The 55,121-nt window shown below is 41.8% G+C and overlaps 1 protein-coding gene across 2 annotated transcripts; it reads right to left on the reverse strand.

Moving 5' to 3' along the window:
* Positions 1-7,471: 7,471 nt before the first annotated feature.
* On the reverse strand, positions 7,472-49,394 carry STX7 (syntaxin 7). Of its 2 annotated transcripts, none has more exons than XM_074924018.1 (10): positions 49,271-49,394; positions 41,852-42,013; positions 25,986-26,055; positions 24,037-24,127; positions 15,565-15,702; positions 14,848-14,900; positions 14,011-14,101; positions 12,537-12,609; positions 11,460-11,542; positions 7,472-8,851 (listed from the first exon to the last, which is right to left on the reverse strand). In XM_074924018.1, the coding sequence occupies exons 2-10, from the start codon at positions 41,931-41,933 to the stop codon at positions 8,759-8,761; spliced, it is 774 nt and encodes a 257-aa protein (XP_074780119.1). In that variant the 5' UTR covers positions 41,934-42,013; positions 49,271-49,394; the 3' UTR covers positions 7,472-8,758. The 2 variants fall into 2 exon arrangements, with proteins under 2 accessions (XP_074780119.1, XP_074780127.1); XM_074924026.1 differs by lacking the exon at positions 49,271-49,394 and adding an exon at positions 42,807-43,162.
* Between the last annotated feature and the right edge of the window lie 5,727 nt (positions 49,395-55,121).

The raw sequence follows: 55,121 nt of genomic DNA on the forward strand, positions 1-55,121 counted from the left end.
AACTGGTGTGCAGGTTGTCCAGGTTGCTCTGACACAGTTTGAGGGAAAAGGCAGCCTAGGTAGGAATGCCACAGCATTTCAGGTTTCAGACCCTACCACTAGCCTGAGTTTCAAGCAGTTTGGTTTGGTCTGTGGGTTTGGTTTTCTTAATTAACGATTTCCCCATCACTACCTCAGAAGCAGCATGGTTAGGAGGTGCAGTTGTCATCTACTTGTTCTTGTCTGAGATGACACCCACACACCAGCACAGACTAGCCCCAGCCTTGTGCCAGTTGTCCTCTTAAGTCTGCTTCATCCCTTGCGCCCAACATCTTTAACACAGTAAACACTCGAAGTACTTTGGCACCCATTAAAAGCAAATCAGTACTATTAGCACTGTAAGGACTAATAGTCATTAAGCACTACTCAGCACAGTGGGAAGTATTCTGCAATGCATACCCAAGGACATTTTTACAACCCTGGATTTTTACAACAACAAAACAGCTCCTAAAAAGAGCTCGTGTTAGAGGTTGGGTTAAACTGTGATAAAACTTGTGTTCTCCTTTCTCATATTTATTTACAGACCTTTGCAACTTTAAGGGTGCTGTCAAGGCAAATACATTTATGCCTTCCTGAAATTTTGAATATGATTTAATATCTGGCTTGCTAAGTGTCCAGGTTTTTGAGTCTGGTATATATGTTGTCTTATAACAACTCACGCATAGCCAAGATGAATTATGACTGTATATCTCCATTTCTTGATATTACTGCGATGCCATTACTTCAGTCTTCTTAAGCCTTTCACAAGCCTTCCTAACACATCCTGCCACTGCTCCAGTCCTTTTTTTTTTGTTCTGCACATACCTCTCCCAGAAAACAAGAACATAACTGGTAAGTCAAGAAAAGTTCAGGGATCTAAACACTTCCCTAGACTCATAAGAAAAATGACTCCACTAAGCTACTGAATCCTCAGGATACAAATGAAACACAACATGCAGAAAATCTGTTTTTTCCCTCCCAAAGCTGTAAAACAACAACAGCAAAGATGGTTTTTCTGGCTGTAGAGAAGGTCAGCTTTAGAAGGCTATTCATAGAAGACTAATTTCCAAAATTTGAGTCATATGTACTGGGTGACAGTCAGCCACCATTTATTGCCCAGAACAATGTTGCGTAGTGTTATTCAGTACAACCCTCTGCAGTCATGTCCAGTTTCTCAGACCTACACCTGTTATATTTGTTTCTGCCCTTCTCTATAGCACAAGCTATAGAAAGATCCTTTTCTGTCTCCCCTACCTCATCCTCTCCCTTCAAATATTTTTCTTACTTTCATTTAGTCTTGTGGTCTTTATGTAATATTTCTGGGTTTTCAGAGCTCTTCTAGCCTATGTGCATGGTTTACAAAATATCCCTTTAGCTTTTTTATGCAGAGCTGTGTTTGCAAATGGATGAATCACAAACCTCATACATTTTTTTTGAGAAATAATTTCTACTGCAAATTTACAGGAGTTGCAGTTTAGCTAGAGAGTTTAGAGATATCTTATGTCTGAGGGAAAAGAGAAACTTGAGGTCAAATTTCCACTGTCCTGGCAACGTTCTGAAGTAAATCTTGGAGTGGAGGCAGAGGAGATGACAGGAGGGTTGACTTGCAAGGAAATGCTTGGCTCACTGGACACTTGCCTGTTTTCAGGTGCAGTTCCGTCATAAAATTAGAACTGTAGGGATTAAAAAAAAATCAAATCTCACTCCAGTGTCTGCCAGAAGAAACTGAATTTTCCTCTTCACTGGGAAGAGCTACACTGAGATCAAGGCTACAACTGGTTGAGAAGTTAATGGAAGTTACTGAATTGATGATGTCAAATTGCTCCATCAGTGAATGCCTTTGACACCAAGAGGACAAAATGTTTGTTTCCAGTCTAGAACTACTGACCTGCATAGAAATCATGTAGCCAACCTAAACAAACTTATTTGCAGAAAGAAAGTTGGCACAAGGGGGTAGGCAGAACCTTAAAGAGAGCTGGTTCTGCCAGGTGAAGGCTGGAGCAGGGAAAAAGGTGCCAGTAAGAAAGGCAAGACTAGGATAAATTGCGCAAAGAGTTGCTTTTAAAAAAAATTGCCTCTTGTCTGTGTGAGCTGGCATGGGGAGCATAGGGAAGATGCTGAAGGAGGCGAGTCCAAGTCCTGGAGAGAGACCTCGGTTTCTGAGGGCACCACTCCGAGGGTGGCAAAGCCCAAGAGGTAGATTGTAGCACTGGTTGCCTTCTCTGTCCTGGTTTGTGCATCTCCCACACTCTGTGAATCAGATACAAACCCCCTTACAAAAAACAGTGTTTCTCCTGGTAAGCTTCTGCAAGGAAAAACTCTCAAGTGGTGCTTCACAGAAACTGTTTCAAAGGGACAGGGACACTATGTGGTTAACCAGAATGACCCAGCAGCAGCTGACAGGTCCTTATTGACAGTCACATCTGCCCCAAACAAAGGTATAGAAATCCTATTGAAACAGCCCGTCTTTCCAAGTAGCTGCTCATTTAGTTTAGTGTAAGGAGCAACCAAGGAAGTATCTTACACATCTTACAGAATCATATTGATATTCTTCCTGAATAAATCTCAAATAGTATATAATCCACAACCCTCAGTTTATACAGTGCTAAAAGCAAATCTCTATATTTCAAAATGTATTTTATATTCCAAATATTTTTAATAAAATCCATACTCCTTAAAACAGATTAGCAGGTGATTTCTACCCTTCATTGAGCCATCCAGATACCAAAACTGTGAAAGAAACTTCCACAAAAGGCATAACAAAGAAATTCTTCAGTCATCTCAAGGCACCACCGACGTTAATAAGAGCCAGTCCAACGCTCGTCTGCAAAGCAACTATGAGAAGATACACAAGTGGCTCTTTCCAGTAATCCAGTTGCATTTTTTCATTGCAATTTCAGATTCTTCAGACATTCAAATACCTGACTCTATTCCTATTTGCAACCAGACGAGCTTTAATAACAACCACATCCTGCCCCAACACTAGATGGCTGACCAGGCTGAAGAAGAACCCTTTCTCTGACTCTCAAACTCGGGCACCAGAGAGGCATGCATGCATATATTCCTCTTGCAGCAGACAGTACTTGCGAGTATTCCAGCGTTTAAATGAAAAAAGCTGCTTTTGCCTTAATACTTGAAAATTAATGATGCCCTGTGCTTTTATCTGCCCACTGAGACTGCCCTTTTCCAGGGACGTCGCTGCCAGTCTGCAGTGGAAGAACGATAGTGGCTTACGGCTGCAGACGCAGCCCCTCCCCTCCTAGAGCTTCAAGGCTTGCAATTCCCTTTTCAGGAAGTTATGAACTAGTTTACAAACTAACAGAAACAATGCAGATCAAGGACAAATGCTCTAGTTTCCTTCTCAAAGTTCTCTTTTTATTATTTTCAATAATGATTTACTGAAGACATCAAAACTAAGGCTGACATAGGGTAAGAAACCCTCAATTTCGTTTTGTCATCTTACAAAGACAGTTTAAATCTACTTTTAATAAGCATTTCTAATCCTCCCAAGCTTCTTCAGCCTAATTCTCCCTGACAACAGTGGCTAGTCTCCAAGATTATACTTATTTTTCTGGTTGAAGACGACCTGTCAGGGAATAGCACATCAGATAATGAGGCTTCTTGCTATTTCAGTGACACTCTGAAAAGTATGGGGTACGAAGGAAGGTGTACTTCCTCCCTTGTGCTGGGCTCAGAGAAACCCAGTCTTGGGTTTTCAGTTCCCCCTGCAGAGAAAATATCCAGGCGTATGTGAGGATGGGTGGGAGGGAGCAAACACGGCACAGATGGCAGGGAATATATTTATCTACCCTCCCTGCAAGCTGATGGCTGATGTTCCCCTTCAGAGCAGAAAATATCCCCTCCTTGTCTCTGCTACCCTCCTTTAGCTAAAAGTCCATGCAGTGGGCAGCGTTTGGGAGCAGCTGAAGCTGTTGCTGAGGAACTCGGTGTTGGGTCTTGAGCATAGTGAAGTTCTCCCTCCTGACCTGCAACCTCAGCAGTTACAGCAACAGCTCCAGCAGCTTTTCCTTTTTTTTGAGTAAAGGCTGGAAGGTATATTATCATTTATACTGCTTGGATTATGCAGTTTTCCTGCTCCATCTGACGCTTATTACCTCTTCAAGACTTCAATCTGCTCTGCTAAAGACCAAATATTTTCTGCTTAAACATTAAATAAAGGAAAAAGGTGATCAGTCCATGATAAATCTTGAAGAACTTCGTTGGGGAGGTGGGCGTGAACAATGTTGCTAGCAACATCCAATTACTTTTTATTTTTACTTTTTCCCCCACTTTTTGCAAAACATATTTCAAAATATGTGACATTAATAAAAACAAAGCTGCAATCTGATTAATTTTCTTGTGCTAGCAAGCCTTGTAATCTAGGTTGGGGTTTTTTTGTGGATGGAGGCATGACTATTAATGAGCAGATACTTACAGTGAGTATTTATTCTTCAGAATATTCTTGCAAATATCAACAAGTGTGATGCATTCCCTTACCCCAAGCACCTTTTTGATACTTGGAATAGGAGCAAAAATAATCACTGCAGCTGTATTCAAGCCTAGACATTTAAAATAGCTGATGGGAAAAGCAGAGAAACAGTTTCATAAATAGCAAATTACAGCACTGTTTGATGCTCTCATGATATTTTACTTGAGGGAATACTGCCTTTTGAAAATGAACATTTTGTTACTTTTCCTGGTTATTTCTGGGTTTGTAGAGTTCCTTACTGTTGTGCAAACACTTGGCTTCCTTTGTATGTGTTCAGGACACAAAAAGAACTAAATAAATGCCTTGTTATCTGCATTCTTAAGATACAGAAATTTCTGTATCTTCAGGGGCACCATCAAAGACTTGTACAAGGCCAACTATGTCTGAAAGCAGATTGCTTTCAGATATTTATTCTTACAACTCTATGCTGCAGTAGCATCTAGAATGGCTCTGCAGGTGGGCACCTCATCAGAGAATAATTAGTTATCACTCCACACCAGCTTTGGGTGAGATTTGGACTTAATTGCAAACTGCAAAGGAAAGCTGCATGCTATGTAGTTAAGCACCACTTTGCCCCGTAGGTATCATAAGAAACAGAAAGTCATCAAATGTTGATATACAACAGATCTTCCCTCTCTCACTAACCTTCTGCTCCTGAAAGCATCAAATAGGTTCAACCAGAACTAAAACAAAAGCAAAGCAAATCATCTCTTCTAAATGTGGTACCCAGCAACACAAACAGTCCCTGAAACATCCCAAACCAGTGATCAACTACAAGAGTATTTGATCTTTCAATCTTTACTAACAGATTATGTCATTAGCTCACTCTCCCACCTTTTGACCCCTTACTTGCCAAGATAAATTTTTTTCATGGTTTCAGGCTACTTTTAATGCCCCAAATCTAGCCTATACCTCTGAAATCAAACGTATTTGCCGACTACATGCACACAGTGTGCATGTGGGTGACTTAAGAAGGCTTTTAGGTATGAAGTTAGTTTGGGAATATTGTATATCCTGCTGATTATCAAGAACAATTTCCAAGGGGGGAGGTGCAGGGGAAAACAAACAAAAAAAAGCCTTTAAAAAAGCTGTCTGCCCCTGTGATTTTCAGCTCTTTGAAAAAGCAAGAACAGAAAAGCATCCCTGGTGTGTGGTTAAGATAACTACAAAGGAACTATTCTTACCAGGTTCCTTCAGTAAAACGAAGGGTGCTTTGACTGCATTTTTTGGCCTTGCTAATCTGACAGATAATTTGGAACAGCCAAAATCTTTGTTCTAAAAACATTGACTCATACATGTTACACCCAGATGTTTTACTGGGTTCTTAATAATATCAAAGCTTGCTTTAAATACTTGAAAATTGCATTTTATTCAGTTAAGCATGCATGTATGCAGGAGAGGGAAAAGATAGTAGGAGAGGAGCTCCATTAAGAGCAGCTTAAAAAGGAGTATTTATACCCCCCAACATGCACACTCTAAATACGAAAAAGCCCAACACTTTGTTTCTGCTTAACCAAGTTTGAAAATTAATAGCACCAAGATTCTTAATAAGCAATTAGGGCCTTGCAGGCTGGTCTCTCCAATAGGTACAGGATCTTGTGTGTAAACACTCCAGTGCCGACTTCCCCACCGCTCCCCACCTCATAGCCAGAGCAGCTGCCCAGCCTGCAGGAACCAGCCAGCCCTGCTCTGGTTGCCCAGGCAGAGACACCCCCATGACTTCTGACAGCTGGTCCTTCATCTCTTACAGAGCTACAGGGCTTCAAGAAATGCAGAAATCTTTCGTCTGCGAGAACGTGGGGGAGGGACCCCCATGCCACAAGCAGTTTTTATGAGTATATCATGAATGGAAGCAAACAATGCATGCACCGCAGCTCTCAACAGCTCTCCCCTCCCTCACAGTGCCCAAACCACTACCACCAGAGAGCAGCTGAACAGGTGCACGACTCTGACAATAAAGAGCCAACTCCATGTGGGAGATAAAGACATGCAGACAAACTGGACACAGAAAAACAAGAACAGAGGCAGCAGGCTTCAACGGGGCTTTGAGAAATGCAGTGCTGTGCAACTCACAGAATTTCTAAGTCATTTGAAATTGTTGCCCTCAGTTCCTCATGGATGAAGCTTTATGCACTGGCTCTTCTGCTTTGCAGTTACTGCTGGATAAACTCATTATGGAGGGTATTCATCCCTTTACAAGGTAAATAAGCACTCCGTAAATATACCATTTCATCCCAAGATGAGCAATATTCTTCAACTTGGCAAGTCTTTTAATAGAAAACCCTCCTAATAGAAAACCAACCAAACAGACAAATGTAATGCATGCAAAATGTGACAAGTATCAAGCATAGATAGAACTTCTGATCTGTCAGGAGTCCGAGCTGAAGATCTGCTGCTGAAGTGCTGCTTTCCTTCCCCAGCATGTCAGTGGAATCAGTCAGTCACTGGCAGGAGCAGGTATGAGGTACTGCAACAAAGAAAAGGATCTTCTGCGCAAGTAGAATCAGGGCATTCCTGTGCACCTGTTTGCAATACTGCAAAGAGTTTGTTAAACATTACGGTCAGGAAGCTTCCAGTCAGTTTTAAATAGTTCACTGGTGAGAAAGCTACCCAGCCAAAATGCTGACTGCTCTTCTAGTTTAGACTAGTGCAGTCTGGAAACAAAAAAAGGCATTAGCATCCCTAGTGCCAGCCTTACCATGGCTGGTAGTGGCCCAAAGCGTATCCGGTGGTTATTTAACAAGTAAGGGTAAATGGAGACCCAGACTCACTCTCAGCACAAAGGCAGCCACAGAAACACAGTAGCTGGGATCTCAACACACAAGAGTCCATACCGCAACTTAAATTAAATTACTCTAGAGTTGTTCACAGAAGTTTCAGCATTTACATAAAGGCAAAGATGACAGCTGTGCTTGTAAAGACGGATTCTGAAAAAAGGAGCTACTAGAAAAACATACTCTTTAAAAGACCTTTATTTTGGTTGCAGTTACAATTCTGAAGTCCATTTATGCTTACAGTTAGATTGTTCCCAAATAATATTTCATAGCTCACCATATAAACAATGCATTCTCTATCAGTCTAGTGTACAAGAACTTTATAAAATACAGATTAAGTGAATATTTCATCTGTACACTTTTCAGATTAGTTCATCAAGATCAATTAAAAAGGCAAATAGATTAATTGGCAAAAATGTTGTTAAATTTTTAATATATTAGTACAAAATGGCACAAAAGGAAAAAGGTCGTTTTAAAGGCTATAAGCATCAACCATCTTAAACAGTTTGAATCAGTTCAATCGATTTCAACTTAGTTTCAGATACCACTGTTGAACTCGGATTTGAACTCGTAACCTTCTTTTCTTCAGCTGTATGAAAGATCTCCCTCAGAACTCTGGATCTGTCCACGGAAACTAAATCACAGCAGTTTCAGAACAGTGACTTTCAAGTGCAGTTCGGAAGTTGGGAATTTCTATTCTTCCCATTAAATCTAAGAATTCACAGACTAGAGCTTATTTTCATCTAGCCAAGCTCACTGATGCACACTTCAGATGCAAACAAACCAGACGTGTGCACATAAACCACAGTATTTCTTAATGCAAGAACTGAAACAAAAAATCTGCATGATTACATCACCCACCCTACCTACCTTTGCAGGAGGCTTCCAGGCATAACCATAGTCAATGACAGATACAGAGATATATGAAGCACCTAAAAGATTTCAGGCAAACTGAAGGCTTAATTTAAAGGCTTCAGTTATAAAAGAGAGATCACACCAATTTCAGCAACCTACATTTTATTTTGAATCACCCATATCAAATGGGCAGGTGAGTGGGATGGAAGGGAAAGAGACAGAAAGACATCTTTAACTTAAAAATGAATTCTGAGAAGTGAATTCATTGCCTCAAGCAACAATTCAGGAGTTTGTTTTGGCAGCAACATTTAGCAATATCCCAAAAGATAATTACCCACCCCATCAAAACAAATTATCAGGATTTTGAGTAGCTCCCTAAATACCTTAAGAAGCTTTTATGTTTAAGTTAATGGGACAGTTTATGACCTTCACTGTTTTTTCTGGTAAGACAGCACCCACATCCAAGAGGGCAGGCAGTTATACTGACAGTAGTACTGAGAACATTACTTCCCAGGTTAGAACAAAAAGTCTTATTATTTTACTCAGCTTCACAATGAGCAAATTGTGACTAGGAATTTCCTTTCATAATTTAAATACCAATTACAACGCCTTCTGCGAAGACTTATTTTGTCGATAACCATATGGCGAGTCCAAGAATCAATACTCCAACAGCAAGTACAATAATGAGGATGCACATCTTCTTTCGGGACTTTTGCTGCCAACAGAGAAAAAAAACAAGTTGACTGACAATGCACCACCACATCAGAAGACTGCTCAAATGCTTTTGTGGTCCTATTGCTTGTGCAATCTAACTAAATTGCGTCCTTACTAACAACAAGTCATATAAATTTGTAAAGAAAAAAGAGCAGAGTTATCCACAACTTACTTTTATGGCTATATTATCCAACAGAATTATTTCAGTCGTATTTTCTGGCATATATAATAAACTAATGAACGAGAATGCAGTAACATAATGAATAGATGTAATTAGAATACTGGGGGGAAAAAATGTGAGAGGTGACTGCATATAGAGCAAAATGGACAATCATGTGAACAGTAGAGGAGGTAGAAATAGTCTCCTAGAAAAAAGATAGAGACAATGTATATAGAGAAGGGGACAACAAATTGCAAGTTTAGACTTCTGGAAGATTGACTTTGCATCTATTCACAGGGTTATTTTAAAGTTGTTTTTGTCAAGTTTCTTAGGTACAACTTGCTCTTAAAACAAAAAAAAAAAAAAAGGAAAAAGAAAAAAAGAGACCAGACTAGAGATGCAGTTACACAGATGTCACTGCAATAAAGTGTAAGCTATGAGCATGTTCAGAACTTTCACATCTCCCATACAGGTTTAATTTGAGATACCAGAGCACCCAAGACTATCAGCAGTCTGTCATCCTTTACCTGAAGAATATGGAATCTGAAAGTTTCCTTCACAGCAGGAAAAGAAATTACCAGTGGGTTTGTGGGTTTCACAGGCTTTTGCTGATAGCCAAGAGATAACATTCAAATCTTGGTATTCTAGGCCACAGCTCCAGAAGCAAAGCCAGGCTTTGCTCTATTTGGCAGAGGTTCTACTTGGGTGTTTTGGGGTGTTTTTTATTCCCCTATGAAGAACTACATCTGTGTCAGTTCTTCATTGGACCTGCCAGTTCTCTGCCCAAAACCACCCAGACTACAAAGTTTCTTAAGTTTTTCTAGTTTTATTGTCTCGCTGCCACATCTCCCATTCTCACTAAGATTTCTTCACTTCATCATTTTATTTGCTAAACTCAGCCATTTGATAAAGTACCTTCCTTTTTTTAAAATCCATGGCCAGCTCTCCTTACACTCCCAGTCTCTTCTTTTTTCATCCTGAAGACCACCTCTTGCCAACACTGCACTGAAGTCAAAACATTTCCCCTGTAACACTACTTAAAGCAAGGTAGTGGACTAAAGACATGGCGATCTTATACTTCTTCATACACTTGACCATCATTTCCACAAGTGCTGAAGCAGCAGTGGTAAAGGCGAAAAGAGGAGCCTGGCTTTGCCCAAACAGCTCTGCTGTGTGAATGCACCCCACATGGCAGATGAGTGGTGCATACCTCATCCAACCACAAACAGGAGTTGAGAGGGTACCAATCATGTGCACCAGCAAGCCTGGGCCTCTAACAATTCCTTGAAGGGGTCAGACCAATCAAATGTAACGGTTGCCAAAATTAAAATGTCTATGAAAGTGGAAATGATTTTTCAGCATCTTGGAACAAGGATGAGTTTTCAAGCAAAGGAAAGTTCAAATCTGAAGCCAAGTACAAAATTCTTTCAAACAGAGGCCAACTCTTACAAGTGCCTGGTCTCTGCTGCAAGACCCACTGAACCAAAGCTTGTTAAAAGTCTCAAGTAACTTTCCTTTGAGATCAGAAGACATTAATCTTTTCCTCTTCAAGATAAAGCATGAAGTTTTTAATTTTAAATTTCAACCAGAAAACTAACACCTTCCACAGAAAATGTTGTCTGCTGCTATTTTTTTTCCTGACCTTTGTCAGTATCAACATAGGAGCCATCAACTGTACTTAATGTGCCAATTAGTGCCACCTAGAATACAGTTCAAGGATGCACCCACACCTTTCCCTCTCCTGCTTCTGAAATCAGCAGGCAACTCTTCAGACATTTTGTCATTGATTTACTGTCCTGGCTACTACTAACACACACAAGAGGATTAAAAGAAACAAAGTCTAAGGACTAACTGTGGCTTAAGAGGAAAGATTTATTACTAATAAGATTATTTCTAATAAGTTCCAAAAGTGTTATAAAGAAGTGGCATTTGAAGGTATTTAAAAGGCTTTTTGAAAAGGTTTGAGAGTTTGAAATACGTTTTTTACCATCAGGGTAGCAATTAACTGAAGCTGCATATATACAGCTTCAAGATGATTTTAGAGAGCAAAAACTGGTGCTAACTGGCAGCACCCTCAGAAGACTTCCCTGCCTATCTCCCCTACTACTCCAGTGATCTTTAGAGGCTTGTTCTCCATATACATGAACCTCTTACTTCTTAAGCTATAATAAAAAAACTAGCAAACAAATGCCTTTTTTTTAAATAAATGTATAACTCCGGATGCTCTGAAACAGCCTCGCTAACTTTACAGGGAACCCAAAGATTTCAGGTCATTGACTTCTATTTTATAGTGACCTAGAAACATCGTCATAGACTAACATAAACCTTTAAGTAAGTTTTCAAGCTTTGAGGAAATTGATAAGCAAAATCTTAACTGCATAAGAAAGTGGAAGTCAGGACTACTAAGAAAGGACAGTTACACACAACTGGCAGTCAGTGTTGACATTACCTGGTAGTTTGCTGCTCTTGACAGCTGCTGGTTTGCTTGCTGCACATGTACATCTGCATTTTCCACATTGGCTTCTATGCTGTCTTTATTTTAAAAGGAAATATTTCAAATTTTGGTTAGTCATAACCCAGCCAAAGGTTTGGAATGTTGAAATACACTTGAAAGAATATGTAATAGCTGCCCCCCAACTGCTTATGTCTTCATCAATACCCACAATTTTATAACTTGGATTATGTAAGTTTGAGCCATCCTATACTTACGCCTGAGTTCACTTCAGAACCACCCAGGCAGTGAGTGGCTGAATTCATGTCAATAACAGCTCCCCTTTCTAGATGTAAGGCTGAATCTTAGGTACCAACCAGGGTAAAAACATTCGGTACATCTACTTTTCTAAAATTTTTTTTTAAAAACTTTCACTTGTTCACCAACTCGTGAGGTTGTCGTAATGACAACACTCTGCTCAGATTAAAAAAGGCCCGAGGCCTATAAAATCAGAGGAAACAGATACACAAACACCCCAAGAGCCATGACTTGAGTTTGCTTTTTCATTATACTGACACACATTTATTTTTGTTCCTGTAAAAATTTGAACAGATTACGGGCTAAGGCGATACAAAAAGCCTTGAAAATGTATGCTGGACATAGACAACAGCATGGCTTAGCAGCAGATTCAGAAAATGGATTTTCTAATCATATTTCATTAAAAGAATAAACCCATCCGCAGGGACAGCAAAGCAGGAACCTTTGCTGAATCTGCACATTTGTATCATTAGTAATACTGTAACACTTCCCCATACAAATTCCAATTTTATGTACAAACAGTTCAAAAAACTACTTTTAAAGACATTTTATACACATGAAAAACTACATAATGTTTTAAACTAAATTTTAAATACACTTTCTTAATGTATTCACAGTCACCTCAGCCAGTCTACCCATTATTAGGTTGCACCTGGATTTGCTTTAGCATTGATATTCTCATTAGAGGAATTTTTCCAGCAAAAGGAAGTTCTACATTGCTGCTCTCCAGAAAAACAGAATAAAAAAATTTTCAGAGAATATATGAATTTGACTTACCTATCACATCACCTTGTTCATGAATCATCATTCCTAGATCTTTAAAAATTTCATTGATGTCCATAATATCTGCCTGCAAGGAAACAGTCATTGCATATTGATTGACATATTCTAGCATCTCTGTACATTTAGATACAAATACTGCTCCTTCTCCTTTTGAGTATGCATCTGTGACTCTTTACATTACAGGATAAAAAAAAACCCTCTTAATATGTTTATTTGGAAGGCTTTCTTGGTACTATGAGACCAAGTTTATCATACTAAAACCAACTGAAGATGAGTATGTGCATGAAGTACACTTCACATAGAATCACAGAATGGTCTGGGTTGGAAGGCATCATAAAGATCATCCAGTTCCAACCCCCTGCCATGGGCAGGGACACCTGACGTCACGTCACAAACAGGATCTCTCATTGCTGAGGGCTTGTCTACACACATACTTGCATTAGTTGAACTGAAGGGAAAGGCTCACACCAACTTTGCTTAAAAGCTATCTGTTTAAGTCAAATTAATAAGAGCATTCGCAGAAAGTATTTTGCATTAGTTTTAGTACACCTGTTAAATTAAACAGACAGAAATTTCATAAGCACCACAGTTTACAGAAGTTACCTCTATAATATGGCCAAGCTATTGCACCTACATTACATTATCTTATTACCATGTGGTTATGATGATGCCATGTTACCACTGTGCATTTGATCTCTTCTTAACTAATAACTGACACATGTTTAGTCCAATTCACTGTAAGTTAAAATATGGGCAGCAAGGGAGAGATTATTGAAAAATTTACACATAGAATGGATTTTGCCACATGTATCAGCAAGACTTTCTGAAACGCTCCAGTTCCAGCATCTTCCCTGTTGTGGATTCCAGACTAGCTGGAAAAATTCATTTTGTCTTCACAGGAGTCTCTTGATAACAGCATTTCATGACAGGTGACATTTTTTTGTGTAGTTTACATCTTGTTTTTAAATGTGGTGGGTTATTTCACTTTTTCACAAGCCCTTAACTACAAAAGTTTGAATGAAACAGAGTAACTCTGAATTTCCAGAAGTGTTCAAAAAAGCTGTTTACAAAATGGTGTTGAACAATACACTGGGAATACCTGGGAGGAAAGGTATAATTGTGCTTTATTTATAGTCACTGTTAAAAAAGGTTATTATAATATGTCCATATGTCCAAAAATACATAAAATATGTATTTTTACTTGCAATCACATGAGCACTCTCTTATTCCATAAGTGAACCACTGAAGTTAAACACGGTATCAAAACATGGCTTTCGTACAGTAGATTTCTAATGCATGTTTCTCATCTAAAGGCAGTATTTGTAGTTTTGAAGGAAAAACCCACACCCACAAACAAACCCTATCTCCTCAAGACTAATGTTTGCAATTAATCCTCATGCCATTATAAAATGTTTTTTTCTTTGGAAAGATTAAAAGCTTATTCTGCTGTAAACCCACTTGTACTTACCTCAAGCTGCCTAATGGAAGATTCCCTCTCCTCAATAAGACGGAGGTCATCTTCTGTAATTTCATCATCTTGCACTTGTGCTTGCGGTTGACTATCAAACAAAAACCCCACCAAGAATTGAACAGGCACAATGAGAAATAACTGCCATTTTATTCTTTTGAGTTAAGTACATAGCACATACTTTACATTATTAGTTAATGCACGTTTTTATCCTTGCCTGCCTAGCTAACGGGGAAGGTCTGAGAGTCACACCTTTGGTACAGGAAGATGTTGCTGTAGCAACATTGCACACAGCATTGAGCTAGCTGATTGGAAATTCCAAGTATGAATACAAGGGCAAAGTTTCTTCTGAATTATTAACTGCGGAGTTTATATCCATCTGAGGCAAAAGCAAGATTGCCAACAGAACAGAATCTGAGATTGAGAAGCAGTTCTTGGAAAGTATGAAAGCAACAGGAGATCCCAGTAAACACTGGAACCTTATTACAACTTAACAGTTTTACTCTATTCACAGGTTGGACTCTGCTTACCTAAGTTTGGGTCTCAGAAAGCCCAAATACAGACTTAGGGCAGCTTAAGGAGATGACTAAATCTGAAGTATGGGGGAAAAAAGGGGGAGACGACACGAACTGGTCCTTTTTCTTCCCCCTATCCCACCAAAGCCCCTTCCTTGAACTTGACCTATGGAAAAAAGCTTAACTGAACAACCTATCCCAACTCCCTCCAGAAAAAGGCAACTGATATGAAAAAAAAATTTAAAATAAATGCAAGCTGGCTTCTCTGCAGGCCATTTATTATTCTGAGCTAGGTTAAGATTTAATAACAAATTCAGCCTACCTGTCCCAAGAGACAAGTGTTCCTTCTTTATAGCTGTCTTCAGGAGCACCACCCTATACGATCAGTGTTTAAAAACATAAATAAAACATTATGGCCCTGAAAGAAACACTGTCAGCATTTCTAAAATGAGTCAATATTACAAGGTTTATAGTAAGTCAACTTCAAACTGAAACATGATTTAACATGTTCTCATCCTGATTTTCCTTTATGCATGCATAAAGCTGAAATACAATCAAAAACATTCAGCTCAGTAACTGACTGCTAAAATTTACAAGCAAAGCAATGTGTATTTGGCACAGAGCGAAAAGGCAAAATTGATATGCTAACAATGAAAAGCTCAATATCTCAAGCTCCTCAGCACCTCTCCACTTTAACAATGCATAGAAATCTAGCAAGCGATTCTTCCTTGTAGGACAAGTCTGTTGATATCAAAAGTCCAGCAAAAGCATTTCAAAATCTACTAAAAATTTGTTTTGAAAGAGTATGGCAGGAACCCAGGGGCAGTTCATGCCTTTGCGTGACAAAGACAGGAAAAAGTAACAGTTCTCAGGGTGGGAGGGGGTGGTGTGAGTTATTACAACTTAAGCATATAGCACACATTCTGCAGTATTTGAAGTCAGATATGAGTTTTTATTAGTACTGTGAAGGCAAGTTTGACGTCAAATACCATCAACACCACTGTAAACAGAGGATAAAGGCACATTTTCTGATACTTACAGATACCCTTGAGCTGGCTCTTACTCTGGCTACAAAGTCTTTTTCTTTCTCAGCAGCTTGCCTTTGGAGTCTTTGGAAATTTGTTAGTGCTGTGGTGAATTCCCCCACAAGACGGTCTTTCTGTATTTTTCTTTGACGCTATAAGAGAAAAAGTTTTACCAAGTCAAATCAGCTCAGGCTTTTCAAGGCTCTGCCATTTCCAGGCTGCTCAATGCTAAGGCATACAAGGTGGGTTTTTTTCTAAACAGTTTCAAGGGAAGGATGTCTACAAAGCCATTTGCAACTGCACGGACAAACCTTCCTTCCCTTTGGGATCATATAACTGCACAATTTAAGGCATTTAAAGAGGAAACCAATGTATTTATTTTCATTTAACAGCTGGAAATGAGAAACAGGCAGGGACAAGAAAGCGTCTACTTTCCTTATTATCTATTGATTATAAAACTTACTGTTTAAGTGTGAAATATTTTCCGCAGATGATAAAATATGCAAAAGTGACAGGGGTTGAAGGTGCAGAAAAGAAAGAACTGGGCACTTCACATGTATTTTACAGAAATGCTGGAAATGCATATTGAGCTGCATCCAGAAGTGGCTTCACATCTTCCCTTGAGTGCTTAAGAACTGGTACAAAAATACCTGTTTTAACTTTTTTTTTTTTTTTTAAAGATGTAGGGGAGGGAAGAGGAATACTGGGCACTTAGGACAGCCTCCACCATATTTCCCTAAATGTATACATTACATCAACACTTCCTTCCAAATTTCTGATAGGCTATAATTTGCCATTCATCAATCTGTTATTTATGCATTTCATTGGGAGGTAGCTTTGATGAAGATGCTCATAACAAAAGGAGTAAAATTGAACAGCAAAATACCTCACTGCCAACTTTTCAGCTCCAAGATAAAGAAACAGAGAAACCATAAAAAAACCCACCCCAAACATACTTTGCCTGAACTAGAGGTTATATACCAAGTTTTAACACCTCTATTAGAAGTTTACAGCTGGACAGGATGAGCACACATGGATCACGGACTGCCACTGGAATTCAGTGTTTCAAGACAATTAATTTTCCTAAAGGTTCCTTGGTAACCAGCCACAGACCAGGCAAGTTGAGTGATGATAACCTGAATCCATGTTTTCTGGGATCCTGTTGCTCTTCCTTTATTTTAAGTGACAGATTTCACTAGGGTAAGAAATTACAGGGTGGCAGACAGGAGTGTGCTAACAACAACAGCCACTTCACAAGTTACCTCCTAACGAGGTTTTACACAGATCTGGGAAAGAAGCAGTTTAAAGACTGCACAAGTTGTTTTAGTAACAGCTCCTGTCCACTCCTCTTAAAAAAGGAAAAGCCTGTGGACAGGACATAACCCATATGACGATCTGAGTGATGCAGAACAGAACTTCTGTGCATAATCAAGTTATTTGGACAGTGGGTGAACAGGTCAGGCCACCTGCCCTGCAAGCAGTTTTGGCACAGAATTCCTTGACCCCTGGAAACAGTCAGAGTGCCTGTGGAGTCAGACGTAGCATCACTGCAACGGATTACAAAGTGCCCAGCTATCTCGCCCTGGTTTTGCCTGGAATAGAAAGTTAATTTTCTTCCTAGTAGCTGGGACAGTGTTATGTTTTGGATTGTGAAAATAACATTGATAACACACTGATGTTTGAGTTGTTGCTAAGTAGTGCTTATCCTAAGATAAGGATTTTTCAACCTCCCATGCTCTGTCAGCAGGCAGGTATACAAGAAAGTGGGAGGGAGCCTGGCCAGGACAGCTGGCCCGAACTAGCCAGAGGGATATTCCATATTGCATACCAGAGAACATCATGCTCAGTATATAAACCAGGGTGTCCTGGTTCAACTAGGATAGGGTCAAGTTTTCCCCAGCAGAGAGAGAGGGGGAAGGGATCTCCAGCTGGGTTATTCATGCCATGCTGACGTCAGGTCCAGGGGCAGAGCCTTTTTACTTTCGCTTTTGGTTTTGGGGGTGGCGACTCACACGGCGGGCTTGTTCCCTGACCATTTTGCGGTATTTCTCTGTGTATCTTTTGTCTCGTTCACTGTTATTGCTGTTTATTGTTGTTATCATTGCCACTGTTGTTGTTCAGAATGTTCATCACACTGTTGTATTAATTTTCTTATTATTTTAGCTCGGGGTCTGTGCTTAACTTCCAGCCTGACCGGCTGAGGGTGGGGGAGGGGCAACAGCAACGTACTCTCCAGTCCTGGCAGGGCTTAAACCAACACATTTTAAATTGGCGCCCAACATGGGGTTCGAGGGCTGAAATAAGAATAAAAAGGAACAGACCCTGACCAGAGTGTGATAGAGCAATCTGTTGGGTGTAATCTTTCTGTTTGTATTTGTGTTTGTTTGATAAGAAAACATTTGCAATGCTGGCCCACTTGCTTGCGTGGTGGGGCTGGATTAATCCTTATATCCAGTGTATAATCCCAGTGGTGGTGTTTGTTATTGGTAGAAAATATATAAAAGGTCTTATGTTGTTATACAGCCTATTGAATGCTTATAATGCCTTTCTATCACTGTGCGGGGGGGCGGGCCGGTACCTGTTTGCCGTTTGGGCTTTTGTTGGGGGTCTCACCCCTTCTATGGGTGAGCCAGGGGAAGAAATCCTCTCGGCTTTGGGGAGTTTCAGTTATCCTTGGAGCCTGCAGGCCGGTGTGATTGCTGCACAGTGCCTTCTGAATGTCTTCCTGATTTCGGTTTTGGCCATGCGGCACTTCTCTAGCAATAGCAGTGCCTGGAAACCTGCCCTGAGGTCAGATGATAGTGAGTGGCAAGGGGTGTGGGAAAAGATGGGCAAAGGCCTGAGTCGGTGGGCACCTCCAATGCTTTGGAATTTCACTCCTGAGCAAGTGCAAAGCCCTGGTAAGCTGATGGAGTGCTTAGAAAGGGTGTGTTACCAAGCTGGCAAAACCCAGGAGACACAAATCACTGCAATGTGTTGGGGACTTGCCCATGCCTACCGTGTCCTCTTTAATACCACCCACTGCTCTCAAGGGGAAGAAAAGGCCACAGAATCTGAGAGTGATCTCACTGAAACTGCCTGTCCCCCCAGTCCAGATACTGAGCCAGTCTCAGTCGCCTCCACCAGCACAGTGACTGAGCCAGAGAGCCAGCCAGTGCCGGTATCAGTCGCCCTGATACAAAAAACAAAATATACCAGAAAGTCAGTTCGCAGAGTGAGGGATGGGGAAGAGCCAGGCCCATCACAGGAACAGGAGGAAGGACCAGAGGTGATCGTCCGATCTCTATCTCCGACTGAGCTGCGAGATATGCGGAGAGATTTTGGCCACCTGGGAGGCGAGCAGATTTGCACCTGGCTGCTCCAATGCTGGGACAATGGAGTCAGTGCTTTTGAGATGGAGGGGAGAGAGGCCAGGCAGCTGGGATCTTTGGCCAAGGATGCTGGCATTGATAGGGAAATAGGGAAACAGACTCAAACCCTCAGCCTTTGGAAGCGACTCCTGTTAAGTGTAAGGGAGAGGCACCCCTACAAGGATGATATCCTATGTCAGCTAGGCAGATGGACCAGCATTGAAAAAGGCATCCAGAACCTCAGGGAACTGGCTGTGTTTGAGATGATCTATGGTGATCTGAATGATGAGCAGTCACCCATGGACCCAGATCAGGCCCCATGCACACACCTGATGTGGCGAAAGTTCCTGAAGAGTGCACCAGAAGCACACTCAAAAGCATTGGCAATAGTGTCCTGGTGGACAGACATCCACACTCTAACAGTGGATGGAGTGGTTGGCAAGCTCCAGCAATATGAGGGAAATCTCCCCTCGTCTCAACATTCCTGGGTCTCAGCTGTGGAGGAACTGTCTCAGAGGATCCAAAAAATGGAAGAAGACATGTCCTGCGTTCCACCTGCATGGGCTAATGTCTCAGCCATCAGAAGTAAACGTTTCCCCACCCAAGAGAAAGGCAGCATAAGGTATACACCACGAGGCACCCTGTGGTTTTTCCTCCGTGACCATGGAGAAAACATGAGGAGGTGGGATGGACAGCCCACTGCTGCCCTAGCTGCACAAGTACAGCAACTGAAAGACCATTACAAAAGGGGAGTCCTCCAAGAAGAGCGCAGCTCCAGTGTCCAGTCAGAAATCCCCCAGGCAGAATAGAATGGTGAACATCATGTCTGACCCTCTTGAGGGGACCAGTAAATCATTCCTGCAAGAAGTGAATGATGATGAGCAGGATTAGAGGGGCCCTGCCTCCAGCCAGGTGGAGGAAAGGGATAATCGGGTTTACTGGACAGTGTGGATCCGATGGCCTGGCACATCAGACCCACAAGAGTATAAGGCTTTGGTGGACACTGGCGCACAGTGCACCCTGATGCCATCAAGCTACAGTGGGGTTGAATCCATCTGCATCTCCGGAGTGACAGGGGGATCCCAACAGCTGACTCTACTGGAAGCTGAAGGGAGCCTGACTGGGAAGGACTGGCATAAGCACCCCATTGTGACTGGCCCAGATGCCCCGTGCATCCTGGCCATAGACTATCTCAGGAGAGGGTACTTCAGAGACCCAAAAGGGTACCGGTGGGCTTTTGGTGTAGCTGCCCTGGAGGAGGTTGAACAGTTGTCCACCCTACCCGGCCTCTCAGAGGATCCCTCAGTGGTGGGGCAGCTTAAGGTTGAGGAGCAGCGAGTGCCGATTGCTACCAGGACGGTGCACCGGCGGCAGTACCGCACCAACCGAGATTCCCTGGTCCCCATCCATCAGCTGATCCGCCAACTAGAAAGCCAGATGGTGATCAGCAAAACTCACTCACCCTTCAACAGCCCTATATGGCCAGTGAGAAAGCCTAATGGTGAATGGAGGCTAACTGTGGACTACTGTGGCCTGAATGAAGTTACGCCAGCAATGAGTACTGCAGTGCCGGACATGCTGGAGCTCCAGTATGAACTGGAGTCAAAGGCAGCCAAGTGGTACGCCACAATTGACATTGCTAATGCATTCTTCTCCATTCCGATAGCACCAGAGTGCAGGCCTTAGTTTGCGTTCACTTGGAGAGGCATCCAGTACACCTGGAATTGATTGCCCCAGGGGTGGAACCACAGCTCCACCATTTGCCATGGACTGGTCCATACTGCACTGGAGAAAGGTGGGCCTCCAGAACACCTGCAGTACATTGATGACATCATTGTATGGGGGAACACAGCCGAGGAAGTCTTTGAGAAAGGGAAGAAAATCACTGAGATCCTCCTGAAGGCCAGCTTTGCCATTAAGCAAAAGAAAGTTAAGGGGCCTGCAAGGGAAATTCAATTCCTAGGAATAAAATGGCAAGATGGGCGTCGCCACATCCCAGTGGAGGTGATAAACAAGATAACAGCCATGGCCCCACCAACCTCTAAGAAGGAGACTCAGTCTTTCCTGGGCGCTGTGGGGTTCTGGAGGATGCACATCCCGAACTACAGCCTGATTGTGAGCCCTCTCTACCATGTAACCCGTAAGAAGAACAATTTTGAATGGGGCCCTGAGCAACAACAATCCTTTGATCAGATTAAACGAGAGATTGCCCAAGCAGTAGCCCTCGGGCCAGTCCGGGAAGGGCAGGAGGTTACGAACATGTTCCACACCGCAGCCGGGGAGAATGGCCCTACCTGGAGCCTCTGGCAGAGAGCACCTGGGGAAACCCGAGGCCGACCTCTAGGCTTTTGGAGCCGGGGATACAAAGGTTCTGAAGCTAATTATACACCAACTGAGAAGGAGATACTGGCAGCGTACGAAGGAGTTCGGGCTGCCTCAGAAGTGGTCGGCACTGAAACACAGCTCCTCCTGGCACCCCAACTGCTGGGGTGGATGTTCAAAGGAAAGGCCTCCTCCACGCATCATGCAACCGATGCCACGTGGAGTAAATGGGTTGTGTTGATAACACAACGGGCTCGAATAGGGAACCCCAGCCGCCCAGGGATACTAGAGGTGATTACAAACTGGCCAGAGAGCAAAGATTCCGGGATGTCACCAGAACAGGAGGTGACACGTGCTAAGGAGTCCCCACCATATAACGAGCTGCCAGATGAGGAGAAGCGATATGCCCTGTTCACTGATGGGTCTTGTCGTATTGTGGGAAAACATCGACGATGGAAGGCTACTGTATGGAGTCCCACACGATGGGTCACTGAAGCTGCTGAGGGACAGGGTGAATCGAGCCAGTTTGCAGAGGTGAAAGCCATCCAGCTTGCTTTGGATATTGCTGAGCGGGAAAAGTGGCCGAGGCTCTACCTCTACACCGACTCGTGGGCAATGGCGAATACCCTGTGGAAATGGCTGCAGCAATTGAAGCAGAACAACTGGCAACGTAAGGGTAAAACCGTCTGGGCTGCTGAAGTATGGCAGGACATTGCAGCCCGTGTGGAAAACCTCGTTGTGAAGGTGCGCCATGTGGATGCCCATGTACCCAAGAGTCGGGCCACTGATGAACATCGACACAACCAGCAGGCAGACCAAGCTGCTAAGATTAGAGTGGCTCAGGTAGACTTGGACTGGCAGCGCAAAGGTGAACTGTTCATAGCCCGGTGGGCCCATGAGACCTCGGGCCACCAAGGTAGGGATGCAACATACAGGTGGGGCTCAAGATCGAGGGGTAGACCTCACTATTGACACCATTGCAGAGATCATCCACGGATGTGAGACGTGTGCTACAATCAAACATGCCAAGCGGGTGAAGCCCCAGCAAAACAGAGAGTGATGGCTAAAATAAAGATATGAAGAGGCCTGACAGATCGGCTACATCACACTGCCACAGACCCGCCACAGGAAGCGCCATGTGCTCACAATGGTGGAAGTAACCACTGGATGGCTGGAAGTTTAGCCAGCGCCCCACGCCACCGCCCAGAACACCATCCTGTGCCTTGAAACCCAAGTGCTGTGGCGACACGGCACCCCAGAGAGAATTGAGTCAGACAACAGGACCCAGTTCCGAAATAACCTCATAAATGCCTGGGCACAAGAACACGGCATCGAGTGGGTCTACCATATCCCCTACCACGCACCAGCCTCTGGGAAGATCAAGCGCTACAATGGACTGTTAAAAACCACATTGAAAGCACTGGGAGGTGGGACCTTCAAAGACTGGGACATGCATCTAGCAAAGGCCACCTGGCTAGTCAACACAAGAGGATCTGCCAGTTGAGCTGGCCCGGCTCAGTCGAAACCTCCACGTGCTGTAGCTGGGGATAAAGTCCCTGTGGTGCGCACGAGGAATATATTGGGAAAAATGGTCTGGTTTAGTCCTGCGCCAGGCAAAGGTAAAGGCAAACCCATCCACGGGATTGCTTTTGCCCAAGGACCTGAGTGCACCTGGTGGGTGATGCAGTACAATGGAGAGGTCCGATGTGTACCAAGGGGGGACTTGATTCTGGGTGAGAACATGCCGTAAATTATGCTGTGCCTTTGTAAATTATTACTCTGTTATTGTTAACTGCTAAATGGCAGCTGGACATGACGCAGATGGTATAGAATAAAGGGGTGGGTTATGTCCTGGTTCAACTAGGATAGGGTCAAGTTTTCCCCAGCAGAGAGAGAGGGGGAAGGGATCTCCAGCTGGGTCATTCATGCCATGCTGACGTCAGGTCCAGGGGCAGAGCCTTTTTACTTTCGCTTTTGGTTTTGGGGGTGGCGACTCACACGGCGGGCTTGTTCCCTTACCATTTTGCGGTATTTCTCTGTATATCTTTTGTCTTGTTCACTGTTATTGCTGTTTATTGTTGTTATCATTGCCACTGTTGTTGTTCTGATTGTTCATCACACTGTTGTATTAATTTTCTTCTTATTTTAGCCCCGGGGTCTGTGCTTAAATTCCAGCCCGACCGGCTGAGGGTGGGGGAGGGGCAACAGCAACATACTCTCCAGTCCCGGCAAGGCTTAAACCAACACACAGGGGGAGTTGGTTTGGGGGTGGGGGGTGCAGATCACTGCTTGGGCATCAGTCAACAAGTGGTGAGCAACTCTATTGTGCAGTTTTCTTCTGTTATTTTCATTACAATTATTATTATATTTTTTATTACTGTTACTATTATCTTTTTATAGTTAGTTATTAAGCTATTCTTATTTCAACCCACGAGTTTTACCTTTTTCCCTGATCCTCTTCCCCATCCCACTGGGAGGGGAGAGGAGCAAGTGAACAGCTGTGTGGTGCTTAGTTGCTGGCTGAGGTTAAACAACATACCTGAAATCACTGGCACAGCACACTGCCTTGATTCCTACAATTTCCTTCAAACTACCTCATTCCTGATACATAAAACCAATTCTGTAACAAGTCTGACTGCAACAAAATACTGTTATGTTGCAAGTGTTCCCATTGTGCAAATGTGTTGACTAGCTAAACAGCAGTTTGAAAGCCCGGTAAGGAGCACAAAAATATGCATGCAGAACTGAAGTCACTCAAAGTCACTACATGAGCCACCATGATAGTCAAACAAGCCATGCTCTTTGGTTTTATACCTGTTCACTTGTTGCAGGCAAAGATCCAAACTCTTTAATGTATTTGTCAGTTTCTTTGGCAAGCTGGTTGGTGTATTGCTGCTTCTGCTGCCTAAAATCAAATGCAAAGTTTCATTAGTGACCATTGGATTACCCTGAATTTCACTGACTCTCAGAAAAGCAGCAGTACTAAATTCTTCTCTAAAGTGCATGAAGCTCTCTTTATTCTGTTCTTTACTGTAAAGATCTGACACCATGGATTCCAGGCAGGACAGATGCTGAAGAAGGTGTGTTTCTTGTTGTGACAGCATCATTACCCACTTTTTTTTTTTTGGTTTTTATTTTCCTAACATGCAGCAATAGGTTTCTAGTTATTATGAATATCTAATCATGCTTTTCATAGTCCTTTTGAGAATATCAATAGGTAGAAACACCTGGTCATTTCTCAGTTCAGAATAACTGTAGGAAAGACCAAGTATTTTCTGCTTGGAAGAACATATTGTGTCTTGAATATAATTCCAATACCACAGCCCATGAAAGGTCAGTTCCTGACAATTACTGGGAAGATTATCCAAAAAGATCTATATTCTCCCATGATACAGTACCTGCAAACTTAGCTGAAAACTTCATTATTTACTAATAGATTTAACAGTGCTTAAAAAAAAGCCTTGTCTTCAACAGCATTGCTATTTTTGGTTTTTTTTGTCTTCTTGCTTCTGATATTATTGCACACTCCTTTATCAATCTTCACGTTTTTTTCCAGGAGCAACTGAAATTCTTTACCTGCTTTTGCATCCTTTTCCCCAGTGTATATAAAAAGGTTATATCTGGAAAGCTATTAACAAACAGTCAACATAAATATTTAAAATAATCAAATAACTCTTCAGATACATACCAAAATGAGAGGAAAGGCCAAATGTTAGACAAGTGAAAAAGGAACAGTTGAAAACTTAAGGAACCTTACCATATATATTACTTCCATAAAAGCATGGAACCTGTGCTTCACAACAGTTTCTATCCTGTTTAGTTGTGAATTTCTGCCAAGATCCTGTCTGGTTATTGCATAAACTGTGTATGTTGATCTTCACCTATTCACAGTCTCCAGCAGGATATCCACCGAGGACTGTACCTGGCCAATGTTATGGGCCCTGAACTCAGGCTATTATAAAGCAACCTGGCTGTTCACACAAGTCCAATACGCTTCCTCCTCTTCAAGGGCCACAGGGTGGCGTTAAACACACTGGAGACCAACAACTCTCTCACCCACAGGGTTAGCACAACACATTGCTTACATGCGTTTATGATGCTGAGATTAATGTGGTAAAGGAGCTTAATGGAAAAAGTCACACCAGTTCATTAGACCATGCAGAGAAGTGGAGGGCAGCTGACTGTCTCTGCTAGTGGCACATTAATGAAATTCCACCTTCAGGTGAGTGAACTACAGCATAGAATCTGCCTTGGAGCTTTATTTCACTTCTGCTATTTTAGTATTTCTGGTACATGTTTATTCTATAATGTCATCTCTTACTGTAGCTTTCATCACTAAAAAGACATTTCTCTCTCTCCCTCAGTATCACATTTCACCAAAAACCCCCAATATATTCATGACCTTGTGAAACTTACACAGATTTGAAGAGTTGACTGGAATGGAGGGGTATAGGTGTTTGTTTTTAAAAGTGATATTGCTTTCTGGTCCTGCCACTTTTCCTTTGCTGACATACAGCATTGGTTTTACAGATGTATTGATACTTCAGGCAACATACATGGGCAAAACCAGCCAACTCTAGTTTACAGACTATCCAAGACTAATTTTAAAAAGCACATCTCAACATTTAAGTTTCAAGTATTTCTCTATACTTGCCTTTCTCAGTGAGATCAAGCACTCTGCCTAACAAAAGCACCACCTCATCACCTACCAGGAAATTGTTTACAGTGCAATGAAATTAAATGTTTTCATGTGAAGTACTCACAGCTGTTGCCTCAACTCAGGCGTGTCTTGTGGTGTTCCAAGCTGATGTAGTATTCTTTGTATTTCAGCAGCTGTTTGTGAAGAGGAATAGAAATTTTAATGGGGCACAGAGAATTTCTGCTGAATTTTTATGCATTTTTGCTTGACAATTCTAAAGCTATAAAAGTTGACAGAAACTGGTAGTCAAGACTTTTTCACCCTACTACACAGACTCCACTTAAGAATTCCCAGAACAATGAGCGAATGGTTTTTGCCAAGTCAAAGACAAAGCCCAGGGTTTCTATAAAGGATGGGAATGTATTCAGGTGTCTAGATAGAAACAGGCAATTTAAAGAACAGGTAATAGTTTCACTATAATAAGTATAAATCAGGCTTTTTAATACTAATTTTTAAAATAAGCAGCACAATTCTTATTCTGGTTTAATCATATTTTATGCATGTCATTTTGGAAAGCTATATTAAAGACTGCTATGACATTACCATACACAAACATTTCAGAACCAGACCATTAATTAAGAAATGAAAACAAAGCCTTCATGGGCTTACAGTACATTAAAAAAAAAAATTTTGAGATCCTTACATTTTTAAATATGGGATACACTTAAAAATCAGTAGTGGTTTGGTTTTCATAAAATATATTAGTTTGGAACTGCAAGAAGTGACACATCATCTGAGCATTATTTTCAGCTTAGTATATTTTACTGTCACATGAGAAAACAAGGAGAAAAACAGACAAGCCATTCAAGAATATGCAGTTTATCACACTGCAAAACTAATACCCTTGACATGCTTTATCTCAGCTTAACACCCTCACATCTTCTAAAATGAAAGAACATATGCGAAATAAGTAATTTTTGCTCGACCTCTGCTAGGAGTAGATTTGCCTTTCCTGTATTTCTGTGGCCCTCCCCAGGTAGACTGGTGTACCGCAGTCAGTAGAAAATATGACAGTATGATAGTATGTGGGGTCCTTGCTTTACTAGCATGCTATCTTTTTTTCCCTAAATACAGTTACAAATATAGTAAAAGGCATCTCTAAGTAATGAAGAAAATAATTTTTAAAAAAGTATTTTTCCATATACCATGGAAGAGATCTGTAAGAGACAGAACTTCAGTTACAAGAAGAAAGTTATCTGTGACTCATGTTAAACAGTTAGATAAAAATGGAATTCCTTAGAACCTTTTTAGCAATAATATTAATTCTAGAATTTGTTTCACAAGTCTCCGGTGAATTAGATGATACTGGATTTTCTAAACTACTTTGCATAACAACCCAATGTCGATAACTGCTATAGCCAATTTCTTCTGTGCACACCCAGGTAATAAAGATATCAAAAAAAGAGGAAAGTTAATACCTAAGTTTTGCATGAGGCAAAAATAAAATGCTTGATTTGAGTGGACGTAAGCTACTAAAAGAATTACTGAGGGGAACAGCACTGTAAGATGGGTTTCACACAGCTCATATTTTAATTGTGCTGAAAAGAAGCAAAACATAAATTAAAATTTTTGAATTTTGCCTCCCTTCTGCACCCTTGGTGGAGCACCAGCCCCTCCCTGCCTGCTGGAGGCCTCCCACTGGCTGGGCCACCACACTTCTCCTGGACAGCTGGAGCTGGTCACACATGCTGACAAATACCAACTTCGGCTAATTAAGCCTTCCGGTCATGTTCAGTATAATGCAGTGTTTTAAAACAAACAAACAAAAAGATAATAGGCTGGTGTTACCTCCACCAGTGTCAAGTTTTAGTATCTATAAAACTGAACACTAATTATCTTTTACTTGTTCCAAGACACCCTCCCTTCCGATCCAAGAGCCAAGGAGCTTCACGATTCTGTAAGTACTTTAACAGGGAGAATTAAAAAACCCAAAACAAACTGCAAGCACTCTGTTAACAGCTGTTTTGAAGACAGAAAACGTAGCCGTGTGTCCTACCGCCACCTACAGATGCATTATTTAACTGCAAATAAAGAAAATACAGGTTTGTATTTTAAATAAAGGCTCTCACTTGAAAAATTCTCCGAAACAAAGTCTATACTTAAAATATCTGCATTCCAAGTTAATTAGATGTTTATCCTACTTCTAAAACTGAACACAGGTAATTGAGAGGAAATTAAAAGCCAGCACCACATAGCTGGTCAGCTACACAATTTCAGGCAGAGGGAAGTTCATCCCACTTGAGGTCTTGGGATTCAAGAATTCAGCACAAAATTAAAACGCATTTTACCAAGAAGTCTGTAACTACATCAAAATAACAAAATGCTAACAATATTTCAAATTTAAGGGGAAAAAAATAAACAAAAAAACCCCAAGGACTGAACTGCCACCAATTTTTCTGGGCTTCCTATAATTTAGTGTTTTCCACCTTAACCTTTCACAATAAGGATATTATTCAGAAAAAAACAGCATTTATCTTTTCAATTTTTTGTTCATATGAAATATACTGCATTGAAAAGTGAAACCTTGCTTATTCAAATGAGCAAACAGGAAAAGGCAGAACAGTAAATTTTGGCCAGTCTTCAGTAGCACTTCTGAAGTGCTTCTTCATAAAAAAAAAACAACACAAAAGCAAGTTGGTAGGACCAGTATAACACAGGTGACCTTCCTGAAATCTTGATTTACAGTACATACCTGCAGGTTGATGAGTTAAAGAAATCAATCCTTTGTACTCCTTCATATTAACATATTGGAGTGTATACAGGCTAAAAAATACACTTTATAGTCTTACAGTTCTTTTGGTTTGGCTTGGTTTTTTTAAAGATTTCTTACTGTAGCTACTAGTCTTTTAGACATTTGATATAATATGATACATATAATCAGAAAACCTCCTAAACCACAAACATTTGTCCAAACTCATGAACTCGTACAGCTTTATTGATAAAAACAACATTTAAAATAGACTTTAAGACATTACTGCCTGGATCACAGAGGTGAAATGCCTTGTTTCCTCACATGTACACACAGAGATCTTACGGAATTTGATTCAAAGAACTGTGTTCAAAACTTCTTAGATGAAAGTCTCTTCCTTAAGGGAAAAGCGGGGAAGCCTTAGTCTCTCCTCCTGAAGGTTATGCTGTAGAAACAACCCTGTTGGCTCCTTCCTCTGCCCCATTTGGGAAACAAACAAGGAGAGAGTCTTGGCACTGAAAGGGGAGAGCAAAACTGCTGGTAACCTGGGATTGCTTTTCATAAAACAGAGGCCCCCAAGTTCCTGGCTGCACTGCAGATGGTGGTATCTATAAGGGCGCCTCTCTCATTCAACCAGATTTTGCCCCTGTGCAGGGAGTCCAGCCTGGCACATCAAGGCACCTGGCCAGATGCTTTGGTGCCTCTCAATCCATCCGTAATGCTCAAGAGTCCCAGAGAGCCAAAGCTTAGGCCCAACTCACAAAGTCTTAGTCCAGTGTAAACACATTGGTAACAGGGACCAAAGATCAGAGCACAGTTTTGACGGGTTCCTAGGTTACCTCACCCTTTATTGCTTTTCCCTTCCTCACTTCCTGATTCTTCCAATTTCCCAAGGAGTTCTGACAGACAGGAGTAATACAACTAACAGAGGTCCCTCCTGTCCTTCAGGGCATTACCAATCCTGTAACTGGGCCTGACTGTATCTTGTGCATGATTTTAATCCATTTCAGCCCCACGTTTTAACTCAGGTTCCTTGGGTATGTACAGCTAGCTGTTCAGGAGCTGCAGAAGGGCACACACACTGTGTGCACACAGCATTCTTCACCGCAGTCACCAGGATATGGCAATAGCCTCTGTCAGAGACATGCTAACTCCTGCAGTCACTTCTACACTGAAGATCAGGGTAGATGTTCGCATATAATGAAGATCAACAGATTTTTCAAGGTTCATACTGCAACCCTGCAGGAGCAGCATCCTGTCAGCTGTGGGGTGGCAATGAGCCACTGCAGAAGGCAAGCGCCCCTTGGGAATGGGGCAGCACAGGAAGCACACCACAAAAGCAAAACGCCTTTTCTCCAACTGCTGTCTCACATGCAAAAGAAAAGAATCTCACTTTCTCCACCCGAAAATGAATCTCGTATTAGAAAGAAGCAACACCATATTAGTAAGAAGACTTTTCTTTGCAGCATTCCTGATCTAGAACTCATAATACGTAACTACTAGCTGATGAAAGCTGCTCAGCTACTCTCAGACAGGTCACATGCTCAGGAACAGGTCAGACATGGTTAATGATGAGCCAGAGAAACAATTAAGACCTAACCTGAATTCCTACAGGGAAAATTATTTCAGAGTCAGCTCATATTTACTTTTACTAAGCCAAACAGTGGTTCCATTTCCATCAATGGAAACTCTCCCTCTAGTTACAGAGAACAAAAAAAGGGGCACAGAAAAAAATAATACCGTCTCATATAAAAGGCCTCCTTTTCTCTACATGAATTACAGGAGTAGTGAAATCTACAGTAGAAATATTTACATTTTTTAATAGGTCAGAGTATCTGAGAAACATGTTCTGGCCAGATCTGCAAAACATACTATTTTTTCCATAGATAAAAATGTATTTCACATATGGGATCAAACACTATCCTTTCTTAACAGCTGGCTTTTGGCTGGGAAAGAGGAAAATTTCATCTCCTTTCTCCTTATCTTTCCTTGTTCTTCACCCAACTCTGCAAAGACGTTCCATTACTGCAAGTAAATCCATGTTGACATAACTTCTGGTTCTGCTCCTTGAACATGAAAATGTTTATGATCACACAGGACATTTCAAACTTAAAATAAAGATACAAATAAATAAATTGAAGACCAAAACATTAACAACTTCTTGCCTCTAAGAATATAGGAACAATGTTATCCCCAACTGAGAATTAGTAATCACTAATTGTAATCAATTAGTAATCAAAACAATACTAATCAATTGTAATCAATTGTAATCAAAACAATACTAATCACAGTATTGTTGCAGAACAAAAGATGAAAAAAACCTCAAACCCTTCAGTAAAATCCTAATGTTTGAAAAGCACAGAATTAAATAAGAGGAGATAAATGAAGACCAAACTGTAGGTCACCCACCTTCTCTGGCAGGATTGAGAAGCATCCAAGCATCACGTTCATTGCTAGCATGAGACAAGGAAAACTGAGGATGATCTTCCTTTGGAACACTTACCAGTAACTCCAGCTACAGGAGAGCTTTTGCAGGTTACCTATATTAACTGTTCTCAAATCTCAACCTCCATTCTATTTAACATTTGGAAAACCAGACTTTAAACTCTCAAGTGGCCATGACCAAGCTTGTTGCAGCTTTACAGCTGGAGAGGGAGGTGAATCAACACACAATCCACAGAGTTCTAAAAAGAAGGCCACAACACAGAAGCATGACATTGGGGGAAAAAAATATGTTTAATGTGTGCTGCTTACTACCCCCCTGAAACCCAACTTCTTCCTTGGATCACACAAGACTGCATTATAGCCATGCAGCAGCAGTTTCCTTCAGTGCTACAAGTCCACACCAGGCCCACCACATTGCCCAGTTTTCATGAAGCTACAATCTAATGCTTCCACAGGAAATGCAGCACCCATTGGGTGTGCGTGGAAAAAACACCTGCAGCAACAGGAGCAACAAGCACCGAGTCAGTGTACTGCAGAGGACAAGAACCAGACAAGCGGGCAGGACAAGTACAGTGAAACCTGCCTTACAGAACACCAGAGCTTGGGACCTGCCACAGGAAGAAGAGCACTGTTCCAACCAGCTGCTCCTGAATATTAACTGTAACGGTGAGGGTCCCCCCATGCCACTGTCTTTTACTTAAAAAGGGAACAGACAGGGTTTTAGTCATTGCCTAAGGTTCACAGGACTAAAACTAACAATGGGGATTTAAAGCCATTGATTTTGAGCCATCTTCCCAGCTCCCGAGCCCAACCAGAATAAACAGAATCAGAGAAGCATTTGTATGAACCAACTGCAAAGTCTGTCCACATGAGGCTCAGGCTCAGCTATGGCTTCATATAGCAAGTAAGTAGAGAATACAACAGCAGCACAGTCACCACTCAGAAATACTTCGTCAAAGACTTTACATGCACTGCCACTGGTTGGGTAACTATGAAGAAATCTCCTATTTGTTTCCAGATGAAAAGTGAGTCAACACACAGCACATCCAGTTATAGATCAAGTTGTGTGGAATCTAATAGTCACTTCAGAGCAGGTTACTGGAATAGAAGAAATATTTGTAAAAATTACACCTGTGAAAACTGATTTTGCCTGGGGCCAATAAACTTCTTCATTTTATTCAAATCCAATTCAATGTGTTTTCCTACTGCACTTCAACTGAGGGTACTTGACTAGAAATGGACAGATGCAGATGCTGCAGAAAAAATTCCTGGATCAATCTTTTACAAAAGTTGTTACACATAGCAACCTAATGTAGTTGCAATAAATTCAGAAGACTGAAGTCTTCTGTATGAGTGTTAAGCACCTTCTGAAAGTTACTGGTATAGTTCACACTCACCAGAATTTAAAAAAAATAAAAATAAAAATCACAACACCACAGTACTGTACGCATTGCTAACCATACTTATATCATCAAGAGTGATGGCTCACTAGAGGAATCAAATCCAGGACACCAGCCAAAAGACCTCAGCTTAGTAAAAAGCACCCCTACACCCAAGAGCTCACATAATTGGAATCAAGTATCTAAAACCTGGTTTTAAGTCATTTGCTTTATTCTGTCTTAACTCAATATCTAACACTGATTATTCTAAAACAGGACAATACATTAGCATAGAGAAACAATAAATGAAGTATGTGTGGGAAGGAGAAAATAAAATAAGGATGGGGATGAAGATTGTCCTCAGAGCTCTAAAGGACTAAAGACTTGTTAAGCATGGAAGAATGGGAAAGCACCGAGTTTTGCACCCCTTCCTGTTGGATTTTATTAGAGGTTCTAGCATTTCTAAAAAGAATCATGCCCCCAAGTGACCAGGAACATAAGCAACAATGTCTGGAGTCCTGAAAGATCTGCCTTCAGTTTTTTTCAGTGATGTTGTAATTATTTCATGCTAGTGTACTACCATCTATAATGATCTTTCAAGGACAGTGTGAAGTCAGATAGAAGTAGTGCCTGTTCTTCTAGTGTGGGCATAGAGCACACTAAATACACATTGTTTAAGTGCACAATAACTGATCATGTGACCAATTATTACAGCTCAGCCAAGGGAAAGTCAACAAATCAAGTTACAGTCACTTTACATTCATATCCTAAGCCATCCCTGGTAACCCCCTGAAACCCCAAAGTTTGAACGTTTCTCTAAAGAATACCAATATATTGTTTATTAAGTTATGAGAATAATGCATGATACTGCAGTAAACAGTAACTGCACAAACACCATAAACCCAACCCACCTACATGAAAACTGCCACGCAAACTCTTCTTCTCCTGTCCACAAATTGGAAAATCTAACAGAATTGAATTGCAATAGGTATTTTAAGCACCTTAGGCTCTGAAATTTAACTCTTCAGAGATGGGAAGGAGCATGAGGACCCTGGTTACATTCCTTCCCCTCTCTGCTGCAAATGCAGCCTGGTTTGCAAAAGTTATCTAAGTGAGGCTATACTTGCTCCATTAGCAAAAGCAACAGTTGCAGACAAATTGTGGATGTCCACTGGTCACCTTGTATTTATAAATTGCACAGTGGTTTTACAATTGCTATTTAAACCACTTCCAAACTAAGATGGCTTAATTTACAGACCTCTTCGGCCCCCACCACCCCCAGACTAGTTAACTAAGGCAGAGAAAAACAGTGTAGGAACACAGAAAATTCTGCCTTTTCTGCACATGCTAACACAAATAGCACTCCGGGGTGTACATGGAAGATCCATTTTTCACTCTATTCTGCCACTAGCATAAATAAATCCCTGTCCCTCTTGTGCAATGTTATCCACATAAGACACAGTTTCATATGTCATTGCCATAGAGCCAGAATATTTTTAACAAACAAGATAAAACACAAAAATATTAACAGAACTCTCAAAATTCATGAACAAACCTGTGAGGCACAGTACCTTAAATATATATTCTACTTTACATAGAACAAAGTGTTTAAGGAACAGCATGCAAATAATTCATGCTTGAAGTTTTCAAAAAGTTTATTTCAAGAAGAACTGTGGGCTTCATGACTTCACCTCCTTGCAGAAATACAGGCATTTAGAAAGGCCCAATATATCTGAATTTCTCCTCCTATTACCCTCCATATTGAGATTATAAATTTCATATAGCAGATTCAAGTTGAATTCCTCAGCCTTGGAAAAGCCCACAAAAAATGGAACGTGGAGGACCATAATGGGTGCTTAAAATCCCTAAATAACCAGCCTTTTCCAGGTTTTACTGAAACTTCATGCTAAATGCAAGAAATCATCCTGAAAACAGCAACAATGATTAAAAAAAAAAAAAATCTGTCCCAACTAGTATGTTCCTACGAAGTTAAATTCTGGTTAACTGCAGCCAACTGGAAATTTCTGACATCATTGTTAAAAGTCTAATCAAGCTCTACTTTAAGGCTATTTGCTTTAAAACCACACCTGTACAAAACCACACTTTAAATACTGACAAAACAGAATTTTGTTTTCATACAGGCTCTGATTTCAACACCTCAGTGATTTCATTTACTTTTTACTTGCCCATCTGTATCCTCCTTCAGCTAAAGAAGAATCATACAAATCTGCTGGTGTTACAAACATACTGGCACACACAGTTTTTCATGAATGTTTCAGCCTGTTTTAGCTACCTTCCAGGCTTAAACCACAACAAAAAGTCATATATCAGAATTCTATTATTCTTCAGGGTTTAATCTATGTTTATGATTTTCTACAGTTACATAAAGTGAAAGGAAAAGTCATATGATGGATGTAATTCAACTCCTATTTTAACAACATTCAGTGAAAATAGCGGCTTATAGAAGATTTGGGATGCAACAGAAATTGGACGAACTTGCTATCACAGGAGAGGTATCATATGACATAGGGACCTTGATGGGCTGAAGCTGACCTTCTGGGAATGTGCTCTGTATGAATTGATGGTTGTTCTATCTTAATGAACAGAAAAGAAAGTCAGCAGAAAGCAAGAGTCCTTACGAGAAAGAATTTCTCAAAGCCAGACAGACTTCCTCTAGCCATATGTGGATTGTGGCTACCAAATTTTTTATTTTTTGTCATCTTGCAGAATGCAGAGCATGTTTTTCCAGCTGGGCTGATTTTCAGTGTGCATGAACAAGTCAAATACTCTATCACTGACCTTGCCAATACTGAGCAAGGGTAGATTATGCCATTCTTACTGACTTTGAAACTACCACTGCACAAAATCCTGCCACAACCTCTATAAACTGGAGGAGTTGGGAAGGGAGAGCTAGGGAGGGAATACGAATGATTACAGTTTGCAAACCAGAAATTCTCTATAACTCAAAGACTGGGTGTACTTGATCAATGCCAGGCTTTGTTCTGTGTTTCAAAGCAAAAGGCAGCATTCTAAACTGCTTCTAAACCAACAGCTCCCAAACCTCAGCTTAAGATGCCAGTGGAGACATAATAGTTATCTATCTAGCCTGTATCATTCTTGCTTTTCTTCAGGAACTGCACTGAGTGACATATTCAGTAGCTACAAAGAAAATATTAGGAGCAAACCAAAACAAAGGTACACAAGCCTTCTTCCTCAATGACCTACATATGAGAGAGAGACTTGAGAAGTATGTGAGGGGAGGAAAAAACACAGCTGGTTACTACTTCTTGCACAGTTCCTGTCAAAGACACCAGTCAGATGTTTCCAGCTGAGTAGGAGGCGGCCCCTACTCCTCTCTAACCATATCCTTCCTACTCTTACAGCTCTGGAGCTGTCCCTGCAGATGAATGCAACTCCAATTTTGCTTCCTCTTGGGAACATCTTTTTAAACAAAATGCTCTCCCTCTTTTTGCTACTCACAGAGAATCAATTCTTTAAAATGCATAAAACTATCAGATTTCAAAGAACTGCTCCGCCTTATCTTCACAGTTGTAAGAAGTTTGAAATTAACCTATTTTAAAGCTTTTGAATTAGGCTTGTTTGTTTTACTTATTCTACTTTCATCTTTCTGTTTGCTGAAAGATCAGATTTCTTTTTGTACAGTTTGCTACATGCTCTTCAAGAAAAGCAGAAGGGAGAAAAAAGAAAGAAAAAATCACCATAAAGACTCAATGCTCTCATACTACTAGGCATATCCCTAGTACGGTAAATGAACATGCCAGGTAGAAATACAGATTTTTTTTAAGCAGGCGGGACTTGTTTTGTAATAAAGAAATATTTTTTTGCTTAGCTCATCTTGTTTCTGTGCATCACACTCATTCCTTGTTTATCCAGTTGTAAATGAGTGACCAACAGGAAATATTTCAAGGAAATATTCAAGGAAGGCACTGAGATTTCTCTCAAGTTAATAGCAGCTGCCATTAAGCTGCCACATAAGTGAGAGTGCAACCTATGAAACCCAGTTCTGGAACTACTGCTCCTTCAGTAAACACTGATTAAAACACCTTGATAATAGGTTCTTCATCTGCAAAGCCCAGACAGGTTGGAGCTCTACACCCTGTGTCATTCCTTATATTCTGTTCTCCTCATTCAGAAAGTTAGGGACACACCTCAACCACCTTTAAATTCATATTTCAGAAGTCCAACAGTGTATGTCATCTAGTTTTTATGATCAGATATATGATAGGCCTGGAATGAGAACTGCAGTTACTTTGGACCAGATTCAGGACAGACAGACTTGCAAACCTTAATCATAAGTTGTGTTCTAGTAACAAAAATTCAGTAGCTCCCTAAACCTAAGAGGTGCCAAAGTTCATTATACACTTCCCTGATTTTATTATTTAAATCCAAATTTCCCCTAGCTGTTTGCAGATCTACTTCTCATCACAGTTAACATGGACCTGAAACCAAACCAGGAAGACACAGCTCACAGGCATCGCTGACCTCACTGCGGTTCAGCACACAACACTGCAGCTCATTCAAGCACATGTGATTCAGGCTGCCCAGGTTTTACAGCACTGCTCAGAGAGAATCACGTGGATTCTTCAAACACGTTTAGGAGTGGACTCGAGACCCTAACTCTCCCTCTCCTGCCTGAGGCCTGCCGCTCTATATCAGATATCAAGAAGAGCCTTGAGTTTTGCAATCCAGCTGCTCCGTTGAACAGTTTTAACAAAAGGTAGGGAGAAATGCTCTGCAGACTAGTTCCCTAAATCTCAGCTTGGAGATGTTGCTGGTAAGCAAAACATGAGTTTCAGGCTGAGGAAAGTAGAATCCATTCCCTAGATGTTGCTAAGTGATGCTATAATCACTTATTTCTGCACAAATGCCGGAAATGCAAAACAGAGCATGGATCCTTGTTTAAAGAACAGCTGAAAAAACCTTCTTTTTACAGAAGGCTCTGGGGCTTGAGATCCCAAACACAGAGGTGCCCTCATGGCTTAAATTTCCAAGAGAGCTCAGAGTGTGGACAGCAGTTTATGCTGCTTCCTATTAGCTAGCTCAACTGTATCTTCAAGGTCCTAAAAAATGACCCACCAAACACCTCTCCTCCAAAGAAACTCAAACAGCCCACTACAGATAGCAGTAGTATAGTAGTTCAGGCAAGGCAGAATCAATTTATAACTCTTAACACATCTTCAACAAAACAATCAACTGCACCATTAGATCAATAGAATCTGTTCTTTCGAGTTAGAAGGGTGCTAAACTAACTCAGCTGTTACCTGATACAAATATAGGTCCTCTCCATTACCACAGAACAACCCAAACCAAAAAGAACACTATTTTGCAATTGATTTAATTACTGGTGTGCTAAACCAGCACAGAGATAAGCTTTGCTTGTCAATCAGTAACAGTGGGCTACACGAACTAGGAAAGAAGAGAGGTAAGGATCACAGGTCTTAATGTAACAGCAGCAGCATGTGATTGCACTATGAAATGTGATGTATTTTATCTTTTATATGTACGGCATATTAAAAAGTTATCAAGAACCAGATCAAATTTATTACTTGGAGGGGATGGCTGTAATAATTCAACCTTGAAGAAATGTTACAGTACAGACTGTTGTTCCAACCAGTGCTGCTTCCTATAAAACTCTGGTGTATTGTGAAATCCCGGCAGCAAGTGTTGTCCAATTCAGGAAGTGCTTCTGTATTTTGCCTACAAGTTAAAGTGCCAGCATCCTTTCAAGTAATCTGTAGCTCGTCTATATATCTGTAGTAGTAGTACTCACACTTTGCTTGCATGTCAGCAGAAACATGAATTAGTTTTGAGGGACCTCCTGAAATGGTTCAGTACTCTGAAGCGAAACTCTTACTCTATTAATCTCACTCTAAAAACCAGAATATCTACAGAACTCCAGGTTAACCAAGAAGATTTCAGATGTGTTGACACATGTGTTGACCAGGGAAGACTTGACAGATTGGAAATTGGCCAGAGTGACTGACACCCATATATAAGAAAGGTCAGAAGGATGATCTGCGAAATTACAGGCCTGTCAGCTTGACTTCCGTGCCTGGGAAGATGATGGAGCAGCTCACCCTGAGTACCATCACACAACACGTGCGGGACAACCAGATGATCAGTCCCAGTCAGCACGGGTTTATGAAAGGCAGGTCCTGCTTGACAGACCTGATCTCCTTCTACGACAGGGCGACTCCCTTACTGGATGAGGGAAAGGCTGAGGATGTTGTCTGCCTTGACTTTAGTAAGGCCTTTGACACCGTTTCCCACAGCATTCTCCTGGTGAAACTGGCTGCTCGTGGCTTGGATGGGCACACGCTTTGCTGGGTAAAAAACTGTCTGGATGTCCGGGCCCAAAGAGTTGTGGTGAATGGAGTTAAATCCAGTTGGTGGCCGGTCACAAGTGGTGTCCCCCAGGGCTCGGTTCTGGGGCCGCTCCTGTTTAACATCTTTATTGATGATCTAGACAAGGGGATCGAGTGCACCCTCAGTCAGTTTGCAGATGACACCCAGTTGGGTGGGAGTGTTGATCTGCTCGAGGGCAGGGAGGCTCTGCAGAGAGACCTGGACAGGCTGGAGCCATGGGCTGAGGCCAACTGGAGGAGTTTCAATAAGGCCAAATGCCGGGGGCTGCCCTTGGGCCACAACAACCCCCAGCAGCGCTACAGGCTTGGGGAGGAGTGGCTGGAGAGCTGCCAGTCAGAGAGGGACCTGGGGGTGCTGACTGACAGCCGGCTGAACAGGAGCCAGCAGTGTGCCCAGGTGGCCAAGAAGGCCAATGGCATCCTGGCTTGTGTCAGCAATAGCGTGGCCAGCAGGGACAGGGAAGGGATCTCACCCCTGGACTCGGCACTGGTGAGGCCACACCTTGATCACTGGGTTCATTTTTGGGCCTCTCACTACAAAAAGGACATTGAATGACTCGAGCGTGTCCAGAGAAGGGCAACAAAGCTGGTGCAGGGTCTGGAGCACAGGTCGTACGGGGAGCGGCTGAGGGAACTGGGGGTGTTTAGTCTGGAGAAGAGGAGGCTGAGGGGAGACCTCATCGCCCTCTACCGCTACCTGAAAGGAGGCTGCAGAGAGCTGGGGATGAGCCTCTTTAACCAAGTAACAAACAACAGAACAAGAGGTAATGGCCTCAAGTTGTGCCAGGGAAGGTTTAGACTGGTTATTAGGGAGTATTTCTTTCCAGAAGGGGTTGTTAGGTGTTGGAATGGGCTGCGCAGGGCAGTGGTGGAGTCCCCATCCCTGGAGGTGTTTAAGAGTCGGGTTGACATAGCCCTTAGGGGTATGGTGTCGTTGGGAACTGTCAGTGTTAGGTTAATGGTTGGACCAGATGATCTTCAAGGTCTTTTCCAACCTTGATGATTCTGTGATACATCTCCTGAATACTAAGCATTTCTGGATAGATGTGTAAATAATCAAGTCAACTGCTTAGAAGAAAAAACATGGATTTAGGGTCAAGGTTCCTGTTTCTCTCCACCTCCCTCCCTCACCAGGGTCAAAAATTGCAGTCTAACAGACACCTGGCTGAGCAGCTGACTAGCTCTACAGCTCTCTAAGCTTGCATGTTTTTCACCATTTGACCTGGAATTTCCTGCAGCTCATATCTTACAACAGAAAGCTGAACAGCTACTATACATGGGAACAAAAAAATCTAGAAAAGTGTACATAAACCCTTAGAGAGCTCAGTCCAGGAAACATTCAGCATGTACAAAGGATCCAGATCCTCGTAAAATCTATCAGAGGAGAATGGACTGCAAGAATAACTGAGTGGTTATAATTTATTCAGATCTACAGAAGAGTGAAAGATGGAATCCAGCTGTGTACCTACTAGTCTTCGAGAAGTCCTTGGATGGAGTTTTTGAAAGCAAAGCTCATGTTTCTGAAGCCTTGCAGCAGTGGGGCTAAGAGAGAGATTTTCACTTAGGCCTTGGAAGGCCAGAAGCACCTGTCTATTGCTCTAACATTAGCCACCTAAATTTCAAAAAGGAAACAAGAGCAGGTAACCCCTGTGGCATGTCTCCTATCTAAGCATAGGCAACTTATTTTTAGTATGCCTTGTTTGTCACAAGGGTAAGGGAGACAGACACAGCAGAAGCAAGAGAGTAGATGGAAGAGGCAGGATGAGACTAAGGACTCACTGAGTCCAGCACAAGATGGTTAATTATGTTCAGTGACTGTCTTCACAATGCTCCGGTTTCAGCCACTAATTTCAGTTTACGTTTTCACCTTACAATCAAGACTTGTTTTTTACATCTTGGAGCCTCAGTGCCTGTCACAAGTTGGCAGGTGTCTCTGGAAGACCAAGTTAGAAGCCATGAGACTGAGTGAATTCACTGAGCAGATTTTAAGAAATAAAGCATACAGGCTTTTACAGAGCCAGTTTGTTAATTTTAGGTTGAGGAAATACAACCCTGATGTATACAGAAACTTTTCAGTAAAGTAAAATTGCAATTTTTTGTCCTGTCTGTTGAGATCTAAAAAAACCCAACAACCAAAAAACCACACCTTTCTGGAAGAAAATACAAAACATAGCTGAAAAAAAAACAGAAAAAATCCCAATCTGTACCATTATCTGTGCTACAAATACCAACTCCTAAAACTTGTCTTGAGAAACAAAAATCAAAGTTTTTATTAGGACTGACATACTTAACTGATCAGAATTAATTTGAAGTTTTAATAAAAAGTACCCATTTCTGTATGCACAATAATTAAAAACATGCATGCTAAAACGTAGCCATATGCTGTTCAGGGCTATCTCCCTTCCGATGAACAGTGTACTTTGTGTAATTTGTGAGATCAAGTTCTATTTGCTTTATATATATACACACACATATTAAAAATACAATAAAAAATGGAGGGAAAGGGAAAAGGACTGGAAACCCCAGAAACCTAACTTAGCTCTAACTTGAACATTCCAGTTAGGCGGCTAAAAAGATTAGATGGCATGAATCTAAGCACAAGTATATTAAAAAACTGGCACAATCTTATATACATATCTAATATGTACTTCCAAGGGCAAGCTGCAAGGCCACAGTTTCTGTCCCTGCTAAACAATTCAAGCTCCGGCAAATATTTGATGCAATCCTTACTCAGCAAACATCTCAACCTACCTAACTGGCCAGGACAAAACTGACTTATTACCAGTAGCCACCTTACTAATTATTTATTAAATTGGTGAATACAGAGTGATATGATACTTCCCCAAGACAGATCACGCTTAACCATACATATGAAGGACTGGATCTGCTGCGTGGGGTGCCACAAACCTGTCAAATGAGCAGGCGAAGTCAAAACAGTGAATTCCCCTTAATGAATCTGAGAAACTAACCTCAAATCGGGGGCACCGCCATTATTAAAGTTTTATATAAAACATACATAATTGCAACTTACAGCATTGTGTGATCTTCTGGATGTTAGAAGTTATACGTTGGGCTAGTTGATTAGGATCCCCAAACCCCGCAATGTACGACATGGCTGAGTAGATTCGCTGTCAGGATCATCCACGATGGGAACAAGTCAGGCAGTCTCCACCTATGAAGGAAACCTAACCCCCTGCCAAGAAAACAAAGTTATGTTTTGGTCACTGGTTTACAACCTTCTTTATATATGGAGTTCACTTTAACCTTTTCCTGTGCATTCTTCTTTAATGATATACTAATGTTTACCCTCTCCAAAAACACAGTACTTCAAGGACAGAATTTAATGGAATGCTTTCTTAAAAAAGTATTAAATAAGAATATGACAACCTTTTTGTACTTCCTACAATAACTCTTACTATTAAGATTCTCAGTAATACACATGGCTTAAGATCTGCAATTACTTCACAGCAGCTACATCTCAGAAACTACATACTTTGTCAAACTTCTTACATATTTTCCCCACAGTAAGCAAAGAAAAAGTATGCATTTTCATTTGTTGCCATTCCAGAAAGCTGTACATTTATTCTGTCAGTGCCAAATCCTCTGATGAATTATATACTAAATCAATTATATGGTTATTTCCGTACCATGTATCATCCATCCCACCACTACTATCTAGCATATATAACCTGGAAAAAAAAAAACAAAAAACACAACAGCGGATATCACATAAGATAGCAGAATGAAGAAGGCACCCAATTCCTTCTAAACACCAAAAATCTGCACCAATTCAGTTTTATTTGTAAACCAGTTTCATCTGAATTTTATGAATTGCCACTTTATCCTGTTTCAGCTGCCATGTTTCTCAATATTAACTCAGTTTTCAACAACTTGGGTGTACAAATGCATTTTTAGAGGTGTTTTTTGCACCCAGAAGTATCATATCTTATGTAAAAAGGTCAAAATCTGACAACACAAATACTCACAGATACAGTTGCCCTTAAAGCGCACATATACAGTCACGCAGCATGTTAACTAGTAGAGATGTCTTAGCCTGCTTTCCATCCATCCATACAGACCAAATTTCTGCACAAGCCTAAAGATACTCTAGATCTAAATTAACAAGACATAGCTTCAGATACAAGTGAAAATCAAAAATGGCCATTTATCTGTTCTGCAGTGAGAATGTAGACTAATCAAGCATATGTGCATCCCATGCAATCCCACAACTCCATCCAGGCTGTGCTTGGTCTTAGCTTCATCCTTTCTAATATCCTGTACATCACCTCCACAGGTTCACCCGCTCCCCACACTTCCATTGTTCAATCCAAACCACATGCCTTCCAAGCAACGTCCTCTTCTCCTAGCCTGTCAGCTTCTGGTTAACAGACACTGCTAAAACTCAATTTCAGGGAGAGGGAGAAAGGACATTTAAATGTTGAAACAGAAAAGAAGGAAATGAAAAGACCAACTGATTTGTCAAGTGTGATATCAGCTAAGCTACAGTTTGCAAACTCAAGTTCTTATGAACTCTTTTTAAAAATAATAAAAAATTAACAGTCCTTGTCGCCAAATATTTTTTTTTTCACCTTCAGAAACGCCTGTATTAATACAGCACAGCATCATCCTGGTTGTTTTATAATGTGACTGTTTTCATATCTCTGTGATATGAAATGATCTCTAGTAGAGCTGCCAAGACAGTGCACCGGTCAGACCCATGAAACACGCCACCAGGACTTCACCAGGGATATAACTACTGAGGTCAGGCTTATCCCCACTGCCCTGCAGGTTACGCTACTTATGCTGGATGAACAAGCTGCTGCTGCTACTGTGGAGACAAACCCTGCATGATTCTGAAATGGCTGCTGTACCAGGGTCCCAAAGTCTTAGAGTCTTAGGCCGTGAAGTATCCTCTGGGAATGAACAATCTGATTGCAGATGAGGGAACAGGGAGTGCATCCACACTCTTCTACGTACTTGCTGTACAACTGTCCGCTAGTCATGCTAGCTCTCTGCAGTATTGTTTCCTGTCTTTGTCTGCACCACATGCAGATTCAAGCTATTCTGGGTCACAGACTAAAGTCTGAAGTCAGCCAGCCAGCCTAAATCCCACTTATCTGGTCCGAGGCTGGCATAACAACACTTGATCTTTTTGGAAATGCTAGGCAATATTGCACTGAATTTGTATTGTAAGAGCAAACGCATGCAAACTTTATAGCAAATAAATGGCTCTATGCCTTGGTATATCAACTAAGTAAAGGAATTCCATCAATTTAGCAGAAAATACAATCCTAGAAATAAAATCTAAAGAAACTACCTAAAAGAAGTTAGTTTGAAAAAGAAAATTTCTCAGAACTTTTGACATAGTTTCTTTCGAGAGTCATGACTATTTAAAGACACATTAGTAGCATGCTAACTACAATGCTAGCATTGACTAAAACCACTTTTTAGTTAAATATTATATTTAATGTTAAAAGTTAAACATTAAAATGAAGCTGCCTGGGAGAAGAGACAGCAAAAGAACAAATTACCTTGTGTAGAACAGCTACAGAACTAACTGAAAGTTCTTTGTGACAGTTTTTTCTCCCTTCATATTTGTATTCACTAGACAGCTGCCTGTAACACTGTTGTCAGCAACAGCATTACAATCAAGAGACATAAACAGAACGGTTCATCCAAATCTTGACAAAAGCAGTGATGGATTTTCCTTTTTTTTCCCTTGAAAATTTCTTCAGTTAATTGTTAGTATCTTTAAACAAGTTACACTGCACTACACTGACAAATACACAAATTTTACAACACATAAGACTTGGAGTTTTTCAACTTTTTAGCTACATAGTTTGGCATCCAAACAACACAATGAGAGGATGCTCAGATGATAGACTGCAAAATCCACAGGACACAGTTTAGTTCTTCAGCTGCACATGTAGATCTGATTGTTGGCATGGTTCTTTGCATCAATACACATATTTCAATTGAGATTTATAGTAAATTTGTAGGATAGTAGTGTAAATTCACAGCTGTTTCACTCCATACAAATTCTTCCACCAGCAATGCTATTCCTGAGAATGTTAATAATACAGGTTGGTGATGGGGTAAGACACTGGTCTGGGGTACAGACAGAGGGAGAGGTAAGGGGGGTCAACCATCAGCTCTCATCATTTCCCAATGTTCACCACAAACTCCCCAAGTCAAGAAAAAACAAAACTGAACAGCCTAAAGAGAAGTAAAATTTTGTATTTGTTTATTATTTTTTCAAACGGGAAGTGTGAACAACTTCTTCATTCTAACTCTCAAAGCAACATGGGTGTCTGAACCAAACAAACACCCTAATTCTGCTCACACACCCCTCATTTGTTTGCACTGAGTTACTCAAACACCTCTCAAAACACAGATAGCTGAGCTCTTGGGAAGTCAGTGGGAGCTTTGCTAACTGCTTTGACAAAGTCTGGGTTTCAACCACCAAGAAACAAAACAGAAACATACACCACTTCCTTCCATACCAAGGTGAGAGGAGCATTTATCAATACTCTGAATTTCCATAGAAATTACCCCTTTTCACTTCTACAGCATTTACCTACTCCATCATGACATATTTTGACATTACTGCCTGCACAACTTCTAAAATGGGAAAGTTACTAACTGCTACAGCTGAGGGAAGTACACTTTGCATTCAAGCTGGAAGAGAGCTGCATCCGTGGTAGTCTTCAGTTCCTCTAGAAGTTTCAGTCAGGTGTGAGCTTTTGATTGTACCTTTTATTTTCCACTCAACATCTCTGTCTTTGAATGGGAGTATACCTAGCAGCAACTTGGCTTGTCAAGCTACTGAAGAAAGTCTGAAGAACAGAGTCTACTGGCACAAATTAAATAAAGAATCAGAACACTTCATCGACACTCACGGAAGCAAAACCTCTCTGTACATACATGATGTTCAAAGAATTCAAAGGATTCCCATGTATTTTTCCTAACTTCTGCATTAACTGCTTCCTGTATCACACTGTCATTCCATACCCAAGCAAGAAATGAACCTTTCTAGAAAGGTGTTTGTCAGACATAGAAAAATCCCACTTTTCCCTTGACTATTTCCAGTCAGATCACTTCTAGATGCAGAGACAAGAAAGTGGGAACTCCACAAGCGAGCAGGTCTCCAGTGCCATTCTTGAAAGCTCCATTAGGCCAAAATGATGCAGCATGACAAGCACAGCATATGTTAGATCTCATCAGCAGTCACCTAAATATCTTGCAGGCTCCAGTCAGCTACAGTTAATAAGCACCTAATGTATTTTGTATTTTCTCATTTAAATATTCTAACAGTTTTCCTTCTCCTATAAACCTAGACCATATATAGTAGGACAAGAACCGTTAAGGAATAATTTTACTGTTTAAGCAATGTTTTAGCATCAAAACCTAGAAATGTTTACATGGATCCTTAACTTTCAGAAAACAAAAAGTACATGCTGCATTCCACATGCTTGAAAATTTAAATCTGATGTGAATTAAGATTTTATGCCTTTAATTATCCAGAGACAAGTACGGGGCTTTCTTGTATGTGATTTTTTTTTTTTTTTCTAAATAAAGATCAAGAAACAAAGCTTCTCCTAAACAACTCCTAAATGTGACTTCCTTTGTAAACTATTGCCAAAGTGCAAAATCCTTCAAGCAGGGTGAAAACAAGCAAAAATGACAAACTGTTGAAAGACACTGGCAAAAAAAATAATTTTATCCAGTCACAATGTTAGCTACAGAAAATTTGTATCATCGTAACAGCCATGATTAGTAAAGATTTCTGCAATATAACATTGCTCAATCTATTTCACCTCAGTAGATTTTACCACCCAAATACTGAGATGAGACAAGGTTTATCTACAGTGACTGACACCTCCCTAAGGTAACCCAAAACACACTACCATCTTTGGACAGCATCTGCTGCTGACTTTAGTAGTAACTTTGCAGCAGGTAAAATTAATCTTAAAGGAAAAAAAAAAAAAAGCTCTTGGAATAAAGGACAGACTGTATGTTGTAAAATAAGTACTCCCTGCTACATTCTCATAACCAACTCACAGCAACTGACTTAGTAGTATACAGGTGAGCATTTAATCTGTCACTACTTTCTCTAGTGGGGAGGAGGGAGGTTTTTTCTGGATTTATCTATTTTTTTCCCCCTTACACTAAAATATCAAAAGACAGAGATCATATTTTCTACTTTGGGCTTTTACAGATCCTAATGTGCTGGAATCCTGGCCCACAAAGGCAGGCTAGGGGCTTCCATAATACAAAACTATGGAGCATAATAAGCATGCAAACAAAACAGCAGTAAAATGAAATCCTTCCTGCCTTCTTAAAAAGAAAAAAAAAAAGTTTCAGATTTTCTTTTATCATCTAGTTTCATGCAGAAGTCAAACTTACATCCATATAAGGTAGGGAAAAGCAAGTGAAGTTTATTTAAAACTTCGCTCTAATGAAGCAACACTAACATAAAAGATGTCAAAAGGTAATTTTTTATTTCACTCTGCCCAATTCCCTCAGCCTTGCTACATTAGTCATGCTGAAACATACCAAAACCAAGCTTATATTGTGTAACAACTAGAAGCATTTTTTTTTTAGAAAGAAAAAAATTATTAGATTGTGCCACTGGTCAGTGTTTTAGTCATTTTCCCTAGATATGATTCTGTCCAACAAAGATGTAATTTAAAGCAGTGGCATTTAGAACTGCTCAGTGTGGAAAAACTAAATTACAGAAGCCTAAAAATACTATTAGGCCTAATGTATCACCAAGGCTCAGCATATATGACTAAAAAAAGAATATGCTTATCATTTTCTGATTCATCCACACCAATACTGATAATGAACTAGGTGAAGGAAGCGCATAGGTTTCACAAGCCTAACAGAACATATTAATTCTCAGGGAAATGCCTCAAGTAAGGGAATTACGTTTCCTATGAGCGTAGAAAGCATTTAGAGGCCCGATGATGAAGCAGGAATAGGAAAATGAACACTGGGTACTGAAACTGAGGAAGGAACAAGAGGGCTGAAAACAGACCCAAGATGACTGTTTCAGAGTGCCAAGTTTCTTGTGCTGCTGGTAGACAAACATGTCATGGGAAAAAATGAAAAAGATGGAAAAGACGGACCAGAACCACAGGACATCTATGAGTTCTCACCCAAATCTCCCTAACGGCAGCTTGTTCACTTCGAACCAAATGGTCAGACCAAGTACACCATGGCAGAAGTCATCTTCACGCAAGATCTAATTGTGCCGGATGCTGAGCCTCTCCGAGGCCCACCAGGATGCTAATGGCTACGTATATATAGCTCATAGTCTCTTTTTTTCTCTCACCTCCCCCAAAAGAGTATCACTCCAATGTAAGCACCGAGTGGCACTTAATATTCTAAGACTACAAGAGACGTCTTCCCAAAGGAAAACAAACGCAGTTTATAACAATGCCACCATTTAGCATCACTTTCCGCTGATTTTAACATATTTTAACGTCGTCCCCCCCCCTTCCTCTTTTCCTTCTTTTCTATTACCAGCACCCGCACAAAACCTCAGGCTCGAAGCAGAAGGGCTGCACTGCCGGCAGAGCTGACGCCTGGGGGGTGAGCGGCCGGGAGGGCTCCTCTCGCCCTGCCGGCACGGCGCTCTGCCTTCCGCGGCTCGCTCGCCAGTGGAGGGGCTCACAACGCGTGAGCACGTCCCTCCTGGCAATAAGCACCCCGGGATTTTACCACTGAGCTTCAATTAAGATGCAGTGCCTTGCATTTCATGCAAAGCGGAGTGAAACCTTCCACTTCCTTCTACAGTTCCAAGAAGCGCCCGTTTCTGACGCGGCGGCCGGTGGTTCACCAGGAAAGCAGCGATAACACCGGGCCAGGGGCCTGACGCGCCAGGCCCGGGCTCGCTATCAACACCGGGGACTTTTATAATCTCCCTTCCTCCTGCTGACACGCTTTGCTCGCCTCGGATCTGGCGTAGCACTGAGAGCGTTTCGACACGGCGAAGGTGACCATCCTGCCCTACAATTCGACACAAGCTGCTGCAGAACACCAGCCGTAGGCCCCGAGTCTCTCCTCAGAGCATCACGGCCGGCGTCGATCCCAAAGCCGCGATGTCGGGGGGCGTCACGGGGAGGGGTGCGGGGCAGAGGGGGTGGCGGTGACACAACGATCGCACTCCACAGCCGCGCCCACCTCGTCTCGGCGCTCCCCGCCCCACGGCCCGCTCGCGCCCTCCCGCCACAGCCGCCCCATTCGCCCCAGGCCAGGCGGCAGCGCCGGGCCGGGGAGGGGCGGCCCCGATCCCAGCGAGGGCCCTTCCCGCCGCCCTCCGACAGGCTCCCCGCGCCTGGCAGCCCCTTCCCGGCTGGCCGGACACCGCCCTGACCTCCCCTTCCCCCGGGCGGGCTGGCGACCAACACCCCCGGCGCCCCAGCGCAGCTCCCGCTGCTCTTACCCGGCCCCGGCAAACCTGCTCCCGGCGGGCGGCGGCAGGGCGAGGAGGGGCGGCAGGGCGAGGAGGGGCGGCAGGGCGGGGAGGGGCGGCAGGGCGGGGAGGGGCGGCAGGGCGAGGAGGGGCGGCAGGGCGGGGAGGGGCGGACAGGCCCCGGCCCGCCGTGACGGCGGGGGCGTGGGGGGGCGGGGCCTCGCCTCAGCCCCGCCCGGCCGGCGGAGGGGGCGAGGCGGGGCGGGGCGGGGCCGCCGGGCCCTCCGGCCTGAGCGGGGCGGCGGCTGGCTACCGGCTGGCTACCGGCTGGCTACCGGCCGGCTACCGGCCGGCCCCGGGGGCTCCCGAGGGGAACGGGGCAGCCCCGGCCCCTCGCCGGCTGCCCCGGGAGCCGCAGCCCTGTGCGAGTGGGAAAAGTGGGGAGTGCGGGGGAGAGTGTAATAATAACCTGCTTTGAAGTGTTATTTAAGTGTTACTTAGTGCTATTAAGTAGCTCTTGGGAGGGGATGCAAAAGAACCTGGACATAGTTAGAATATTCTGTGACCTAACGGGCCTCAAAACACAAGGGGAAAAGTGTCACAGCTTTTACATCCGGCCGACAAAAGACTCATATACCATCAATGACTGTCCCCCATGGACTATCAAAGGCACTCCCCTCAACATGATTCACCCAAACAACACTGAGAAATACCTAGGACTGTTCATTGACCCCTGGATAGGTATAACAAAACCAAAGTTACTTGACAAAATGACAGATTGGCTGCAGAGAATAGAAAGGTCCCCACTAAAACCATTCCAAAATATCGACATACCGAGAATTTACACTATCCCAAGAATCATCTACCTGGCAGACCACTCAGACACTAAACCTACATACCTGGAGTCATTAGACCTAACAATTAGGAACACAGTTAAAAGATGGTTACACCTTCCCCCAAGTACAGCCGATGCCGTGCTTTACTCCAGTACAAAAGATGGAGGATTAGGTCTAACTCACCTCGCCGGCCTAATCCCCAGCGTACAAGCAAGAAGAATCCATAGAATAGCACAGTCCTCCGATGAGACCATCTGGGAAATAGTTAGTAATGAGAACATTGAGAAAGAGTTTAAAAACCTTTGGATTGCAGCAGGTGGAGATAAGGAAAAGGTCCCATCCGTATGGGACCCTGGAACAGTTATAACAGTTGCTAAGGGAATAATACGTAAGGAGGACTCAGAATGGGAGAGACCCACTCCAAGAAGAGTCTTTCCAAAACCCTGCAATTGGCGTAATCAGGAATTCAAAAATTGGACCAAACTGCTATCCCAGGGCCGAGGCACAGAAAGCTTTGAAAAGGACAATATTAGTAATTCTTGAATTGAACATTACAGGGGCATTCCTCACAGAAAGCTAATCACTGCCCTCCAATTAAGAGCAAATGTATACCCTACCCGAGAATTCCTAGCGAGAGGCAGGCAATCGACATATAATAAATCTTGCCGTCATTGTCATGCCGAAAATGAGACCTGTGCCCACATAATTGGCCTATGTCCTATTGTACAAGATGCCAGAATTAAAAGGCACAATAAAATTTGTAATGTATTAATTGAGGAGGGTAAAAAGAAAGATTGGATTGTTTACCAGGAACCATTGATCAGAGATAGCCAAAATGAATTGTATAAACCAGATTTAATATTTCTAAAAGATGATACAGCAGTAGTGGTAGATGTAACAATCAGATATGAAAGCAAAATTGAAACGTTGCAGGAAGCTGCATCCGAAAAAGTAAATAAGTATAAACACTTAAAAGACCAAATTCAAGAACTAACAAATGCATCCAAAATTAAATTTATGGGCTTTCCCTTGGGTTCTCGTGGAAAATGGTACAAAGGCAACTATTCACTGCTCACAGACATGGGCATTTCTAATTCCAGACAAAAGAGAATTGCGAGGAGATTATGTAATATGGCCCTATTCTCCTCAGTAGACATACTTCATATATTTGTGAGTAAATCTCGCTCAATTACCACTTAAAATCTGTAAATAGTTAACAATCGCACCTTCGGTTCTGCTAAAATCACTTCTATTCGGTTCTGTTAAAGTCACCTCTATCTTTAAGAACTTTATGTAACTTCCAACTTGATTGTAATACACACTCATGTCTCAAGTTGGATAGTAGGATGGGAATCTCGCGACATTACAAGCAGCATCTGTCAATTGAAATTCGACCCTCTCAATTGGCCTAAACCTTTACTGAGTCAAAACCTACTGATTTTGACATAGGTGGACGGGCCACCTTTACTTAACCCAGAAAAGAAACATATATGTGTTTGATAAATAACCTGCTTTGAAGCGCTGCCCTCAGTTTTGGTGGCTTCGTCTTTAAAATTGGAGTGGACACTTAGAAGAATTTGAGTGGGAAATTACAGATGCACTTAAAAATGTCTTTAAAGGAAGAGATATTTAGCTGAGAGAGGAGGCGAGCGGTGGCAGGAACAACGGAAAACGAGGGGTGCGTTCACACGGCTGCGGGTGCAGGGCCGGGTGTGCGGGCAGAGCGGGCCGCCCCTGGCTGCGAGGGCCGCGGGGAGCAAGGCCACGGGAAACGGAGGCCGTGGGGAAACTGCATCTCCTCCTGACTCAGCACCTGAGGAGAAGCGATAGGTGAGCCCCGAGGCAGCCCTGCATAGCAGCTGGGGCGCTTCTGCATCCTCCGAGTTCTTCCAAGGGAAAATTACAGGACCAGATGCTCCCCAGAGCCCCAGGGCTGAGCTGCTTCGTCTGCAGGGTACCCCCGGGTGCATTAAATGCCCCAGAGCCAACAGTGCACAGCACCTGATTGCTGGGAGCGCTGTCCCCTCCACTAAGCCCAGCCTTGTCTAGGGAAGAGCTGCAGAAGTTGGGAAGTGCAAGTTTATTTCTTCTGCGTCATGGAACTTGGTCATCGCTAAGATTTAGAAATCAGTAGAGCAGTTGAAACTCTAACTGCATCCTAACCAAATAACACTAACAAAAATCCAGTAAACTGCCAACATGATAGACTGAAGTTACAATGCCTGCAATAGACAAGACTACCCTTTACATAGATGGTTCTTGATGTGTCTCAAACAATGCTAAGAGACAACATAGCCTCTGAGACTTGTATGCTTACATATAGTTCTTACGTTAACTGATGCAATATCCTTTTCTCACTTTCAGAAATTAAAGTTATTAAAGAAAAAACATTCTGATATGCCTATCTGCTGCAGGAATGCTGTATGAATCTTCATTCCAGTTTTAACAGGCTATTTTGATTAGCAGTGATTTTAGCACTGCTACATGCTCAGGTGTTTGCCCCCATGCTGTTGACATACTGAAGCTGATCCAAGATGATCCCACTAGACACTGCACTAATGAGAGTATAATGCACATCCCTTCTGGATTAAGGCCTCGCCTTGATTTTTATCTCCAAGTGTTTGTCATAAACTCTGTTAATTGAGCCCAGCCACTCTTGCTTTATAAAGCTTCAGCTGAACTCACTGTTAGTTTTTCTCCAGAAAACAATACATCTTTTGCTATCTGGTTTCAAATATGTACTTCCAATTAAAAGAAGTGACCATAAGTGATGATGCTTTGCCTGCCAATCACCTCTTGGGCACTTTTTTGAGTCTTGAAGGTAATACACAGTCAACAATAATCAGTGTTCATTCTCATGCTATGGAAAAGAGGTATCCAAGTGCTTTCCTAGCAATGCTGGGTGTTTTATGAACAAAATGCTGGTGCTCACCTGCTGTTAGCCGACTTATCGTCAGAATCCAGTTATTGTTAAATAACTAGAAATCTTTGTGATATAATTCTTTAAAATATCTGGTTGTAACAAAGATGTTGCAGCCTGGGAGGCTGAAAGTACTTAAATAATGATATAAAATAATTATGAAGATACAGTAAATAGATCAGCCAGAAAGTCCTATTTATTGATCAGATACTGCTAAGAGCATGGTATGTCCTCAGAAGATTTTTGTTATCTCCTATAGAAAAGCCATTGAATGGCAGAATGTGCTCTGTTTCACCCTTTTAGATAAAACAGGAGGATTCCTTCAGTTTCTGCATGCTTTCCTCTGCTAGCAATGGTGCACGGACAGGAGTTGTAAGGAAGATGTCTCTAAGTGGTTTTGTCAGAGATGCTGAAATGAGTGCTGCTGCACTATTCTGTCTCAAAGTTCATTTAATTGGCTTCCTTCTAGAGCTCCCACACAACGTTATCTGGGGATTGAGTTCAGAATCATATATTCACTTACCTTTCCCATTGCTTTTGGAGTATGATCAGTTTTCAATTGATTAAATGAAATGGGGAAAGCTCTGGGGAAAGAAAGGGAAAAGTGTTGAGACCCTGCTATGCATAGTCACACCGTACCATGGAGAATGCTCTGGATATTCACTGACTGAAGATCAGAGTATTTGCCAATTATACTCCTGTCATTGTGTGTGAAACTGAAGTAAAAGGGATGTCACTTCAAACACACGCTGTTTGAGGATCCATACTCAGTATGGTATCTGATCTTTGAAAGAGTTGGAAATTAAACCACACCAGCATAGTGTGATTTTGAAAGAGCACACCTTCCTCCTAGCCCAGTAACCAAATCTGTCCCACATTACTGACTCTGTATTTCTGCCCTCACATTCCTGGCACTGTATTTCTGCCTCCTGCCTCCTGCTCCTGCCCTGGCACCTAACTGGCAGGCATGTGGGCCCAGCCCAGGGTGAGTGGCACAAGCATCGGGATTGCTGATGATGGTGACGCAGGAACGAGGCACTCATTTCCGTGCAGCTCCCCATGCCTGCATGATGCACAATGAAATGAAGGGGAAGCAGCCCAACCCTGGCCTCCTACTCCTGATAAGTGTCCTCTTTCCAAGGTGTGAGTGGTGCCTAAATGATGGGTAAATTACCTTATGGGCAAATTTAACTCTCTGCTATCACACTTCACTTGCTCATTTCTGACTTTAGATAGGAAGAACAATGCTGCCAGTATTTGGTTTGATGGCAAACCTCCTGGCAGAGCTTCCCAGGCAGTTGTTACTAATGCATTCCATCATCAGGAAAACTTCCTGTTATTGTCATCATCATCTGCATTTGCTAATTTAATTAAATATCTGCTCCAGAACCTGAAATGAGATTAAGTTCCTATTACACCCAATGTTATCCAAAATTATGACGGATGATGGTTTCCAGCCTGAACAAGCTTATGGGTTAATCATATTGCAGAATGGCCTGTAAAGCCTATTTGTTTAAAAATACCTGTATTCATCACCATTTGTATGTTATTTAGGCTGGTACTTGCTCTCCAGCAGCAGTAATTAAGATGGTAGCATAAGTTTTAAATAAACAGAGAAAAATTCTTTTCTCAATATTGACAGTATTTCCTAAAAAAAAAATATTTACTAGAAAATTATTTTCTAATCTTTCTTTGCCATTCTGTTTAACTTTCAAAGACCATTCATCTGCACTAGTGACATGAGCTGGCACTATTATTTCAAAGCCCAGTCTTTAATTAATTAGTACCTGCAAATACATAATCTTTCTGGCTTCAGCCAGACCATTTTGAAATTATAAAGAGTTCTAAAGGGCATAAAATTAAGATGAAATATTTTGTCCAGATAAAGAAATACAAATTTACAGAAGGCAAGATATTAAAAATAAGAAAATCCATGGACTTTGACGTCAGCAACTAGCTTTGATAGAATCTGATAGATTTTCATTTGGAAAATGAGGTCATTGTTGAGCAATCAATCTTCATCATTTTACAGCTCCTCCTCCTTTTCATTTTGCAGTTCATAATTACCTTCATTGCTTTTTGAAACCATGGATAAGAAAAAAAAGCACACAAAGAGATCCTAACA

Source organism: Athene noctua, chromosome 1, assembly GCF_965140245.1.
Source record: "Athene noctua chromosome 1, bAthNoc1.hap1.1, whole genome shotgun sequence".
Lineage (NCBI taxonomy): Eukaryota > Metazoa > Chordata > Aves > Strigiformes > Strigidae > Athene > Athene noctua.

Bases quoted from the DNA above. Each gene is read 5' to 3' on its own strand.
- STX7 (XM_074924018.1), bottom strand. From the start codon at position 41,933: ATGTCGTACATTGCGGGGTTTGGGGATCCTAATCAACTAGCCCAACGT. The intron at 14,102-14,847 runs GTAGGCTGAATT...TTTGTTTGATAG, and splicing joins ACACTTGTCTCTTGGGACAG to TCAACCGCAAGCACAAGTGC. The intron at 12,610-14,010 runs GTAAGTACAAGT...GTTTCCTTGCAG, and splicing joins CTTCCATTAGGCAGCTTGAG to GCAGATATTATGGACATCAA.